The sequence below is a fragment of the Coloeus monedula genome, assembly GCF_965178545.1.
Source record: "Coloeus monedula genome assembly, chromosome: W".
Taxonomy (NCBI): Eukaryota; Metazoa; Chordata; class Aves; order Passeriformes; family Corvidae; genus Coloeus; species Coloeus monedula.
The window spans coordinates 13,178,447-13,250,535 of NC_138821.1; positions in this window are offsets into that span (position 1 = coordinate 13,178,447).

Below are 72,089 nucleotides of genomic sequence, written 5' to 3' on the forward strand. Positions count from 1 at the left end.
AAAAGGCTGTGTAAATCTTGATAATTGGTCTTTCTCGCTCTCACTCCTACTTTTCCTCCTTCCATGCTGTACCTGGGTCACGCTAGTGGCTCAGTTCCTCTGATAAGACTTAATAAACAACTATCTGGAAGCATTGAAACTACAGAAGATGTCTCGCTTTATCTTTTAAACTCCTTGCAAGGACTTTCAGCAAATTCTCTCCCATCAGGAAAGACTCAATTTATGACACAATAAAGTGTCAAAGCCCCTTCTCTGGAACCCCCCCCCCCCCCCCCCCAGCACTAGCTGTACTTTGTCCCTGAAAAGGTATCTTGAAGATATCTTGAAGAGTTAACCTTGGTAGCCAGGAAGAACCAAGATAGCATAGGGGCCTTGTACCCCCCGGGGCTTGGAGCTCTGGAATTTGTTTTGTCTTTCTGCCTAGGGAAAGGTCATGGAAAATTACTGGGAAAACTAGCCACTAATACAATAGGCTACAGAGCTACAAATATATGTGCGAAGAATACAGAGAACATAGAAAAAAAGCAAAAACCAAAACAGCATCATCTCTCACAAGGGGAGTTTGTTGCTGTCACAGCCATGAACAGAATGGGAGACATGCAAGAGCACATGAGAGAGAGCACATGAGAGCAAACAGGGTAGAGAGCATGCAGGAGAGAGCATGTGAGAGAGCAGAAACTCATGCAAGAGAGCTGGCACATGCAAGGTAGGGGAAAGAGGAAGAAAGATGGAACACAGCATATGCAAGGAAGCATGTGTGTGAAGAGGGAACACGAGAGACGATGCAGAACAGTACGTTTGAGAAAGAGCACACATGCAAGAGAGCATGAGAGAGCATGTGAGAATGCATGTGAGAGAACACGTAAGAGACAGGCAAGGAAGAGCATGCAAGAGAAAACACATGCAAGAGAGCACATGAAAGAGAGAAAGCTAAGCTAGCACGGGAGGGGGCAAGCACTAAAGAAAGGAAGTATGTGCAGGTACTGGGTTTGTCTGGCATAGAGTGAATTTTCTTCAGAGCAGCTCATATGGTGCTTTGTTTTAGATTTGTGACTAAAACACACTAATGATTTAGCTATAGCTGAATGGTGTTTGCAAAGCATCAAGGCCTTCTCTGCTTCTCACTCTGTCCCCTCAGTGAATAGATTATGGATTTGTGCAAGAGATTGGGAGTGAACACAACAAAGCAGATGACCCAAAGTAACCAAAGGGATATTCCATGCCTTAAAACATCATGCTCAGCAATAAAAAGGGAAAAGAGGAGATTTAGGGAGGTTATTCATCTTTTGCCTTGGAACTGTCTGGGCATTGGTCTACCTGTGGAAGGTGGTGATGCCTTTGTATCACTTTTATTTTTTTCTACTTTTTCTTTGCTTCTTAAATAATTCTTATGTCAAACTCCAAGTTTTCTCTCTTTTACTCTTCCTTTTCTCTAAACCCGTGTGTTGTGGTTTAGGAATAATATTCTCCAATGAAGTGCTCCCACTGAAATCATGTGCCACTCGCTCACTCCCATGCTCCCCCTCCCCTGAGGCAGCTGGAGAGGAGAACTAGAGGCACAAAAGGCAAAGATCACTGGTTGTGATAAGAACAATTTACTGGAAACAGCAATGAGATAAGAAAAACAGTAGCAGCAACAGCAAAAATATTAATAACAAAAGTGTACAAAACAGAGTGATTCACATGCAAAAATGCTCACCCCAGAACTTTGTTGCAGTGGGGATTCTTGCAACATGTATAAGACAGCGGGGCCCATTGAAAAGAAATATGGACTGATTCTTGGTAGATGTTTTCAGAGGTGATTATTTTCGAGCCGCATGGCCGTGGACTGCCGAGGAACTGTAGCAATCACGGGACAACCAGGGTCCTCCTGGGCAGGGGAACACAAAACAACCAATGGGGAAAGAGGTTGACCAGGGAGTAGGGAAACCCCGTGCCTCCACCCCAGGGTCCCCCTCCCCCCGGACCCCACGCCAGGGAGGAGGAGCCCCAACACTTCACCCTTTTGTTTTAACTAAAAGAGATTTAAAACTTAACATTGGAAACAACTGGATAAACATAAGATAACAAGAACAGTTTCAAAAGAAAACAAGCCACCCTCCTGAGTCTCTCAATGTCCAAACAGATTTTTTCTCTGGAACAGCTTAGACAGGACTCTCTGAGCATACTTTGTGGGGAAACTGAGGCAGGAGAGGGTTTCTTCCATTTGTACCTGTTGGAACTTCAAACAAAAAGTTAATTTCTTCCCTCCCCTTTTTCATCCTCCCCTTGGCATCGGAGAGGGGTTGTAGGGAAAGGGAATTGTATAGGGAAGCCATGGGGTGAAAAATGGATTAGGGATAAATTGGGGATGGGGTAAACTTAGGAAAGGGTTTATATTGGGTATAGGGTAGAAGGGGAAAGTAGGCTGCGGGTAGGGAAGTTGCTGGGATGGATATTGTTTATAATTTTGTGCATAATGGCTGCCTTTGACTGGAATACCCCTAGGCCCTGTCACATGGGCTGCCTGTGGGCCTTTTCTTCCTTGCACTATATCAAATTGTACAACTTCTCCATCTCCTACACTTTGGAGGTATTTTTCAGGGTTATTCCTTTTAATGGCAGTTCTATGGATGAATACATCTTCCTGGTTGTCCCATCTCGTTATAAAACCATAGTTGTTTTTGACATTGTACCATTTCACAATTCTTGTGATTTTCGTTGCTAGAACTTCTCCTATTATTTACTTGTGTCTGTGTCGTGGCTGCTGGTCCTGCGAGGCTGCTGCCTCGCCGACTCCAACGTCTCAGTCAGGCACCCGCGTTGCTGCTGCTCCGCGCCCTCTGAGCGGCGTTGCTTCGGCTCTGTGCTGCGCTGCACGGCTTCTCGTGTCGCTATGGAAACATCCGCTTCTCACTCTACAAAGCTCTCTGAGCCGTGTGCTCGGAGCGGGTTTCCACTCTGACCCCTGGTCTCTGGCTGCTCGCGAGGGTTGCCTCTCTGCTGCACGTGACCCACGGCATCCGCAGAGCCTGCGGCATCTCTCTCTCTCACTCGCGGTCGTGCAGCAGGGGACCCCGAGACAGGGATGGGGTCCGCGATAAGGCACGGGCTCCCAAGGGGGCTGGGTGTATCCAGCGCAGGCACGTCCACCAGCATGGGTAGAGGAGACCCTGTGGCTGCAGTCATGCGCCCCTGGGATGGCCGCCGCAGGGTCCCAGCCATGTGATGATGGTCATCTTCCGCCACAGAGATAATGGGGCCATGCAAATGCTCCTGAAGAGCTTCACTGATTACAGGAGATGCACGGAGAAGTTCTATCAGTAGTCCATGTTTTGATTGAGCCAATCTCTCACCCAAGATCTTGGACCAAAAATCCAAGGTACCAATTCCAGGAGGATTAATATCAAAAAGTAAGTCTCAAGAAATATAAAAGAAATTTTTGAAAAGCCAGTCAAAAAAATGTTCTAGATCTTCCAGAGCAAGTTTCCTGTTATGCTGTGCCAGGATTCCTTTAACTTCTAGATACATTTCTTCCTGCGGCTTAGACAGCCACACTTCCCACGATTTCTCCATAGTCCAGAGAGAACAGCCAAACCAAGGCAAGAAGAGAGAGACCCAGAGTGTCCTTTACTCACGAATTTTCGGGGGTCTTCAGAATTTCAGTTATTTCACAGGCGCTGTCTCCAAGGGATCGTTTTGCCCACATTGTCCACCATTTTGCAGCAGGAAATTACTGCAACTTGTATAGACAATGAGGCCCGTGGAAAAGAAATATGGACCGATTCTTGGTAGAAGAAATATGGACCGATTCTTGGTAGATGTTTTCAGAGGTGTTTATTTTCCAGCCGCATGGCTGGGGACTGCTGAGGAACTGTAGCAATTACAGGACAACCAGGGTCCTCCCAGGCAGGGGAACACAAAACAACCAATGGGGAACGAGGTTGACCAGGGAGTAGGGAAACCCTGTGCCTCCACCCCAGGGTCCCCCTCCCCCCGGACCCCACGCCAGGGGGGAGGAACCCCAACAGAACTTGACCTGACTGCAGCCACACCATCTTGATCACTCCTTCTGGCTCGGAACCAGCGCAACACTTACTCGACCAGAAGGAACCCCTTCTCTGCAGAAGAGACTCCTTTCCCCCTGCCCCTGGCAATAACTTGAGGTGGTGTAGAATAACCTCTGGGTCTTGCCCATGCCCCCTCCTGGCTACTGCAAAAATTAACCCTGTCCTGGCTGGTACCAGGACATTAGCCATCCCTTATTCTATACCATCTAGTTCATACCCAGATCCTATACCTTCAACTATACATACACACACATACACACACACACACACACATATATATATATAAAACTACACATACATACAAGCACAGGTATCATTTCCATAGTTAATGGCCATCCCTCCAAGATGTCTGTTGAGTTCATTTAGTCCATGACTGTGGGTTCTATCTGTCCTGGATGCCTTCCAGAGGAGGAGGGCTTGTGTGCTGTTGGCTGGTTGCAAGCTGCATCAGGAGCTCATGACTGGTGTATCTGAAGCAATTGATCCTCATTGTCCATGGTAGTTATGGCACACAGTGGCAGTGTCATTCAGCAACCAATATTATACAATATTATACAATATTATACAATATTATACAATATTATAGGCGGTTCTCACCAAAAAATCAAATCCCCTTGAAGTACACATAGCCTTTCCCCATCCCTCTGCATTACCCACCAAGTACACCCAGGTTCTTGAGCAAAAACAATCCCGCAGATGGGTTTGCCTTTCCTTGAGGCATGACTAATCCAAACTGTCTTCCCTAACACATTTCTCATATGCACCACAGGGGCTTTATCTCCTTCTATGGTATGTGAAGGTTTTGATTGGGCAGGGCCAGCTTGATTGGTAGAGCCTCTAGTGTTAATTAACCAGGTGGCCTTTGCTAAATGTAGATCCCAATGTTTGAATATCCCCCCCCCCATTGCTTTCAATGTGGTTTTTACCAGTTCATTGTACAGTTCAATTTTCCCAGAGGCTGGTGCATGATATGGAATATGATACACCCACTCAATCCCGAGCTCTCCTGTCCAGGTGTCTATGAGGCTATTTTTGAAATGAGTCCCATTGTCCAACTCAATTCTTTCTGGGGTGCCATGTCACCTCAGGACTTGCTTTTCAAGGCCCAAGAGGGTGTTCCGGGCAGTGGTGTGAGGCACAGAGTATGTCTACAGCCATCAATTGGTTGTCTCCACCATTGTCAGCATGTACAGCATGTAGTGCTTGCCTTCGAGGCTTTGTGACAGTGTGATGTAATGCATCTGCCAGGCCTCTCCATATTTATATTTTGACCATCGTTCCCCACCCCACAGAGGCTTTACCTGCTTGACCTGCTTGATTGCAGCACGTTTCACAGTTACGAATAATAGGGGACGTAGTGTCCATGGCTAAGTCTACCTCTTGATCACGAGCCCATCTGTTAGTTGGATCTCTTCCCTGATGACCTGAGGCATCATGTGCCCATCGAGTTGGAAATAATTCACCCTTATGTTGTCAGTCCAGATCCACCTGAGACACTTTAATCTTGGCAGCTTGATCCACCTGTCTGTTGTTGTGATGTTCTTCAGTAGCCTGACTTTTGGGTAGGTGTGCATCTACATGATGTACTTTTAGACCCAACTTCTCTACCCAGGCAGCCATGTCTTGCCACAATTCAGCAGACCAGATGAGTTTCCCTCTGTCCTGCCAATTGGTCTTTTTTCCATCAGTCCATCCACCCCCACAAAGCATTTGCTACCACCTACGAGTCAGTGTAGAGGCAGAGTGATAGCCATTTCTCTCATTCAGCGATATCTAAAGCCAGCTGGATGACTTTCAGATCTGCACTCTGACTTGATCCACCTTGTCCCTCGGCTGCTTCTGTGACTCGCTACGTAGGACTCCATATGGCTGGTTTCCATTTTTGATTTATCTCTACAATACAGCAGGAACCATTAGTGAAGAGAGTGTATCCCTCCTCATTTTCTGGTAGCTGATTATATGGTGGGGCCTTCTTAGCACGTCACCTTTTCCTGCTCTGATGATGATAGTCTGAAATCTTTGCCTTCAGGCCAGTTTATGATGACTTCCAAGATCCCTGGGCAATTGCAGTTTCCTATCTGAGCTCACTGCGTGATCAGTGCGATCCTCTTACTTCAAGTAGCAACAGTGGCATGATGTGTGTCAGGGACTTCCCCTTTGAACATCCAGCCCAGCACTGGAAGTTGGGGTCACAGGAGGAGCTGTGCTTCAGTGCCAATCACTTCTGAAGCAGCTCAAACCCCTTCATAATCTGCCAATATCTCTTTTTCAGTTGGGGTGTAAAAGGTCTTGAATCCTTTGTATCCCCTACTCCAGAACTCAAGGGATCGTCCTTGGGTGTCCTAGGGTAATTTTTGCCAGAGGCTTCAGGAAAGACCATTCTCCTTGGCTGTGGTGTAGAGCACATTTTTCACATCCTATACTGTTCTGACTGGCCCAAGGGCAACTGCATGAACAATCTCCTGTTTAATTTGTTCAAAAGCTTGTTGCTGTTAAGGATCCCACTTGAAATAATTCTTCCATGTCACATGATAGAGAGGGCTTACAATCTGACATTAGCCTGGAACATGCATGCTCCAAAAACCCACGGTGCCTAGGAAAGCCTGTGTTTCCTTCTTGCTGCTTGGTGGGGACATAGCTGCTTTTTTGTTGACCATGTCCATTGGAATCTGATGATGTCCATCTTGCCATTTTGCTCCTAAAAGCTGAATTTCCTGAGCAGGTCCCTTGACCTTACATTGGTTTATGGCAAAACTGGCCTTCAGGAGGATAGGGATTATCTTCTCCTCTTTCTCAAAAAACTCCTGTGCCATGTTCCCCCATACGACAATGTCATCAATGTATTGCAAGTGTTCTGGAGTCTCACCCTTTTCCAGTGCAGTCTGGATCAGTCCATGGCAAATAGTGGGGCTGTTGCAGTGGGGTCTCCTGCAACATGCATTAGACAGCGAGGTCCATGGAAAGAAATAGGGACCGATTCTTGATAGAAGTTTCAGAGATCTTTATTTTCCAGCCACATGGCCAAGGGACTGCCGAAGAACTGAGCAATCACAGGACAACCAGGGTCCTCCCCAGGCAGGGGAACACAAAATAACCAATGGGGAACAGGATTAGGGGACATGTGACCAGGGACGAGGGAGACCCCGTGCCTAGGCCATGCCTCTACCCCAGGGTCCCCTCTCCCAGGACCCCACGGCAGGGGGGAGGAACCCCAACATGGGGCTGTGTTTCCATCCCTGGGGAAGTCAGTTTCAGGTGTACTGGATGCTCCTCCAGGTGAAAGCAAACTGTGGCCTGCACTCTGCTGCTGGAGGAATGGAGAAAAACACATTGGCAATGTCAATAGTGGCACCATTTTGCTGCCTTGGACTCCAGTTCATGCTGAAATTCCAGCATGTCTGGCACAGCAGCAGTCAGTGATGGTGTGACTTCATTAAGGCCACGATAATCCACTGTCATTCTCCATTCTCCATCAGACTTATGCACAGGCTATATAGGGCTATTGAAGGGGGAGTGAGTCTTAGTGACCATTCCCTGGTTCTCCAGTTCACAGATCATCTTATGGATGGGGATCACGGAGTCTCAGTGCAGTATTGCTGACGATGCACTGTTGTGGTGGCAATCGGTACCTTTTGTTCTTCAACTCTCACCAGGCCTACTGCAGAAGCATCCTCTGAGAGATCAGGGGAGGTGTTCAACTCTCTAATACCTTCTATCTCCACAGCAGGTATTCCAAAAGTCCACCAATGTCCTTTTGGGTCTTTGAAATACCTGTTCCTGAGGTAATCTATGCCAAAAATACATGGGGCCTCTGGACCACTGTCAATGGGGTATTTTTTCCACTCCTTCCCGGTCAAACTCACCTCAGCTTCCAACAGAGTCAACTGTTGAGACCCCCCTGTCACCCCAACAATGGAAACAGGTTCTGCCCCCACATCCCAGTGGCATCAGAGTACATTGAGCACCCGTGTCAACTAAAGCTTTGTATTTTTGTGGTTCTGATGTGCCAGGCCATGGCATCCACACAGTCCAATAGACCCAATTTTCACTGGCCTCTACGTGGCTGGAGTCAGGGCTGCTCTAGTTCTGGATATTGTTCCTTCCCTGGGCATACATTCTGGAGGACCCTTCAAGGGGATCAGACATGTCATTCTCCATTCTGTTATGCCTAGGAGCTCAGTCGTGGGAAACTGGAGCTACATTCATCCTTGCCGAATTTCCTTTGTTAGTAGTTTCTTGTTTTAGCTTACATACCTGTGCTGCTAGGACAGAGGTGGGTTTTCATTCCTACCTCCTCATGTCTTCCCCATGCTCGCACAGGAAGAACCTGTCTTGATTTCAAAGACAGATGTCTGCCAAGGAAGGCGGGAATCTCCCATTGAATGGAAAATATGACCCCCTTCCTTCCAAATTATTATAACTTTTAAATTATGGGGCTTTTAGGCAAATATATGGGAAAAGGAATAACAGTTATTTACTAGTATATATATATATGTATAACAGGGCAAACAAACAACAACAGCAGCAACAACAAACAGGAAAAAACAGAGACCAAACAACAGCCTTTTCTCAGCTGTCAAATATTTTCCCCTTTGGTGTAGTTATGGTCAAAGCCAGCAGGGTGCTGTTGGCTCCCGGCTAGGCAGGGAAGGTGTGATGATTCCCCCATGGCTGCAGGGGGTGCTGTGGCACGAGCTCAGTCACCTGTCTGCACGTGGTTAATGGTGGCTCAGCTGGCAGGGGAAAGAGATAGAAAAGGGGCTTTCCTTTGCAAGCTCATGGGGGGGGGGGGGCGGGGGGCGGGGGGCGGGGGGCAGGGGGCAGGGGGCAGGGGGCAGGGGGCAGGGGGCAGGGGGCAGTGGGCAGTCTGTCTCATTGCCCCTCCAGGTCGTGAAATGGGCTGTAGCAGGAACCTCAGAGCAGCAGGATGGAACAGCAGAGGGGGGCCCACCCGGGGTGGCAAACAAAATGTAGCAGAAATTCCTCAGCCATAGCAGGAGCCATGGGGGTTGGGCGGACAGAGGATGTCGGGTTAAAGTGTAGCGAGAAACTTGAAGCACTGGCAGAAAAACAGTGGGGATGGGCAGTGGCAACTGGGCTCCCACAAACAGCTGGGGATGGGGGGTCAGGGTCCCAGGTTTTCCCCTGAGGCACCTGAGTAGATGGTGAGGGTCCTTTCCAGTAAGATCGGGTGTTGATAAGATCCCAGTTCAATGGCTGGTCTTATGAGCAAAGCCTCACTCATTATAGGAGAAACAGTAAAAGACGTAATGCTGAGGTGGCGGCGAATCTTCCCACAGCAACCGCAGCCTGGCCATCTCCCCTCTGATCTGAGAGTGAGAGAGAGAGCGAGGAGCTGAGCCCAGCCCCTCACCCCACAGCCAAAATCTCGGGGTATCTCTGCACTTCCCAAGAGAAAGCCCTTCAGCTAAGAGACTGCAGCCAACTGCACCCTTCCCCTTTCTCCTCTTCTCAGCCACATATTTTGTCTCTCTTAAGTATCGTCGTTATCATCTCTTAGGGAACGAATGGTGTTGGGGAGGATGAAAGTTTGGTAAGGTATGTAGGCTTGGCAGAAAGGTCTGTGAATGTAGAAGCTGGGGATGAGGTAGAAATGAAAGCAAGTTTTGATATAGAATAAAGGATGTTTTGCTGAAACAGTGATCGCTGAGTAACTGAGAAGGCAAAGGTTGGAGATGAGTTGGAAGGAGATTTTTAGGAGCAGGACAAAGGTATGTGACTGCAAACAAAGACATGTTTTTCACCAAGTAAATAAGTCTCAAGAAGAGCATAAGTAAATAGAAAACATGTCTTTACCAAAAAGAAAGATATGGCAGGCAAACAAGAAATGTTGATGTAGCAAGAAGAAGAAAGGTCTAAGAATTTTCCACTGTAAGCTTCAATTGTAACTTACTTACTCTTGTGATTGGATAATAATGACTATAATATGGTGATGGTAGTAGCTATGATAGGCTATAGGCAAATGTAAAGGTATTGTGTATGGTGCTTATTGGTTGTTATGTGTTAAGATACTCTGCAAAGAAAAGTATATAATGATTTGTAACTTGAACAGAAAGTGGCTTCAGGTATGCCTACAGCTGGAGCTGGCAGCTGTAGGGCTGGCTCTGGATACCCACTCCCTGAAATGCTGTAACTTCGCCTATGCAATAAACAGCTTTCAAGAGAGCTGCCTGAAGTCCAGACATCCTTCGTGAAACTTTCTCCTATACTTAACCTCCCAGCAGGACTCCCCCTGGAAAGGCAGACACTTTTCAGTTTCGGCGAGAAGAAGACAGAACCAGAATCCACTGGGAGACCCTATGCAGATCCTTTGTAACCCATTGGCCTTTACCCTCTGACATCCATCCCCTGTATCCCTATAAGAGCTAGCCCCCTGCCCCTGCGAGGGCAAAGAGATGCTCGTCCCTGGCTCCCCTTCACAGGAGTACGGACTAATAAAGCTACCTCGTGCGGAAGAGCTACACGGGCCTCTCATCTCTCTCTCCCTGGTCTGGCCTGGAGGCTGCCCTGCAGAGCTGAGCTGAAATCACGAGCTGACAATCACTAAAGAGCTGACAGACTCTGCATGAGCACTCCTAGCTAGCAGCTGAGGGAAGACACTGGGCCCTGGAAAGACGATCTCTCTCGGGACCATCTCTCCGGATGGGTCACAGCTTCCTCGGTCAGAGCTACTGACCCCCCACCAGCTGCGATATTCTGGCGCCCGAACAGCCATTAGACGCCAGACTTCCAACGGACTCCTGGCTTGAGCTGCGTCTTGCCCACGCCAAGACAGAGACAGCCGTTCGTGTGCTGATCCTCTGAAAAAAGTACCTACATTGTAGCAGGGCCTTTTGGAAGGGGACAGTTCGAGACCCTCCTCTCTCATCTGGGATAGAAAACCCTGAGGATCGAACTGCCTGTCGCGGGTTCGGTTTGCAACCGGGCGGAAACACCAATTTAGTGTAGTGGTTTGGTCCAAAATACTCATTACTGTTTATCTGCTGTGAGATAAGAATTAGGAGAAATGCAAAGCAGGCACCAAACTTGAAAGAATATAAAGAAGTTTATTAACAACTCTAAAAGAGGGAAGAAAAAAAATTATACCACCTTCAGAACTCTCCTCCTCCCCCCACCTTCCTCCCTTCTCCCACTGACAATGTGAAAAAACAACCCTTAAGATGTTCAGTCTGTTTACCACTTCCATAATAACCTTGTTCAGTCCATTTAGAAAGAGAAGTCTCTTCTTGCTCATGCTATGAAAACATTATCACAACGAGACAGCCGCCCACTTCCAAATATTGTTCAGTCCATTTAGGAAGAGGAGTCTCTCTGCCTGCGTGTGAGTCCTTTCCCCCGACTTGCAGCTTTTCCCGCAACTGCTTCCGAGGGTCCACTCTTGAAGTTTCTTGGGGTACAATTTTAAGGTTGAGCCGTTCAGAAACAAAAACAGAGGCCCTTCTCCTTCCCTGGGAGCAAAGGGACTTCATCATCTTCATCGTTAAGACTATCTCTGGAAGCATCTCTAGGTACTGAGGTTTTCTCCTTTCCCGTTTGGAGCAAAAGTCCTCATCTGGTTCATCTCTCCTTGTTCAAACTTCTCATGAAATTACAGCTGCGTCAGCATCTGCCTATCTCAGTGCAGGTGCTTTTGCTTACGAGTTGAACACTCCACCCCCCATATCTTCATGAAATACAACAGGATACTCTGATATATCATAGCTTCACAATAGAATTTCAGCTTTAAGCATCTCCTCTCTCTCTTCCCTCAGGTTTTCAGCTCTTCACAGCAGTAAAAGGGTTAATCTCACCTCGGCCTTGCAGCCTTGCAGCTGGAATGTTGAATTTTTCTTATCACAGTGGAGAGGGGGGAGAGCCGAGCCGCTCCGGCTGCCCACGGCAAGGCAGTGGGGGGGGTTCCATGGCTGGAACAGGTCCATGGCTCCAGGATGGCCGTGGCCCGGCCCGGCCTGGCCCAAGCAGGGCCTGGCCGGGCCCGCTGGCCCCCACACGGGGCCTGCAGCCACCTGTGCCAGCACCGGAAACGAGAGAGAGCTTGGAGGGGAGTTTGCCTATTCTTAAATGTGAATCACAGAGGTGTTCACAACTTTAAGTGGCTTAGAGAATTGTCCATATTCAAACTGGCCAGCTGATAGGTTCTATCAGTTCCCAGAGGAAACTGTAAGCACCCCTTAGCAAGGACGTCCCTTCCGGGACTATGCTTGCTAACCTATGACACTGCCAGACCTCCCCCCAGCAGACGTTTTCTTTGGACTTCACCAGGAGCCAGCCTCACCAGAAGACAGGATTTGTAAGTTTAAAATCGGGGGTCTCTTCTCTTTCTCGCACGCAATACTTTTTAAGTCCTTTTTGGTTTTTTTTCTCTTTTTTCTGCTGAGGGAGGAACTGAACTCAAATGGGAAATAGGCAAGCTAAACCCAGCCTTTCCCAATCTGAGAGAGACCTATACCCCTTTCTTCTAACCCTTCTCTTAAAAACCGACTTTAAATTCTCCAAAGGTATTCTTTCTAAGAAAAATTTTAAATCTTTCACTAATTGGATATCTCGAAATTTTCCTGATGCCACCAGAGACTCTGTCCTTTCTGATCTGTTCTGGGACAAAGTGGGGAAGATGCTCTATTCCTTTCAGGCAATGGGAAACCTCTCTGTTTCCAGATTCTTTCCTTTATTTCATTTAATGGTTAATACGTGTCGCGCAGCGAAAACCCCTCAGCCAAACCCGTCCTCTGCCCTTCCCCCCTTCCATTCGCCTTCTCCGCCTCTGGCAATGGCCAGCCAGAGCGCGGAGCCCGCCTACCCCCCCAGCCCTGGCCAGGCTGGGGCACCGGCCACCTCACTACCCTATCCTGATCCCCTATTCCCAGCAGTTCTCCCATACCCAAATGCCCCTGCTAGCCCCCTCGGTCCCGCTGCCACCCCCCAGGCAGCGCATGCGGGACCCACCCCAAACCCATCCCCCCTCCCTGGGATGGATGCCTCTGAGCCCCCCCCAGCCCAATCTCCCTGGGACCCTGGTATTTCGCAATCCTCTGCGCGCGACACCACCCTCCCTTCTCTTGCACCGACTCGCGGTGCCTCTGATTCCCCCACCCTGCCGCCGCAGCATCCCTGCTCCAGCCCGCCGCTGCTGCGTCCCTGCTCCCCGCCGCGGCCCCATCCCAGCAAGCCACCCTGTCACCCCCGCCCCTCCCCGCACCCACGGAGCAGGCATTGTACAACGCGCCACCAGCCCCACTCGATCCCACACCCGCACTGTGGGGCATAGAGCAAACACCATGCCTCCCGCCGGCGTCTGCCCCTCTCGCCGCTGGCGGGACGCAGCTATTGTGCAAAAAAGTATCCGCACCACTGCCCCAGGCTGCCGCGCATGGAGCAGAATCTCCCCCCCCCCCCCCCCCCCCCACCGCCAATGGCTCCACCACCCTGGCAAACAGCGGCAGACTCCCCCCCCTCCCCCTACCACGGATTCTTGCGCAATCCCCACTTCCTCCGCTCCTGCCCTAAAGACCACCGTCCCCCCACACCCTCTTACAGCCTACGCCGACTCCACACACAGTTGCAAATCCGGCACCAGTGGCAACCCCAGCCCCCCCAAAACGAGCAGCTGCTGCACAGCCTCTCCACCCCCATGCTGCCACAATATACCCCCTTCCCATTCCTCAAAACACCCCCGACCTCCCGCCATTCCCGCCCTGCCTAAAGCAAAGCCGGCATTTCAAAAATGCTGCGCTACGCCCCCTGTAGCCCAGCCCCACCCTGCCACAGCTGATTCCTCATTTTCAGAAGACAGTAGCAGCAGCTCTGATTCTGAATCTGAGGACCACTGGGCGTATACACGCAGGGAGGCTAACCGGGAGGGAGACTGGGAGCTAGCCCAAAAAATCTCAGCCTTCCCAATCAGGGAAAGGAAGGAGGGGTGGACCATCAACTACAAAAACATGGGAACCTATCCCATACAAAGAAGTCAAAGAGCTTTGCAAGGCAGCAAAAGAACATGGGAGAGGGTCACATTTCTTTAGAAACTTATTGGAAGCCACCTTGTCCGCCTATACATTAGAACCACATGATATTAAAAACATTATTAACTGCATCCTTTCCCCTGCCGAATATATGTTATGGGAAAGGCATTGGAAAAGACATTTAAAAACACTGTCTGACACTTATGCTAAAGATGCAAATCAGACAGATTGGACAATAGAACAACTGGCTGGAGAAGGTGACCTCCAGAAACCCCACAGACCAAGCTACAACCTTATCTTAAGTAGCATTACAAGACATAGCTATTGCAGCAAAGACATCGCTGCTCCTTACTCCTGATGATTCTGTTCCTACACAATATTTCTCTAACATCAAACAGTCAATAAATGAAAATTTCATTAAGTTCATTGATAGTTTAAAAACGAGCTTAGAGAAACAGATAGGGAGTCTGGATGGACGAAAAGAACTTTTGGGTAAACTTGCCATGGCAAATGCTAACGAACAATGTAAGAATATCTTGAGGGCCCTACCCATGGACACAGAACCAACAATAGAACAAATGATAGAAAGCTGTACCAGACACACATCCACAGAGAACACAATGACCCAAGCAGTTATAAAGGGCATCACAGAGGGAGTTTCCGGTGCATTTGCTGCAGCAGTCTCAAAGGAGAATGTCCGCTGTTTCTACTGTGGTGAACTTGGACACTTTATAAAGGACTGCCCACAAAGGTCACCCACCCAGGACTATCGTGCCGCCTACCAAAAGCACCAGAGACAGCAACAGCACCAGCAGCATTCAAAAAACTTCTATCGGAGCGCGGTATCAAGGCCCCGCACTCAGATAACAAATCAAAGGCCATACTACCCCGCCCTGCCTGCGAACTCCACATCGGATCACCGAGAGCAGACAATTGGACCTCACCCAGCACCATCATCCCAGGCGATCCCAGAACACGTGAGAAGGATCCAACACACGGAGAGCTACCGATGGGAACCAGGCGTCAACTGGTAATGTTACTGTCACTTAACTTTGTTCACAAGCGTTTTTATCATATCCCCACAGGAAAGTACAGACCACAGAATGGCCCATGGGACATTCTTATCCTAAGCGATACTCTACATGGTCCAGAATAAATCTTTGTATTACCAGAGTGTAGTGGTTTGGTCTAAAATACTCATTACTGTTTATCTTCTGTGAGATAAGAATTAGGAGGAATGCAAAGCAGGCACCAAACTTGAAAGAATATAAAGAAGTTTATTAAAAGACCTAAAAGAGGAAAAAAAAATTATACCACCTTCAGAGCTCTCCTCCTCCCCCCACCTTCCTCCCTTCTCCCACTGACAATGTGAAAAAACAACCCTTAAGATGTTCAGTCTGTTTACCACTTCCATAATAACCTTGTTCAGTCCATTTAGAAAGAGAAGTCTCTTCTTGTTCATGCTATGAAAACATTATCACAACGAGACAGCCGCCCACTTCCAAATATTGTTCAGTCCATTTAGGAAGAGGTCTCTCTGCCTGCATGTGCGTCCCTTCCCCCGACTTGCAGCTTTTCCTGCAACTGCTTTTGAGGGTCCACTCTTGAAGTGTTTTGGGGTACAATTTTAAGGATGAGCCATTCAGAAACAAAAACAGAGGCCCTTCTCCTTCCCTGGGAGCAAAGGGTCTTCATCATCTTCATCTTTAGGACTATCTCTGGGAGCATCTCTAGGAACTGAGGTTTCTCCTTTCCCATTTGGAGCAAAAGTCCTCATCTGGTCCATCTCTAGGGACTGAGGCTTTCTCCTTTCCCGTTTGGAGCAAAAGTCCTCATCTGGTCCATCTCTCCCTCTCCAAACTTCTCATGAAATTACAGCTGCATCAGCATCTGCCTATCTCAGCGCAGGTGCTTTTGCTTACGAGTTGAACACTCCACCCCCCATATCTTCATGAAATTACAACGGGATACTCTGATATATCATAGCTTCACAACAGAATTTCAGCTTTAAGCATCTCCTCTCTCTCTTCCCTCAGGTTTTCAGCTCTTCACAGCAGTAAAAGGGTTAATCTCACCTCGGCCTTGCAGCTTTGCAGCTGGAATGTTGAATTTTTCTTATTGCAGTGGAGAGGGGGGAGAGCCAAGCTGCTCCGGCTGCCCACGGCAAGGCAGTGGGGGGGGTTCCACGGATGGGACAGGTCCATCGGCTCCAGGATGGTTGTGGCCCGGCCCGGCCTGGCCCGAGCAGGGCCTGGCCGGGCCCGCTGGCCCCCACACGGGGCCCGCAGCCACCTGTCCCAGCGCTGGAAATGAGAGAGCACTTGGGGGGGGGAGTTTGTCTATTCTTAAGTGTGTATCACAGAGGCGGTCACAACTTTAAGTGGCTCAAAGAATTGTCCATATTCAAACTGGCCATCTGATAGGTTCTATCAGTTCCCAGAGGAAACTGTAAGCACCCCTCAGCAAGGACATCCCTTCCAGGACTATGCTTGCTAACCTATGACACAGAGATACAAACAGTGCACCCTGGACAAGAGATTCTTGTCCAGCTTTGTTGCACGGACACACCTTTCTCTCTCCCACAGGGAACACCAATTGCACAAAATTGCACAAGCCTTTTTGCTCCCACAGAACCGCCCAGAACAGATTCCTCTCAATCCAACAGCAATGTGGATAGAGACTGCAGGCTCAAACAAACCGACCATTGAGTGCAGCTTGTTCTGTAAAGGAGAGAGGATCTACTGTCCAGGGATGCTGGACACTGGAGCAGATGTGACCATCATCGCCCGCTCCTAGTGGCCAGGGAATTGAGAACTGGAGCCCGTGGCAAGTATGATCTCCGGGATTGGTGGAGTTGCAGTATCCATGAGAAGCAAACGAAATGTCATCATCGAAGGACCTGAGAGCAAGATAGCGACCACCCGACCATTCATGGTAAGGGCCCCCATCACCCTATGGGGCAGAGACCTTCTATCCCAGTGGGGGGCCACCCTCACCATTCCCAGCCAGGATTTCTGACTGAGGCCACTGAGAAACGTGTGCTACCATCTACTTCCCCACTCACCTGGAAGACTGACAACCCAAAATGGACAAGACAGTGGCCCCTTGAAGAAGAAAAACTCTGCACATTGGAAACCCTGGTGGAAGAGCAACTCGCCAAAGGTCACATCACCGAGACCACGAACCCCTGGAATTCCCCTGTCTTTGTGCTGAAAAAGCCTCGCAAAGACAAATGGAGACTACTCCATGACCTATGGAAGATCAATGAGGTCATTGAAGACATGGGCCCCCTCCAACCCAGCCTGCCATCACCATTGATGCTGCCCCGAGACTGGATGCTTGCCATCATAGACGTAAAAGACTGCTTTTTTAATATCCCGCTCCATCTCCAGGACGCACGATGGTTTGCCTTCTCCATCCCCTCTCTTAATGAACAAGCCCTACTCAGAAGATACCACTGGCTCGTCCTCCCACAAGGCATGAAGAACAGCCCGACCATCTGCCAGTGGTACGTTGCCCACATTCTGTCCCCCATCAGAAGCCTGTTCCCAGAGGCAATCATCCACCATTATATGGATGACATCCTGATCTGTGCATCAGAAAAAACTTATTTGGACAGAACTGTTAAAAAGACAATTGAAGCCATAGAAGAAGCAGGGTTCGAGATTCGTGAGGACAAAGTGCAACACTCCAGCCCATGGACTTACCTTGGCCTCCAGATCCGTGAGAGAACCATCATACCCCAGCAACTCACCATCAAAGATGATCCAAAGACCCTAAGCGATTTGCACAGCTTGTGCGGATCCATAAATTGGATACGCCCCTTACTAGGAGTCACAACAGAAGACCTCACTCCCCTCTTCAACCTCCTCCACGGCAGCAAAGACTTGGATGCTCCACGTGCCCTCACTCCAGAAGCCCGAGATACCATCACCAAAGTCCAGGAAGCCCTGTCTTCATGCCAAGCCCATCGCATTGAACCCAGCCTGCCTCTCCAGTTTGCAGTCCTGGGTAACGCTTCCTGTTTCCATGGACTGATCTTCCAATGGGATCCTCAACTCAGAGACCCTTTGCTGATACTTAAATGGGTCTTCACAAGCAATCAACCTACAAAGACAATAACCACCTTCCAAGAAGTAATGGCACATTTAATAAAAAAGGCCAGGACTTGCCTCCGCTGTCTTGCAGGGTGTGAGTTCACATGCATATACTTGCCATTGACCACTGGATATCGGAAGCATTTGCTCCAGACCAATGAGAGCCTCCAGTTCACCCTAGATAGCTACACAGGCCAAATTTCCATCCACATGCCAAAACATAGACTTTTCAATCGTGATGCAGCCTTTAAATTGATTCCAAAATTAATCCAAAGTAGAAAACCTCTCAAAGCTCTGACTGTCTTTACCAATAGCTCTGGCTCGTCCCATTGGTCTGTCATGACTTAGAGGCATCCCAAGACTCAAAAATGGGAGTCTGATATCCAAATAGTAGAAGGATCACCACAGATTGCCAAGTTAGCAGCTGTTGTCAGAGCCTTTGAGAAATTCAAAGATGAACCTTTTAATCTAGTCACAGATTCAGCTTATGTTGCTGGCATAGCTATGAGGGCTGAACATGCTTTTCTCAAAAAGGTCTCTAATCAAAAATTATACCAATTGGTTTCTACATTAATTCATTTAATCACCCACAGAAAACAACCTGTTGGGGTTTTAAGAGGTCTAGGGTTTTTTTTCTGTTAAAGGAATTTTTTCCCCCATACTAAGATGACAAATCGCTGGGTGCTTAAGAAAGACAAAAGACCTGGCTGCTCCTTTTGTTTCACCTGGGTGTGTGGGCAGTTGGGTCTCCAGCGTTCTGAGAGAGAGGAGTCGGCTTGCTTCGGCTGCTTTTCCTTGTGCTGGAAAGCCCTGGGATTCCAAAGCTGCCTTCCCTGCCCCACTGGAGGCTGGGCTGTGGCCGCCCTGCCCTGCCGCTGCTTCGAGCCTTCGCTACGTTGTAGCCGTGCTCACCCTGCCTGCCCAGACCTCTGGGGGGTTCCCCACTTGGATATATCGCGTCTGCCACCCGGGATTTGTGCTTGTCCCTGCCGCTCCAGCCTGCCGTTCCAGCCTGCTGTTCCTGAGGGTCCAGCCAGACACCAGGGCCAGCTGCCCAGGGCTTTGTGAAGCCTTTGTTCCATCCTTCCCCGTGATCCCAGGCCACTGGTGCTGCTCGCTCTGGAGCTCCCCCTGCAGCCGCGGGGGAACCATCGCACCTGCCCTACTCACCCGGAGCAGCCAGCGCCCCTGCCGGCTACAAGCAGAACTGCACCCAAGGGAAAAAAGGGCCCAACAGCCGACAAGGCTGGGACTGGGTTTGTGATTGTTTGCTGTTACTGCCATAGATACTGTTGTTTGTTTGACTGGTTATATATATAATAGTAAAGAACTGCTATTCCTATTTCCCACATCTTTGCCTAAAAGCCCTTGATTTCAAAATTATAATATATTGGAGGAAAGAGGGTTGCATCTGCCATTCCAAGGGAGGCTTCTGCCTTCCATAGCAGACACCTGTCTTTCAAACCAAGACAGATCTTGGCGCCCAACCGTGGGGCTCGAACCCACGACCCTAAGAGTCTCATGCTCTACTGACTGAGCCTGTTATCCAGTTTGCGCTATGGGTCGAGAAGGTGAGGAATTCATGGGTTTTTAACTTCCTCCGGAATGTGGGTACATGGATAACGGGCTATCACACACTAAGTGCATGTTTTTGGGGTTATGTTAAAAATGGTGCCTTCTGTGAGGAAATGACACCAGGGGAAGTTTTCTCTCAAGCCCTCAACCAGTTCTTTGGGCCCACCCCACCAATTTTCAAAGGGTTTAGATTCCCTCTGAGTACTAACCAACTGCTGTTAGTAGGCCTACTCTATTTAGCACTCAGAGATAAGTTGAGATTGGCTTGGATAATTACCCAGACACCAGCCCCAGAGACTAGAGATCCTACCCCAGAGCCTGATCCTGCCGCAGAACCTGACACGGCCCCAGACACTAGAGACCCTGCCCCACAGCCTGATGCCGCCCAACAGTCCACCTCAGAAATGGACTACCCAAACTGGGTGGGGGTACTGGTGAAAGGGATGCAGGAGATATGCCAAGAGATGGGCCAGGTGTGCCAGGAGATGGGCCAGGAGATGGGCCAGGTGCGCCAGGGGATATGCCAAGTGCTAAGGGAATACACCTCCTCAGCTAGTGAAAAACCCTCTCCCTGCCCCAAAGAGGGTGAGTCCGATGGTGCAGCAGTGGAACCCACGGATGTTACAACCGTCCAGGTTTCAGCTGAAGCACAAGGACAACCACAGCCAGAAGCAGTCGGCCCTGTGCAAAGGAGGAAGTATAAGACCAAATCAGTACGACCAGTTAATGATGATGGGGAACCAGGGCCCTCACAACCAGCAGGAGAGCCAGAGCCAGAAATCATCACTGAGTCCCTGTCGTATGACAGGCTCCGTAGTATGCAAAAAGACATTGTGCGAAGGGGGCATGAGCCTTATACAACCTGGCTGCTTCGGGTTTGGGACCTTATGGGCACAGGTGTGCAACTGGATAGTGGTGAGGCAAGGTATCTGGGATCGTTGACCCAGGACCCAGGTGTGGACCAGATATTTGTGAGGGAGCCAGGACCCCTTTCTCTCTGGGAGCGGTTCTTAATGAGTGTGAGAGAAAGGTTCATTCAAAAAGAAAGAATGCAGGAGTATCATCATAGAATGCAGTGGAAGACACTCGAGCAAGGGATCCAACAGCTAAGAGAGGTGGCAGTATTAGAGGGACTCTTTGGGAGGGATGGACAGCATGATAATGACCCCGATAAGGTCAGGTGCACAGGACAGATGATGTGGAACCTGGCAAGGCTAGGGCCATCGCAATACACCACCTTCATTGCAACGATTGATGCTGACAATAACCGAGAAACAGTGGGCTCTGTTGCCAACAAGCTCAGGAATTATGACAGTATGGTCAATGGTCCGCTGAGAGCTCATGTCTCTGCTGTGGTCCAGGACCTCAAAGAGGAGATGAAGGAGATGAGGAAGGAAATGAGGGAGGAGATGAGGGAGGAGATGAGGGGGGAGATGAGGAAGGTCAGTGTGGCACCAGTGCGAGTCACAGGCCCCCAAGTCAGAGCCCGTCGTCCCCCTGCTAGAGAGAGAGGGTACACCCCACGAGCTGAGCTGTGGTTTTTCCTGTGCGAGCATGGGGAAAACATGAGAAGGTGGGATGGGAAACCCACCGCTGTCCTGGCAGTGCGGGTGCATGAACTCAAGGAGGGAGGCACTAACCGAGGAGGTTCTGCTAAGGTGAAAGTAGCCTCAGCCTCCCGTGACCGAGCTGCCAGGTATTACAGAAGGGAGGATGATATGTCAGATCCCCTTGAAGGGACCTCGAGCATGTACACCCAGGCAACAAACAATAACGAGGGCTAGAGGGGCCCTGCCTCTAGCCAGGAAGAGGCACGGGAGAACCGGGTTTTCTGGACGGTGTGGATCCGATGGCCTGGCACATCAGAGCCACAAAAATATGATGCATTGGTTGATACTGGGGCACAGTGTACTTTAATGCCATCGGGACATGTGGGGGCAGAACCTGTATCCATTGCTGGGGTGACTGGGGGATCACAGCAGTTGACCCTGTCGGAAGCTGAGGTGAGCCTGACTGGGAAGGAGTCACAAAAGCATCTGATTGTGACTGGCCCAGAGGCCCTGTTTATTCTGGGCATAGACTTCCTCCGGAATGGCTATTACAAAGACCCAAAAGGACTCAGGTGGGCATTTGAGATTGCTGCTGTGGAGGCAGAGGGCATTAGGCAATTGAACACCCTGCCTGGACTATCAGAGAATCCTTCTGCAGTTGGGCTCCTGAAAGTGGAAGAGCAACAAGTGCCAATTGCCACCTCGACAGTGCACCACCGGCAGTATAGGACAAATCAAGATGCTGTGATCCCCATCCACAAGATGATCTGCGAGCTGGAGAGCCAAGGGGTGGTCAGCAAGACCCACTCACCCTTCAACAGCCGCATCTGGCCTGTCCTCAAGTCTGACGGGGAATGGAGATTGACTGTGGACTATCGTGCCTTGAATGAAGTGACTCCACTGCTGAACACTGCTGTGCCGGACATGTTGGAGCTCCAGTATGAGCTGGAGTCCAAAGCAGTGAAGTGGTACACCACTACTGACATCGCTAATGCATTTTTCTCCATTCCTCTGGCAGCAGAGTGCAGGCCTCAGTTTGCCTTCACCTGGAGGGGCATGCAGTATACCTGGAATTGATTGTCCGAGGGGTGGAAGCACAGTCCCACCATCTGCCATGGACTGATCCAGGCTGCACTGGAAAAGGGTGAGGCCCCAGAACATCAGCAGTACATTGATGACATCATTGTGTGGGGGAACACAGCAAAGGAAGTGTTTGAGAAAGGAGAGAGAATAATTCAAATTCTCCTGGAAGCTGGTTTTGCCATCAAGAAGAGCAAAGTCAAGGGACCTGTCTGAGAGATCCAGTTCCTGGGAGCAAAGTGGCAAGATGGACGACATCAGATTGCCACTGAGGTCATCAATAAGATCACAGCAATGTCTTCACCAACCAGCAAGAAGGAAACACAAGCTTTCCTAGGCGCCATAGGTTTCTGGAGAATGCACTTTCCCGAGTACAGCCAGATTGTGAGCTGTCTCTACCTGGTTACCCGGAAGAAGAATGATTTTTACTGGGGCCCTGAACAGCAGCAAGCCTTCTCCCAGATCAAGCAGGAAATCGCTCACGCCGTAGCCCTTGGCCCAGTCAGGACAGGACCAGAGGTGAAGAACGTGCTCTACTCTGCAGCTGGGAGCCATGGTCTGTCCTGGAGCCTCTGGCAGAAGGTGCCTGATGAGACTCGTGGCCGACCACTGGGATTCTGGAGCCGAAGCTACAGAGGGTCTGAAGCCAACTACACTCCCACAGAGAAAGAAATCTTGGCAGCTTATGAAGGAGTCCAAGCTGCCTCAGAAGTAATCGGCACAGAGGCACAACTTCTCCTGGTACCCCTACTACCGGTGCTGGGGTGGATGTTCAAAGGAAAAGTTCCTTCCACGCATCGCCACCGACGCTACTTGGAGCAAATGGATCGCCCTCATCACGCAGCGCGCCCGATTTCGAAACCCAAGTCGCCCTGGGATCTTGGAAATAATTACAAACTGGCTGGAAGGTGAGACTTTTGTGTTATCTTCTGAAGAAAAAGAGGAGCACGTGACGCGTGCCGAAGAAGCCTCACCATATAATGAGCTACCAGAGAGTGAAAGACAATACCCCCTCTTCACTGATGGCTCCTGCCGAATTGTAGGGGCTAGCCGGAGATGGAAAGCCGCTGTATGGAGCCCCACACAACAAGTTGCACAGGCTACTGAAGGTGAAGGTGGATCGAGCCAATTTGCTAAACTCAAAGCTGTTCAATTAGCTCTGGACATAGCTGAAAGAGAGAAGTGGCCAAAGCTCTACCTCTACACTGATTCATGGATGGTAGCCAGTGCTCTGTGGAGTTGTCTGGAAAGGTGGAAGAAGGCAAACTGGCAGCATAGAGGAAAACCAATCTGGGCTGCTGAGGAGTGGAAAGGCATTGCCACTCAGGTAGAGAAGCTATCCGTGAAGGTCCGTCATGTAGATGCTCACATCACTAAGTGCTGGGCCAATGAAGAACATTGTAACAACAAGCAGGTAGATCAGGCTGCAAAAATCGAGGTGTCCCAGATAGACTTGGATTGGCAACATAAAGGAGAGTTGTTCCTAGCTCGATGGGCCCATGATGCCTCAGGCCATCAGGGCAGAGATGCCACCTATAAGTGGGCACGAGATCGAGGTGTGGATCTAACCATGGACAGTATCTCCCAGGTGATCCATGATTGTGAGACATGCACTGCAATCAAGCAGGCCAAGCGGGTGAAGCCCCTGTGGTATGGTGGACGATGGTCCAAGTATGGGGATGCCTGGCAGATTGATTACATCACACTTCCTCAAACCCGCCAAGGCAAGCGCTATGTGCTCACAATGGTAGAAGCCACCACAGGATGGCTGGAGACTTACCCTGTGCCTCACGCTACTGCCCGGAACACCATCCTGGGCCTGGAAAAGCAAGTCCTTTGGAGGCATGGTACCCCTGAGAGAATTGAGTCTGACAATGGGACTCATTTCAAGAACGGCCTTATAAACACCTGGGCTAGAGAACATGGCATTGAATGGGTGTACCACATCCCTTACCATGCACCAGCAGCTGGGAAGGTTGAGCGGTGTAATGGATTGCTTAAAACCACCTTGAAGGCACTGGGTGGGGGGACTTTCAAAAACTGGGAGGTGCATTTAGCAAGAACCACCTGGTTAGTTAACACTCGAGGCTCCACCAGCCCAGCAGGCCCTGCCCAATCTGAACCCCTACAAACAACAGACGGGGATAAGGTTCCAGTGGTGCACATGACAGGTATGCTTGGAAAAACTGTCTGGGTTAATTCTGCCCTGAGCAAAGACAGACCCATCCATGGGGTTGTTTTTGCTAAGGGATCAGGTTGCACCTGGTGGGTGATGCAAAGGGATGGAGAGACCCGATGCATACCTCAAGGGGACCTTGTTTTAGGGTGAACTATCCATGGCTCTGTACTTGTATCAGTATCAGCATGTATATATGTATATAATTCGGGTAATGCATGTATTTATATAGTTAAAAGGGTTAAGTTTCATGTAACATGTTAGTATGGGAAAAAATTCGGGGTGGATAATGTTGGGGTTTTAAGAGGTCTAGGGTTTTTTTTCTGTTAAAGGAATTTTTTCCCCCATACTGTTACTAAGATGACAAATCGCTGGGTGCTTAAGAGATACAAAAGACCTGGCTGCTCCTTTTGTTTCACCTGGGTGTGTGGGCAGTTGGGTCTCCAGCGTTCTGAGAGAGAGGAGTCGGCTTGCTTTGGCTGCTTTTCCTTGTGCTGGAAAGCCCCAGGATTCCAAAGCTGCCTTCCCTGCCCCACTGGAGGCTGGGCTGTGGCCGCCCTGCCCTGCCACTGCTTCGAGCCTTCGCTACGTTGTAGCCGTGCTCACCCTGCCTGCCCAGACCTCTGGGGGGTTCCCCACTTGGATATATCGCGTCTGCCACCCGGGATTTGTGCTTGTCCCTGCCGCTCCAGCCTGCCGTTCCAGCCTGCTGTTCCTGAGGGTCCAGCCAGACACCAGGGCCAGCTGCCCAGGGCTTTGTGAAGCCTTTGTTCCATACTTCCCCGGGACCCCAGGCCACCGGTGCTGTGTGCTCCCCGAGCTCGCTCTGGAGTGCCCCCTGCAGCCGCGGGGGAACCATCGCACCTGCCCTGCTCACCCGGAGCAGCCAGCGCTCCTGCCGGCTGCAAGCAGAACTGCACCCAAGGGAAAAAAGGGCCCAACAGCCGACAAGGCTGGGACTGGGTTTGTGATTGTTTGCTGTTACTGCCATAGATATTGTTGTTTGTTTGACTGATTATATATATAATAGTAAAGAACTGTTATTCTCATTTCCCACATCTTTGCCTAAAAGCCCTTGATTTCAAAATTATAATATATTGGAGGAAAGAGGGTTGCATCTGCCATTCCAAGGGAGGCTTCTGCGTTCCTTAGCAGACACCTGTCTTTCAGACCAAGACACAAACTTACTACATTGTGCCTGTGAGGTCACACACTGACCTCCCTGGTCCCACTGCCGAAGGGAGCAAGAGAGCAGTCGCATTGGCCATGCCAACAGAGACTGCAAACATCCCCGACATCTTTGCCCAAGCAAAGTTATCACATGCATTTTTTCAGCAAAACATTCCTGTGTTGGGTGGAGTCGCGGGAGACAAGCACTCAAGGCATGATGTTCAGCAAGTCTCGATTTATTTTTCAAAACTACACTTACTTATAGTACCTTTAATTAGCTCATACATATTGCAAAAGTTGAGCTCCTCATTGGTGGGAGCTATTCCGTGGGATCTGCAAACACGGTGGTCTTATCTTCCTCTTCCATATGGTTTCTGTCTTCTTACTTATCTGAATGCATATTCTGTTATCTATGCAACTTCTTGCTCAAGGACTCAGTGTCTGCATCTTTACTAAGCCTGCTGTGTTATCATGACCTTTGCTTTTTAGCCATTCTTCAGAAAGACTCTCAACATTCCTGCCCTCATCGGAATGTTCAAGCTCTCAAAAGATCAAGCAAAAGCTATCATTGCAACATTCCCGAACTGCCAGAATTACCAAATACCATCTATGGATACTGGAGTCAACCCCTGCGGTCTGAAGAGCTGCCAATTTAGCAAACCAATGTAACCCACTTCCCATCCTTTGGGAGATCCAAATATGTGCATGTACTAGTTTGAAAACAAACCAGTGGGAGGCACCAAGTCAGAATAACAATTTAATGGAAATTAAAGAAAAGGAAAAAAAAGTAAAAGAAAACACTGGTTCAAACTGACAGAGTCAAGATACAACCTGAGTCCCTGTTAGGCAGGGTGGTGGTAGCCGTCTGGCAGAATGGTGGCTACAGTCCTCTGAAGCAGTGATCCTGTAGTAAAGGGGTCTGCTCTTCCTCAGAAAGTCCACTGGTGGCTGTGTAGCTCCTGTCCTCTGGAAATCCAGTGGAAAGGGTTGTCTCTGGTGTTCAGAGTCCCAGCTTATATCCACGATGGGATGCTTGGTTCCTCCCTCTGGGTGGATGTCATAGGTTAGCAAGCATAGTCCCGGAAGGGACGTCCTTGCTAAGGGGTGCTTACAGTTTCCTCTGGGAACTGATAGAACCTATCAGCTGGCCAGTTTGAATATGGACAATTCTCTAAGCCACTTAAAGTTGTGAACACCTCTGTGATCCACATTTAAGAATAGGCAAACTCCCCCTCCAAGCTCTCTCTCGTTTCCGGCGCTGGGACAGGTGGCTGCGGGCCCCGTGTGGGGGCCAGCGGGCCCGGCCAGGCCCTGCTTGGGCCAGGCCGGGCCGGGCCACGGCCATCCTGGAGCCATGGACCTGTTCCAGCCGTGGAACCCCCCCCACTGCCTTGCCGTGGGCAGCCGGAGCGGCTCGGCTCTCCCCCCTCTCCACTGCGATAAGAAAAATTCAACATTCCAGCTGCAAAGCTGCAAAGCCGAGGTGAGATTAACCCTTTTACTGCTGTGAAGAGCTGAAAACCTGAGGGAAGAGAGAGAGGAGATGCTTAAAGCTGAAATTCTGTTGTGAAGCTATGATATATCAGAGTATCCTGTTGTAATTTCATGAAGATATGGGGGGTGGAGTGTTCAACTCGTAAGCAAAAGCACCTGCACTGAGATAGGCAGATGCTGACGCAGCTGTAATTTCATGAGAAGTTTGGACAGGGAGAGATGAACCAGATGAGGACTTTTGCTCTAAACGGGAAAGGAGAAAACCTCAGTCCCTAGAGATGAACCAGATGAGGACTTTTGCTCCAAACGGGAAAGGAGAAAACCTCAGTACCTAGAGATGCTTCCAGAGATAGTCTTAACGATGAAGATGATGAAGACCCTTTGCTCCCAGGGAAGGAGAAGGGCCTCTGTTTTTGTTTCTGAACGGCTCAACCTTAAAATTGTACCCCAAGAAACTTCAAGAGTGGACCCTCGAAAGCAGTTGCGGGAAAAGCTGCAAGTCGGGGGAAAGGACTCACACGCAGGCAGAGAGACTCCTCTTCCTAAATGGACTGAACAATATTTGGAAGTGGGCGGCTGTCTCGTTGTGATAATGTTTTCATAGCATGAGCAAGAAGAGACTTCTCTTTCTAAATGGACTGAACAAGGTTATTATGGAAGTGGTAAACAGACTGAACATCTTAAGGGTTGTTTTTTCACATTGTCAGTGGGAGAAGGGAGGAAGGTGGGGGGAGGAGGAGAGTTCTGAAGGTGGTATAATTTTTTTTCTTCCCTCTTTTAGGTCTATTAATAAACTTTATATTCTTTCAAGTTTGGTGCCTGCTTTGCATTTCTCCTAATTCTTATCTCACAGCAGATAAACAGTAATGAGTATTTTGGACCAAACCACTACACTAAATTGGTGTTTCTGCCCGGTTAGCAAACGGAACCCGCGACAGTGGAGCATCTCACAATGGGATAATGAGTCATGAGGCCAAGTGTTGATCAGGCTCATTAACAGAAGATAGTCCGGAGGGAGTTATCTCTGAGTCATGTGGCAGGACAATGATGGGCCATTAATAGCAAGATAGTCTGGGGGGAGGAGGCAAGGAAACACTGCTCCACCTGATTTCAACGGCTGATGGGGATGGTAATAGAATACACTGCAACCCAGGACATTATCCACCCCTTATTCTATTACCATTGACATAATCCCAAATCAATACCTTCTTAAACACGCATACATACATATATGTACAATGAAACCCTACACACCGTTCTCACTTAAGATTCGGTCTCCTTGTGGTACACAACGGGTTTCCCCATCTTTCTGCATTACCCACCAAGTGCAACCAGGTTCTTGAGCAAAGACAATCCCACAGATGGGTTTGTCTTTGCCTGAGGTGGGATTAATCCAAACAGTCTTTCCTAAAATACCTCTCAGGTATACCACAGGGACTCTATCTCCATCCACTGTGTGCAAGGGTTCAGACTTGGCGGGACCAGCTCAGGTATTGACCATCCAGGTGGCCTTTGCTAAGTTCACTTCCGAATTTTTGAAGGTCGCCCCACCAAGTGCCTTTAGGGTGGTTTTAAGTAGTCCATTGCAGCGTTCAACTTTTCCGGCAGCTGGTGCATGATAAGAAATATGATATATCCATTCTTAAAATGAGTCCCGTTGTCTGACTCGATCCTGTCAGGGGTGCCATGTCTCCACAGGACTTGCTTTTCCAGGCCCAGGATGGTGTTCCGGGCTGTAGCATGAGGCACAGGGTAGGTCTCCAGCCATCCAGTGGTTGCGTCAACCATGGTCAACACGTAGCGCTTGCCTTGGCGGGTTTGGAGAAGGATGATGTAATCAACCTGCCAGGCTTCCCCATACCTGTACTTTGACCATTGTCCACCGTACCACAGAGGCTTCACCCGCTTGGCCTGTTTGATTGCAGCACAGGTCTCACAACTGTGGATGACCTGTGAGATGCTGTCCATGGAAAGGTCCACCCCTTGGTCACGGGCCCATTGGTATGTTGCATCTCTCCCCTGATGACCAGAGGCATCATGGGCCCAACGAGCTAGGAATAATTCTCCCTTGTGCTGCCAGTCCAGATCCACCTGTGATACTTTCACCTTGGCAGCTCGGTCCACCTGCTCGTTGTTGCGATGTTCTTCATTAGCCCGACTCTTGGGTACGTGTGCATCCATGTGTCGAATCTTCACGGCCAGCTTCTCTACTAGGGCGGCGATGTCCTGCCAAATCTCAGCGGCCCAGATGGGTTTCCCTCTGCCCTGCCAGTTGGCTTTTCTCCAGCGAACCAGCCATCCCCACAGAGCATTAGCTACCATCCACAAGTCAGTGTAGAGATAGCGTCTCGGCCACCTCTCTTGTTCAGCAATATCCAAAGCCAGCTGGACGGCTTTAAGCTCTGCAACCTGACTCGATCCACCTTGTCCCTCGGTAGCTTGTGCAACTCGTCGTGAGGGGCTCCATACTGCAGCTTTCCACTTCTGGTTAGTGCCTACAATTCGGCAGGAACCATTAGTGAAGAGGGCATAACGACTTTCAGTCTCCGGTAGCTCATTATATGGTGGGGCTTCCTCAGCACGAGTCACTTGCTCTTCCTCTTCTTCAGAAGATAATCCAAAAGTCTCACCTTCAGGCCAGTTTGTTATAATTTCCAGAATCCCAGGGCGATTCGGGTTTCCAATACGGGCGCGCTGTGTGATGAGAGCAATCCATTTGCTCCATGTGGTGTCGGTGGCGTGATGCGTGGAAGGAACCTTTCCCTTGAACATCCAACCCAGCACCAGTAGTCGGGGTGCCAGAAGCAACTGTGTTTCAGTGCCGATTACCTCTAAGGCCGCTTGGACTCCTTCATAGGCTGCCAAGATTTCCTTCTCTGTGGGAGTGTAGTTGGCTTCAGACCCTCTGTAGCTTCGGCTCCAGAATCCCAGTGGTCGGCCACGAGTCTCACCAGGCACCTTCTGCCAGAGGCTCCAGGACAGACCATGGCTCCCAGCTGCAGAGTAGAGCACGTTCTTCACCTCTGGTCCTGTCCTGACTGGGCCAAGGGCTACGGCGTGAGTGATTTCCTGCTTGATCTGGGTGAAGGCTTGCTGCTGTTCGGGGCTGCAGTGGAAATCATTCTTCTTGCGGGTAACCAGGTAGAGACAGCTCACGATCTGGCTGTACTCGGGAATGTGCATTCTCCAGAAACCTATGGCACCTAGGAAAGCTTGTGTTTCCTTCTTGTTGGTTGGTGGAGACATTGCTGTGATCTTATTGATAACCTCAGTGGGAATCTGACGTTGTCCATCTTGCCACTTTACTCCCAGGAACTGGATCTCTTGAGCAGGTCCCTTGACTTTGCTCCTTTTGATGGCAAAACCAGCTTCCAGGAGAATCTGGATGATTTTCTCTCCTTTCTCAAACACTTCCTTTGCTGTGTTTCCCCACACAATGATGTCATCGATGTATTGCAGATGTTCTGGAGCCTCACCCTTTTCCAGTGCAGCCTGGATCAGTCCATGGCAAATGGTGGGACTGTGCTTCCACCCCTGGGGCAGTCGATTCCAGGTGTATTGCACACCCTTCCAGGTAAAAGCAAACTGGGGCCTGCATTCTGCTGCCAAAGGAATGGAGAAGAAGGCATTGGCAATGTCAATAGTAGAGTACCACTTCGCTGCTTTGGACTCCAGCTCGTACTGAAGTTCCAACATGTCCGGCACAGCGGCGCTCAATGGTGGTGTGATCTCATTCAAGGCACGGTAGTCCACCGTCAGCCTCCATTCTCCACTGGACTTACGCACTGGCCATATAGGGCTGTTGAAAGGTGAATGGGCCTTGCTGACCACCCCTTGGCTCTCCAGTTTGTGAATCATCTCATGGATGGGAACCACAGAGTCTCTGTTGGTGCGGTATTGCCGGCGGTGCACTGTTGCTGTGGCGATTGGCACCTGTTGTTCTGCAACTCTCAGCAGTCCCACAGCAGAGGGGTCATCTGAGAGGCCAGGCAATGTACTCAGTTGTCTGATATCTTCTATCTCCACAGCAGCTATCCCAAAAGCCCAACGATGTCCTTTTGGGTCCTTGAAATATCCATTTCTGAGATAGTCTATGCCGAGAATGCACGGGGCCCCCGGGCCCGTCACAATGGGGTGTTTCTGCCACTCGTTCCCAGTTAAACTCACTTCAGCTTCCAGTACAGTCAGCTGCTGGGATCCTCCTGTCACTCCAGAAATAGAAATGGGTTCTGCTCCCACATACCTTGATGGCATCAGAGTACATTGAGCACCGGTGTCAACCAAAGCCGTGTATTTTTGTGGGTCAGATGTGCCAGGCCATCGGACCCACACAGTCCAAAAGACCCGATTCTCCCTTTCCTCTACCTGGCTAGAGGCAGGGCCCCTCTATTCCTGGTCATGTTGCATGTTGCTCCCTTCCGGTGAATACGTTCCTGAGGTCCCTTCAAGAGGATCGGTCATATTATCATTCCGGTACCGTCTGGAGTTCTGTGTGCGAGAGACCGGAGCAATATTGACTCTAGATGCGCTTCTTGTGGTAGTTGCCCCTCTTTTTAGTTCACGTACCCGAGCTGCTAAGGAGGAGGTGGGTTTTCCATCCCACTTACTCATGTCTTCTCCATGTTCCTGAAGGAAAAACCAGAGGTTACCTCGTGGGGTGTATCCTCTCTCCCTGGTTGGGGGACGCCGGCTCCTAATGGCAGAGACTCTTGTTGGTTCTGGCGAGATCGGGTAAATCTCTTCCTTAAGTTCCTTTTTCAGTTTCTGATGGCCTTCTTCAATCAAGCTCCGGACTTGCTCAGCCGAAAGACTTGTTTCCACGGATGAGACATGGGTGCGAAACGGGGCTGTGACGGTGTCCTCGTAAATCCTCAGTTTGTTCCCCAAGACGCCCACCCTGTCCTCGCCTTCCCTCCATTGCAGCGTTGCCAGGTAACGGGAGTATATCTCTGGTCCAAGCAGTGCAAACCTCAACCACATCTGTGACGTGCACTGGACACCATCTGGGCTCTTAGGAAATCTCTCGTCTTCTGAGAAAATGATCTCCAGCACAGCCAATTCCCTCAGGCATCGGATACCTTGTTCCATTGTGCTCCATTTCCCTTGGTGCACCTGGAGGTCTTCTTTACAAAGGTACCTGTCCCTTACACTTGTAAGCAGTCGCCGCCAGAGGCTGAGAGTTTCTTGGGTTCTCCCGATCCCCTGGTCAATGACCACATCCCGGGACAGAGATCCCAGCTGCCTGGCCTCACTTCCGTCCAGAATGGTGTCATTGGCTGCAGCGTCCCAGATGCGGAGCAGCCAGGTCAGGATAGACTCGTTCGTCTGGCGGGTGAATTCCCTCCACAGGTCACGCAGCTCACCCAGGGATAGCGACCGAGTGATGATCTCTGGCTCTGCCTCTTCTGCTGGGTGCGAAGGTCCTGCTGCATCCTCGTCAGTCACTATGCGGGCTGATTTGCTTTTTGATTTCTTCTTCTGAACGGGGGCAACTGCAATTGGTTTAGGCTGTTCTGGTTCGGTGACGGTTTGCATGGGGACACTGAGAGTACTTTTGGTTCCCTTCTCCTCTGTGTCAGTCTGCGTGGACATGGACGCTGTTGTCTTGCATCTGGGTCCTTTCTCCTCGGTGTCAGTCTGCGTAGACATGGACGCTGTTGCTTTGCATTTGGTTTCTTTCTCCTCTGTGTCAGTCTGCGTAGACATGGACGCTGTTGCTTTGCATTTGGTTTCTTTCTCCTCTGTGCCAGTCTGCGTAGACATGGACGCCATTGTCTTGCATCTGGGTTCTTTCTCCTCGGTGACAGTCTGAGTAGACATGGACGCTGTTGCTTTGCATTTGGTTCCTTTCTCCTCTGTGTCAGTCTGCGTAGGCATGATGTTTGTTGCTCTGCTCTTTTTCCCTCCCTCATCCTGAGGATGCTGTGCCATGGCTCTGATCCTAAGCATGGTGTACATGGTGCAGGCTGTACAGAGAAGACAAAGCAGAACTGACAGCAAGTTTATGCCGTCTTTGACATCCAGAGGGAATTCAATATTTTCAAAAACTGCTGTGCCTGGCCTGAAAGGCTGGAAGAAACCACTCTCTACTCCTCCCACCAGGGGCTGGGTGCGATTGTTGAGGAGATCCCAGACATAGGAGCCCAGACTAGGACAGCCAAACAAAACTGAGTATATACTCCGAATGGTATTCATCGCCTCGCAGGTTATTATGCTGTAGACATAATAAACCATTAAAGCAATTCTCATACCATTCCCTGGTTTTAACAGGAGTAATACAACAGGCAGGTAGTTCCCCATGTGAGGAAAAATATAGAGAGCAAGATACAGTACCCCCGTAGACAAGCTGAGCACCATGGTGAATAGGTTTCTGTTAACACAAAATTGTAATTCTGACTTTTTCTCAGAGCTGCCTCACATTGGGCGCCAAATTATGTACTAGTTTGAAAACAAACCAGTGGGAGGCACCAAGTCAGAATAACAATTTAATGGGGAAGTTAAAGAAAAGGAAAGAAAAAAAACTAAAAGAAAACACTGGTTCAAACTGACAGAGTCAAGATACAACCTGAGTCCCTGTTAGGCAGGGTGGTGGTAGCAGTCTGCTAGAATGGTGGCTGCAGTCCTCTGAAGCGGTGATCCTGTAGAAAAGAGGGTCTGCTCTTCCTCAGAAGGTCCAGTGGTGGCTGTGTAGCTCCTGTCCTCTGGAAATCCAGTGGAAAGGCCTAGTCTCTGGTGTTCAGCCTCAGCTTATATCCACGCTGGGATGCTTGGTTCCTCCCTCTGGGTGGAGCATCTCACAATGGGGTAATGAGTCATGAGGCCAGGTGTTGATTGGGCTCATTAACAGATGATAGTCCAGAGGGAGTTATCTATGAGTCATGCGGCAGGACAATGATGGGCCATTAACAGCAAGATAGTCTGGGGGGAGGAGGCAAGGAAACACTGCTCCACCTGATTTCAACGGCTGATGGGGATGGTAATAGAATACACTGCAACCCAGGACAGACGGAGATGTCGCCAAATGACCACCAACCAGAGAAAAGACCGTTCCACCACACGGCAGCAGACAAAACAGAAAGCTGAACAAGATGGTACAGCAAAAGTCAAGCCGTAGGCCAGACACAGCCTGAAAAAATTGATCCTTAGTTTATATGTTACCACCCCCCTTTTTACCCCAAAATATCTCCTTCCTTTGTCAAACCTCCCTAAACCCTAAAACCTCCCCTCTCACTGCAAAGCTAACAAATCTCGCTTATATTCCCTCTCAGAAGCCCCAACCCTGTCCAAAGATGAAATTTATCTACGTTGATGCTGTCCTCATCACTGCCTGGATGCTCTTCGTCGTGCCACATGCCTTCAGCTGGCTTGTCCCACAGCCTAGCCATAATATTTGGGTGACCCTAGCAAAGACACTCAATCAAGACAATCTGTGCTTGTCCATGGGCAGGGTAGACAACCCACTCTCTACGTGTCTGGTAGGAATTCCTTTAGTAGCAGATGATTGGCCCATCACTAACTCAGAGCTCCTCCTCACCACAGGTACGTGGCCCAACCCGGTAGACACTTGGGATGAGTGGACAAAGATTCTGCCAAATGCTTGAGATAAACCCCAAGACTTGAACCTGCTGGGGTCCTCCAAAGCAACATATTGTGTCAAATTTTATTTTAGACAGCAAAGCCAACGCTGGCCAGGAATTGACCAGGCAAAAAACACATACAGAAAAGACATATCACCAATTAACAAAGCCTATAATAGTCAGGATAGGTGCAATTACACCAGTCGTGTACTCTCTGTGTCCACTCTCCACCCAAAAGTGTTACCCTGGGGAGTATTTGTCTGTGGTGACTGAGTATGGGCCGGAATCCCCTCACGTCTCCAAGGAGGCCCCTGTAGCCTTGGCAAGCTTTCTACCCTCACCCCAAATATCACATTATTACATAATTGGAGACAAACAAACATATCAACACATCAAAAGAGATCTTTTCCTGAGTTTGATGAAAGCTGTGACAGCCGCATTTACAATTTGAATAAGGCTGAACAAGTCGCAGTTTCTGTGTTCACTCCTTGGTTAGCTGCACTCAAAGCCCTTGGGGATATAAATCACCTAGGGTGTTGGCTAAGCAAGCAAGCCAATGCGACACCTGCTGCTTTAAGCAATCTTTTAAAAGATGAGGACACTACCAGACACGCAACCCTACAAAATCGAGCAGCAAAAGACTACCTACTGCTTGCCCACGGACATGGCTGCCAAGACCTTGAAGGCATGTGCTGCTTCAATTTTTCTTCGCACTCAACATCCATCCAGGCAAATATCCAGAAACTACAAGGACTAGTAAAAGACTTAAAAGTAGATAAGAGCCTAGACTGAGTCAATGAACTTTTCGGACGAGGGGGAATAACGGGATGGATTGCATCTTTGATTAAGGGAGCTTTGTGGGTATTCATTGTAATTCTTATAATGTTACTTATGTTCTCATGCCTCCTACATTGCTGCAGAAAGGCTGCTGGAAATGCCTTTTTAATAAATAAAGAAGGGGGAGTTGTGGGGTGTGCCCAGCCCCTGCCCTGGATGGACGTCTGCTGAGATAAGGAGAGTGCTTAACCTCCCAGCAGGACTCCCCCTGGAAAGGCAGACACTTTTCAGTTTCGGCGAGAAGAAGACAGAACCAGAATCCACTGGGAGACCCTATGCAGATCCTTTGTAACCCATTGGCCTTTACCCTCTGACACCCATCCCCTGTATCCCTATAAGAGCTAGCCCCCTGCCCATGTGAGGGCAGAGAGATGCTCGTCCCTGGCTCCTCTTCGCAGGAGTACAGACTAATAAAGCCACCTCGTGCGGAAGAGCTACATGGGCCTCTCATCTCTCTCTCCCTGGTCTGGCTTGGAGGCTGCCCTGCAGAGCTGAGCTGAAATCACGAGCTGACAATCACTAAAGAGCTGACAGCCTCTGCATGGGCACTCCTAGCTAGCAGCTGAGGGAAGACACTGGGCCTTGGGAAGGCGAACTCTCTCAGGAACATCTCTCCGGACGGGTCACAGCTTCCTCGGTCAGAGCTACTGACCCCCCACCATAAGTTTCTAGCGATAATTTTCCCAATAAAGTAGTTATATAAGGCATTTGTTCCCCAATACGTTTTCCGGTGCTCCTCTCTTACTAGTGACCATAACAAATGAGAGGGAATAACCAATTTTCCTTCTTCAGTGATAGCCCATCCCTCTTGGTTGAATGTTCCCCCTTCATCTTTAATCAATTTCTTGTCCTTTTTGTTATATGTTGGCTCACCTTCTAGGGAAAGTTGGCCATCTGGGGTCAATGCTCCAGTGGGTGTTACCTCACCTTTTGCTGCTTTCTTTGCCTCTCTGTCCACCAGATAATTTCTTTCTTCCAATTTTGAGCTCACTTTTTGATGTGCCCTTATGTGCATGATTGCTACCTTCTCAGGTAGCTGGACTGCTTCCAACAGTCGCATTATTTCTTGTGCATGTTTGATGTTCTTTCCCTGTGAATTTAACAGTCGTCTTTCTTTCCAAATGGCCCTGTGTGCGTGTACAACTCCAAATGCATACCTTGAGTCTGTATAGATGTTTATTTTCTTTCCTTTTGCTATCTCTAAAACACGGGTTAGGGAGATTATTTCATCCTTTTGTGCAGAGGTGTTTGTTGGCAGGGGTCTGGATTCTATCACCTCCCGGCAGGTGGTAACTGCATACCCAGCATGCCGCTTTCCACTGATGACATAAGTGCTTCCATAAGTAAACCAGGTTTCTGCATCTTTTAAAGGGGTATTCCTTAGATCCGGGTGGCTGGAGTAGGTGGCTTTGATAGTCTACAGGCAATCATGGCGTACCAGTTCCCCTTGATTTCCACTGAGAAAGGAAAATGGGGTGGACAATGCTAGTTACCACTATTTCTACATCATCTTGTTCCACCATGATGGCTTGATATTTCAGGAACCTTTGTGGGGAGAGCCAGTGCCCACCTTTCACTTCCAGCTTCACGGACACTGTGTGGGATACCAGCACAGTTATTTTCTGACCCAAGGTGAATTTGCGTGCTTCCTGGATGTTTAGCACAACTGCTGCAACAGCTCTGAGGCACCCAGGCCATCCTTTGGCTGCTGCATCTAGCTGCTTAGAGAAATAAGCAACTGCCCGTCGGTATGGGCCCAGGTCCTATGCTAGTATTCCCAAGGCAATCCCTTGTTTCTCATGGGAAAATAGAAAGAATGGCTTACTCAGGTCTGGAAGTCCTAGAGCGGGAGCTGACATGAGGGCATTCTTTAGCTGATTGAAGGCCTGTGTGGCCTCCTTTGTCCACTGAAGATCTCTGCTTTCTTCCGTAATGAGCTTGTATAGCGGTTTCACGAGCAGCCCATAATTACAAATCCATAATCTGCACCGTCCTGTCATCACCAGAAATGTCTGTAACTCTTTAACTGACTGGGGTTTCGGGGTTTGGCATATTGCTTCTTTGTGACCTTGCCCTAAATTTCATTGCTAGGCACTGACTTCATAGCCCAGGTCGATCACTTTCTGTTTCACTACCTGAGCCTTTTTCTTAGATACCCTGTACCCTTGGAGTCCCAGAAAGTTTAAGAGGCTTACCCTCCAGGCTATGCAAGCTTCCTCTGTTTGGGTGGCTATTAAAAGGTTATCCACGTTCTGCAATAGCTTCTCTTCACCTGGTGGAGCTTCCCAGGACTCTACGTCTTTTGCAAGTTGTTCTCCAACCAGGAATTCGGATGGTGACTCGGAAGGACCCTGTTTCACTGCATACAAAGCTGACCAATTTAGGGTCTTGGGAAGGCCCTTCCCACCCCTTTTGCTATCCATTCTTGATAACCTTTTCATTTCTCTAATTCATCTGTTCTATTCGGACTCCAGTGTGGTTCCTGGAGTGGGACGTAATCTTTTACATTTAATTGTTGCATTTTGTAATAGTCCTCTGCCAAGTCTCTTGCAGTTTTCAAAACTAACTGTTTCTCTGTGTCTGTTAGTCCATCCAATAGTAATTTTATATCAGCCCAATCTGGATTATGCTGTTTGATTATGAGTCGCAAGCGTTCAGCAGTACCCTCTGGATCACTTCGGTAATTTTTGGCAATATTATACCATGCATCTAGGTCAGCAGTAGAGAAAGGTACTCTAATCAACATTGTATTCCCATCAGGTGCCACTGCCTCTCACAGGGGTGCCATCAATACTTGCTTCCTGGTTTGGGACGAGACAGGACTGCCCAGGGGAGAAGGGGTGTGAGTTGGTGTTCCTTCTGAGTCCGCATCCTCTTCCCGTCTCCTAAGGGGAGGCTTAAGCAAATCAGTTAGTTCGTCATCATCTTGTCCCTGAGCTGCTGCTTGATAGACTTTTTCTGACCTTGTACATCTCTGACCTATACTGCACGACGAACAACACCTCTTAATTCTTCCTCGGCCTTTTTTATTTTCTTTTTCTAGAGCTAACACCATAGGATCACTGGGGGGTTTAATTCCACAATCTCTCTGCCATTCAGGGTGATTTCGGAGAGAGAAAAATGCATCAGTGTAGGAAACTTGTTCCCATTTGCCTTCCCGTCTCAAACACAGCATTAACTGTAGCAAGGTATTATCATCTAAAGTTCCATTAGGTGGCCACTTTGCTCCATCTTCTAATTTATACAGTGGCCACCATTGGGTGCAATATTTTATAAGAGTTCTTTTATTTTCTGTGCCTCCAGTTCCTACTATCTCTTTCCAATGTGCCAAAACACAGCCAAGCGGGCTTGCTCTGGAGATTTCCTTGCTCTGTCCGGTTCCCATCCTGTTCAGAGTTTGAGTTCACTCAAATACTGTGCCACCCACGCCGGGCCACCCGTATAGTGTATAAGCCACTCTTTATAAATTCTCTTATGCTTTCTACCAGGCCTGCTTTGCTGCCACTTAAAACCTTCTTCAAAAGCCTTAACTACTTTCTCCCAATCCTTTTCTAGATCACTACTATTTTCAGGAATGTGATGCTCTTTGCCACACAAAAGTTTTAAAACAAAATGGTCCTTGCTTTCCCAGCACTCCAGGTACGGATGTCTGCTAAATAAATAGAATCGTTATATCTCCAACTTCCACAAAATCCACACTGAGCTAAAACCCACAGCCGGTGTGGGGCTGCAGTCTTCTTATACCCACACACAAAGCAAGGAATCCCTTCTATCACTCATGCAGGTAGGACAAAAGAATGGAAAGAGTCGGGGGTTATACTCCTACCATATAACTGCTGAAGGATGGAGGGGGGGCAATGACCTCCCTCCCTGCTTAGCCACTGTTGTTTCTATCTCCTTCTCCTAGTTTTATCTTGCTTCCACTCAAACCTTTCTTCACACTCTCTCACAGTTCTTTCCCAGTTTTCCTCTCCAACCTCCCAAACCTCAGGTGCCAAATGCCACGTCCCACACACAAAATTTAAAATCTCAGGCTCAAAACCAACTTCTCTAGACTGCCTCCGATAACCCTGAGAGCATAAACTCTGCTACCTGGCAGAAGAACAGTGCCACCTTTTCTTACAAATTTTACAGTGTATTAGTACCCACGCAACATGCCACCTTCTTGCCGAATGAAAAATTCTAATGCATCCACAAAAACAAGTTATTCCATGTATTCTTTCATAACCTAAATCCTCTGCCGCTGGTTGTTCTCAATCTAAAGCTACTAATCTTCCTGCGGAGGTTCTATATATTCCCTCTAAAGGAACTCGTTCGCCTCTTCTCTCTATCCAATATTCTATTGGATTTACAAATTCCCAAGAATCAAGACCAAATCACTGAGGGGGAGGTGTTATTCTAACCTCTCACCTAGCCATGGTTCTAATTCTACTAGCACAAAAATCAATAATCTAGCACCGCTCCAAACAAATGCTTCAATACTACACACTCAAACAACACACAGCAACATACACATCTCCGATCTACAAACAAATAGGTGAACTAATCCACAGCCACATACACATAAAAGCAGTCCAAAAACAACCAATATCCACACAGACATATAAGCAACACAACAACACTCAAACCAGCTACTAGTAGCCAAAATATTCATAACACTCACTTGTAATAACTTCAGGGTCCGGCTTATATTTTCCCCAATACAATCATCAACAAGTTCTGGCAGAACCCCCCCCGGAATCACCCAATCTGCTTTCAGGATCGCTAGCAGCCGCTCTATCGGTCGGCAATTCCCCTTGCTGGCTTCCATAGCTGGTTGCCCCTGCCGGCTCCTGTAGCCAGCTGCTTGCAAGCTCCAACTTTACCCACACAAGGGACTACCCTGTACACGGGACGTCTCTGCATGGCTTACCAGCAGCCCGGGCCACCCGTATGACTTTCAGGCACCCTAAATCCAGAACATACTGTTTTATCTTCAGTCCCAGTAGGTTGTTGTCTGCCCCCACAGTGAGCGAGCTGAGAGATGGAGTTCCTCCAGAAAAAGCCCTGGCGCACGCCTAGGACGTCCGCTCCTCAGCTGATCCTGCAGCTAGACAGAGTTTCTCCCGCCTGCTTTGCCAAAATGATACGTGGAAAAGACTCCACTACTGGAATAAGTAGTAAAGTAGGTATGTTTATTCCAGTACTGGGATGCATGGGGGATTGTAGTGGGGGGGGGTCCCGGGAGCAGGGGAATCCAGCCAGAGTCACGATACGAACACAGATACGATTTGAGCATCGTGCTCCCGTTTTATTATCTGGTTACACCAAGTTATACTTTTTTCCGAAGTTCACGCCCCTTTCCCATGAGAAAGCCTCTAAGCAGCAGGGGATCTGACCAGTGTATACCTTTTCCCAAGGCTGTTCAAGGCTGCCAGCTAGCAGGTGCCTTGCAAGCCTGTTTTCAGCCTGAGGCCCCATCAAGGGTACTTCTGCAACAGCCCTGGGATGCCCAAGCTCTCCTGGGGTATCCTATATTCCACAAGGAATCCCTCTACACATCCCCCGTTTTCTTTTTGGGCAACCCAGGTCTGGTCGATGATTTTTCGCAGCCCTGCTTTAAGGCAAAAAAATACACCCAAGTATTATTAAACTTAATATAACTACAAATAGCAATCGGCAGCCTTCTACTACCAAGGTACACAGCCATCTGGTGATACCCAGACCCTTAAGCCAATCTCCAATAGGGTCGTCTGTCTCCTGAAAGATGTGTAGGCCCCTCTGGAGGTCAGAGAGGTGCTTGTGAATTGGGACAGAGTGGTCAGAAAGATTCATACAGCACATACTCTGGAACTCTTCGCAGCCGTGGCCGTGAGCTAGTAGTAGAAAATCAATGGCTGCTCAATTTTGTAATATTGTATGTCTAACACTAGTAACATCTACGCTTAGCTCGTCAAGCATCTGCGAAGTTATGTTTAACTTATCCCTCTCCCAGCAAGCAAGTTTATGCAAAATAGCGTGAGCCCTGGCTGCTGAAACACCAGGTAAAAACATAGATGCTAGCCAAATTGACTGCCTTCACTTGATCTAAATGGGCGGACAGCTGATTGAAAATGTCCACTAATGCTCCTGTCTCAAGACAGTCAAAAAACAATTTCTCACTCTACCTCTGTGTCTGGTGCTATACCCAAAAATTTATGCAACTCTCCTTCTTGGTTTTGCCTTTGGAGAGGGTTCCCTGACACCCACCACAAGTCACTAGCAACCACCAAGGGCAGCTGTTAGATTCGCCCCAGGGTCTCGCTATTTCTCCTGCTACGGAGAGTGGTGGATCTGGCAAGTCCTCAGCTCCTTCACTCAGCCACGTCTGCAGCCTCTCCCAAGGCTTCTCAGGACAGAGGTCCCAGAGTTCCAGCTGTTATGGTAGTGGCATCACTTTCCTCAGGAGCTGATGCTGACTGAGCCTTCTCGCTTCGGGGTCCTGTATGCATAGCACGGCACCACTTGCTGGGCATCCCTCTGGTCAGTGCTGCGGCGATGAATTGTCCCTGTTGTTGCAGCACATTCTGCAGTGTTGCAGTAAAGGCAGCTGTTTGAGATGACTGTTCCGCATGGGTAGCACATATGAGCATCTCGTCTACACCTGCTCCTTGGGGCAGCGTGGCAAGAATTGTCTTAGTTTGCCTATTAGCATTTTCAAAGGCAAGTGTTTGGAACATTTGCTCTTGGAGCTCTTCAGGGAGCTCAGTTGCATCCTTTAAGGCTGCTGACAAACGGTCGATGAACTGACCATATGGCTCTGACAGCCCCTGTCGGACTGCTGCATACGGGGGAGACTTCTTCTTTTCAGGTACTGACAACAAGGCTTTGTGGGCAAGAGTCTGTGACAACTGATGAATGACTACGGGCATGGTCAGCTGTGTTACTGTCGCCCCGTAAGCTCCGGTCCCAGTTAGCATATCAGCTTGGAGCGCATACAGTGGGTCTTGTGTGTCACCTTGATGTTTGCTAGCTTCTTCTTGTGCTAGCTGTTTCCACGTTCGCTCCCAGAGCAGGAACTGAGAAGGGGTTAACAACAATTGTGCGATGCTGATGCAATCATTAGGACACAGGACATCTGCTGTAAAGATAAACTGCAGAGTGCTTCGTGTAGCTTCAGACCGCAAACCATGCGTGGTGACTGTTTGCTTGGCTTGCTGCAAGATCTTCCAGTCATGGGGTTCCCACTTTGCAGTGTCCCCTTGTATCTGTACAGGGCAAGCGAGGGCATCCACTGCTTGCCAATCACCCTCAATGATTGCATCACGGAGAACTCCATTCCATCTCCTTCGCAACAGGTCAGTCCTCTCCATCGGGGCTGATGGAAACCACGGCTGCACCTCCCCTCGTGAGGAGGGAGGGGCTGTAGGCACTGTGCTTGATTCTCCCGATGGGAACGTAGGAGGTTTGAGTGCTAACTTGACCGGTGGGGCCACAGGACGCCATGGTGCTGATGGCATAACATCACAAGCTTTGGACTCTAGCGGGTCTTGCCGTGTAGATAAGTCAGCAAGCTTCTTGATTACTTCTTGCATCATTTTTTGGTGCTTCTCCCCCTCTTGGGGCTGACCCCCAGCAGCCCTGGCTGGCTTTGGCTCTGCAGGTGACGAAACCACAGAAGCTGCTTCGCTGCTGGACGTTGCTCCACTGTTCGGCAGAGGGGGGTTACGCTCTGCCACTTTCGGCTGGGATTTAGGACCTCTGGGTTGCTCTGCCGCTTTCAGTCGGGCACCAGGATTGCCTGTGTCTCCTTGGCCCGCCTGCGCCCCACCCCCTGAGTCGGGCAGCTCTGCTCCTGCTTTCGCAGCCATTTCTCTCTCGGCCGTTGGAGGGATAACATCCTGCTCTGCCGAGTCCAGCAACTCCAGCAGTGAGCGGATGGGTGCTGCTGTGCCTTTAATCGATCTTTTCGCAGCCAGCCCGAAGAACCGTGCTACCCTGGACTCTGCTCTGGTCTCTGGCGGCCGCTCCATAAGACCCCCGTCTGTTCCTTTCCCAGAGCTGCTACTCTCTAAAGTCTCTATGGCAGCCGCAGCCACTGTCCTCTCTGTGTTCATCTCTGCAAGAGTGCTAGTTACTGCCCTCCAGACTAAGCCGAGGGCTTTAGCTTCTTTAGCTTCCTTTCCACTCTCAATCGTGGACAGCCACAGTTTGTTTCCAACTTCCCCCCATGCTTCGACTGAGAACAAACGCGAAGTGTATTCCACACACCCATGTTCCAGGGCCCACGTAATGAGGGCATTCAGATCTCGATTTTTCACAATCTCACCTCTCCTAGAGAGGAGGCTAGCTAGGAGTCGAGTCCCCGCCCCGTAGTCCATAGCTTCTGTGCTGCGGGTATTCGCTCGGCCGCGCGAAAATATGGTCTCCGGCCACTCAGCTCTGAGGTTTAGCCCCCGGCTTTACTCAGCTTCGGGACTTATCCTCCGGCTTTCTATTCTGCTTTGAGACCGGGCCCCCGGCTTTACTCGGCTTTGGGGCCGCCCACTCTGGTTCCCCTGGCTCCGCCGCACCGATACGATGAAATTCGGAGTCTTACCGCGTTGAAGCGAACCTGCCTGAAGCAAAACTCACTCGGGTCCCTGCCGTTCAAGCGCCACGTGTAGCAGCGGGGGGAGTCCCGGGAGCAGGGGAATCCAGCCAGAGTCACGATACGAACACAGATACGATTTGAGCATCGTGCTCCTGTTTTATTATCTGGTTACACCAAGTTATACTTTTTCCCAAAGTTCACTCCCCTTTCCCATGAGAAAGCCTCTAAGCAGCGGGGGAGCTGACCAGTGTATACCTTTTCCCAAGGCTGTTCAAGGCTGCCAGCTAGCAGGTGCCTTGCAAGCCTGTTTTCAGCCTGAGGCCCCGTCAGGGGTACTTCTGCAACAGCCCTGGGATGCCCAAGCTCTCCTGGGGTATCCTATATTCCACAAGGAATCCCTCTACAGGGGATAATTCCTCCAAAGTCATGCATGCCGACAGCTGCATTCAGCTTGGTATATATCAGGTTACAAATTCCATATTCATTAAATTTCCCAATACGCCTATACATATTTATTACCTAGCCCCGCCTAGCCTCGCCTCGTATTACAATGAGCCCAAAAGTCATTTACAGTCACGTTGCGCTTGGGCAGTGTTGTCTGGTGGTCGTGGGCAGGGGTCTCCGAGATGAAATAAGAGTCTTCCTCAGATGAAGTAAAGGGTCTTTCTCCTTCTGAACTTTTCACCTTTCTTCCCTGCGCATGCTCTTTATATCCCTGGCCTAAGTCCAAACTTCAAGGCTGGTTTGAGTTAGTTTTAGGTTAAAAACAGGATCTTTGGTCAAGATTCCTTCCCTTTATCAATAGTCTTCTATCTTCTCATCCTGCTTTGGTGGGCTCAATAAGTGTTGAGCCAGGTGTATGCATTGCTTTTAACAAAAAACTTCTTAGCAAATAATTTAACCTCTGCTTCCCCATCCCCCCCGATTCAGTGGAAGGTACCCCACAGTGGAGCAGGGGGAAAACTCCTCTCCCTGAGCAGTTGAAGAAACAATGGGTGATGAATTGACCATAACCCCCATTCCCTGTCTCCCTGTGCCACTGGGGTTGCAGGTGAAATGAATGGGAGGAATGTCTCTTTACAAACTGTGAGTCTGCCTGTAGATAAAGCCAGATACTGGTTGCTGAATGTTGGAGGTTAGGCTTTTTTTTTTCTTTTCTTTTTCTCAGGAAATTTTTCTCCCATTTGTTGCCTAAGAAATTATGAATGATGGTACTTAAGAGACAAAAGATGTAGCCAGGCTGGGGAGGAGGGGGGAAGGGGTGCAGTTGCTGCAGTCTCTTAGCTGGGGAGTGAGCTCTGGCTGGGGGCACGTTTCTCTTGGGATGTGCAGAGATACTGCAAGAGGTGGGGGCGGCTAACCAAGACTTGGCTGGGGGTCAGGGTCTGGGCTCAGCCCTTCTCTCTCTTAGCGATCAGAGGGGAGCCAGTTGTGGTTTTGGTGTTGGACTGCTGCTGTGGAAAGGATTCACTGCTACTGCAGAGTTTCGTCCTTCACTGCTTCTCCTTACTGTGGGGGAATCCTGGGACCTCCACGCCCTCCCTCTCTCCAGAGGAAGCACCTCCTGGCTTGTCTCGGTTTGAGACAAGTTTAGGGGAAATGCTCTGGAAGGAACGTCTCCTCCACAGAAGGCAGGTTTCAGCACTCCCTCCCCCACTGATACAAAAGGAATTTCTTGGAGGAAAGTGAAAAAAACAATTTAACAAAGTGCTCGCATGGCACAGTAAAAAAAAAGAATAACTGTTAAAACATCAAACCACCTCTAGAAAGCTGGAGGATCCAGAGCTCCTCCTGCAGCCGGCCCTTTCCGAGGTCCCAGGCCAGGACACGGCATCCCCACAGCCTCCCTGCTGGTCCACGGGGTCCGATGATCTGGTTCTCAGATCACAGACAGGCCAAACAGTTCCAGAAGAGGAAGAAGAAGCCACTGGAGGATCTCGGCATGTCAGCATGGGAAAACCTCTTGCCTCAGCCAACAGGCCAGCCAAAAGCAGGAAGGTGCTCCCTCAGCTCTGCAGCAGTGAGAACATGGGGGAGTGTGTGTGAGTCCTTGAACACAAACCACGCCGAAGAATTCGCCTGGCTTGTCTCCCCCATCTCCTGGACCCAGCTTAAAGCTATGGGACCCATTTCTGGGCATAAAGTAGACGATAGGGAAATACAGTATTATCATAAAATCACCCCAAGGCATGGCTGCTTGCAGGAGCCCGGCTGCTGCTGCCATCACCAAGACATCACATGGGACATGTGAGAGCCAGAGAAAAAAACCCGAAACACCCCTCCCCACCTTCTCTCCTCCCAGGGATTCGTCCAGCCCCCTGCTGTTCCTGCCACCTCTCTGGGATGTTGCTACACTTTGTTTGCCACCTCGAGTATGCTCATCTCTGCTGTTCCAGCCCGCTGTGCCGAGGCTACTGCTACAGTCCAGCTCACCACCCGGAGGGGTACTGAGACCTGCTGCTCCCTGTGAGTTTTGCAAGGGGAGCCATGTCCCCTCTACCCCTTCACACGAGCTGCCATTGCCATGAGGAGAGGCTGAGCTCTTGCCACAGCGCCCTCTGCAGCCATGGGGGAATCATTGCACCTGCCCTGCCTTGCCAGGAGCCAACAGTGCCCTCTGCCAGCTGGGGTCATAACTACACCAAGGGGGAAGTTGCTTGATGGGGGGAAAAGGCTGTTATTTGGTTTCTGGTTTTGTTTGTTGATGATGCCATTGTTATTTGTTTGTCTTGTTATATATATTCTAGTAAATAACTGTTGTTCCTTTCCCATATCTTTGCCTCAAAGCCCTGTAATTTCAAAGTTATAATAATTTGGAGAGAAGGGGGTCATATTTTCCATTCCAGGAAGGTTCCCACCTTTCCTTGGCAGACACCTGTCTTTTAAACCATAACAGCAAAAGAAGCGATGGGAGGAACCATAAATTTCAGAGGAATGCTACTAATTGACACAGACTGTTGCTTATCCAAGGCTGTGTTAAATCCCTGGACTTGGAGGAAAAGAAAAAATACAAAGAAAAAGGGGGTGCATATTAGAAGGGGATATGTATTAGGTGAATCAGGAGGTCTGTACCTCTCATGTACCTCAGCCAATAGGGAAAGAGAGAGGGTGATGTGGTGAGGAAAATAGGATTAAAAGGAGGCTGTGTCCTGAAACCTAAGTGGTATGTAACAAAAGGTTAACCACAAGTAATATTGTAACAAGATGTGCAGGTAAAGCAAGCAAGCCAGCAGAGCAAGCAAGATAGCAAAGCAAGTGAGATAACATGTGCAAGCAAAAGCAAGATAGCAAGTTTTAACGGAACTTGCAAACTGCAAAATTAGCTAAAAACAAGTTAGACTGAAAAACAAGAAGCACAGAGCATGTGTTGAAGACAGAGGTAAAAAGTTCAAACATCAGGAAGACTACAGAAGTCTTCATCAAAAGACCACCAGAAGACTGGCGACCACCACAGAAGAAACTGATGCATGCACTAAAGCAACACTGTTATAAAACCATGACACAGCCTTATGCAAATATGAGTATGCTAATGCTATGTTGTAATTGTGACGTTGCGTGGAAGGACTTTTAAAATGTAACTGAAGGCTAAAGGATATTGAGTGAGTTTTGTGGAGGAGAGATCCCCTTCACTCCCAGCGCCGAATAAACAAATACCTGCTCTGTAGCCGCGTCGACTATAGAGTTTTATTTTCTTGCCAAGTTTTGGGCATCAGTCTCCAACAACTCGAGAGAGCCCATGGGAAATGCACCATGGCCTCTCCCTTTATTTGAATAAAGTTGCAGGACTTCTCTGTCTCCTTTTTGGACATAAACCTCTGGCATCGTGGATTTTTTCCAGACAAATGGGGGATCTTGTCCGGGATACTTCCATTGTCTGGGGGCAGCAGGCAACGAGTTGAGAGTACAGCTGAAAGCATGCCTCACTTATTTTTTTTAGTGATCAGCTCCCTTTGGTGGTGGCCAGCACCGGGCGATTGATTGGGTTCCTGAGACTGTCCAGGAGACAGATGGGTAACAGACCAAGGGGGTCCATGAAGAGTCCGCAAGGAAGGACGACTGAAAATCTCACTGCTGAGTACAATGGGATCTTTGGGGAATAAGCCTGAGAGGGCACCCATGGAGGGTAGCACAGGTAAACCAGGGCACCCATGGAGGGTAGCAAAGGTAAGGACGGGAAGGGGTTCTGGTAAAAGGAATGATGATCCTGAAATATCTCTGAAGAATCCCTTAGGAGAATATTGAGGTAGTTCGTACATTTTCCCAGAGACAATAAGGGGAGTCGAGAATGAGTCTAAACAATCCATGCCCGGGGGGGCAATAAGGGGAGTGGAGAAGGGATCTTGGCAACAGGGGACAGAAGGTGTTGGTATGTTGGGAAAGGATTGGTTGAAGGGGAGTGTGAAGGAATATGGTAGCACCAGGAGGCATCTATCATCAAAATTTGCCAGCTGATCCAGGGCTGGCTGCAGGTTCTTTGTATCCCCAGCTTCCAGGACAGGGAAAACAAGGAAATTAGGAATTAAAGGTATTTCTCTATGATGGCAAGTGGCAGGACTGGGCAGGGAAGTGCAGGACAGGGAACTGGGAGCCTGTGGGGAGGCACGAGGCCAGGCCAGGGCTGTGGGGCAGCCACAGGCTCAGCGTCGGGCGGTACCTGATCCCGCCACCCCCCATGCAGGGGTGGCAGTGGCCCCCTGGCCCCCATGAGGCTGTGGGATGCCCCAGCTGCCTGTGGTGCTGCTGGCTGTGCCTGCCAGGTGTGCTGGGGGGGAAACCACGTTTGGATACTGAGGCAGGATGGGCACCGGCTCTGGTATACGGTGTATGGTGAGGAGCACAAGCACAAGGAGGAGAAGGAAGGAATATCTGGGAAATGCGAATTGTACATGGAAGGATTAGAATTTTCTTTTAAGGATTTTGTTTGGGTCACTGGAGAAATGAAGGATTTTGAGCTGTGGATGAATGAGCACCCACAGGCAGTAGTGGGGGAGGGCTGGAGGAAAAAAAGCCCCTGGATGAATTGGTTAGAAAGACAGAGCAAGTGTATGTAAGAAGAGAGAAGGAAAAGGCAAAGGCAAAGGTGATGTCAGAGTTTCTACAGCTGCTGAAGGATAAACTGCAGGGTACAAGGAGGTCCCCAGGACTGCCGGGCCTGGGCTGGCCACAAGGATGTGGCAGAGGCATTGCCCTTGATAGGAAAGATGTGTGCTAATGTCTTTACAAACAATTCCATTCGTGAGGGTATGGGTGTTAACGTCTTTGAAATGGGTCTTAATGTCTCTACCAACTTCAAGCCAGCAGGTTTGTTACAGAACCCAGACAGTTTGACTCCTGAAATAGACAAATGGGTCCTCACAAACCTGAGTTTCTAAACCTTGGGGGAAAATTACATGTTTAAGGGAGGACAATATGTGGTAGGCAGTTCGGGAAGGCTGTACCTTCCTAGTACCTCAGTCAATGGGGAAAGGAAGAGGGCAACATGCGGTCAGGAGTTTAAAAGGAGGCTGTGTCCTCCAAAACCTCGAGAGAGAAAACCCCACAGGCGTATGCCCCAATGGACTCTCTCTCCCTTTATTCTAATAAAGTTGCAGGACTCCTCCGTCTCATTTATGGACACTGGGTTTTCACAGCATGGCTTTTTCCACATGAGGGTACATCTGGGATCCTTCCACCATCTGGGGCCACCACACGGCAAGAGGAGCTGAAGGCGCGCCTCACTCAGTTTATGGGTGACCAGCTCCTTTCGACACTGGCCAGCACTGGGTGACTGATTGGGTTTCTGAGACTCCAGGAGACAGATGAGAGGTGTGTCAGCGATTGAGAGACGGGACGCAGCTTGATGCAAGCAAAAGCCGTTTATTGTTTCTACAGCATGGCTTATATACTCTTACAGCCTTCAAACAAAATTTTCCACTACCTTAGCAAAAAGCTGCAACATTCATGTTTCCTAGCAACATTAATTAACTACCATCTTGCATGATTTCTCTGATGCAAAGCACAATGTAATACATAACGTTCCTTCTACTCAATCCTTCAAATACCTGTCTGCCGCTCCCATGGCTTCTGGCCCACTAAGGTCAAGATATCCACACCTGCGGTACTTTCCACTCGGCTTCCCAACTGCCTCTCCATAGAAGTGGACCAGGGGGGGTCCGTGAAGAGTCCACAGGAAAGGACCACTGGAAATCTCACCAGTGAGTACAATGGGAACTTTGGGGAGTTAAAGGTGGCAGGATGACCAGAGAGGGCAGTAAAGAAAAGTTGAGAAAGGGTCTCGACTCTAGGGATGAGGATCCTGAAATATCTCTGAAGGGTCCCTTGGGAGAATGATGAGATGGTTTGCACATTCTCCCAGAGGTAGTTAAGGACATGGACTCCCAGAGGGGGCAGTAAGGAAAAGTCAAGAAAGAGTCTAGGCAATCCATGCCCAGAGAGGGCAATAAGGGGAGTTGAGAAGGGGTCTCAGCAGTAAGGGGAGTCAAGAAGGGGTTTCCGAAATCCACACCCAGAGGGGGCAATAAGAGGAGCCGAGAAAGGGTCTCAGCAACAGGGGATGGATGGTGTTGGTTTGAGAAAGGATTGGTTGAAGGGAAGTGTGGAGGAATATGGTTAAGGCAAATAGCAGTGGGAGACTGTGATAGGGAAAGAAAAGAGAAACAGTGAGGATTTATGGGGATTCAGAGTGTCGGCAAGGAGAATGTCTTTGGTTGGCATGGGGCCTTGGGAGACACGGGCGGGCCACGTCTGGCAGGGGGCGAGACAAAGAGCAAGAGGAGAGACAAAGAGCAAGAGGTGAGACAAAGAGTAGGATAGTTAATGGGAGATTGGGCGAGGAGATTGTAATCCGTAGTTGTTGGAGATGTAAAACATGTAACCCTAGAAGCTGAAGTTTGTAGCTGCTGAACTGTTGGTTTGTAACAGTATATAAAGATGTGCCTTGTACAATAAAATTTGGCTTTGCATGCACCCGGCGAAGTCCGTGTTCAATCACTGACAAATGGTTCTCTGTGTGAGGAGCTTATTATACGCCTAACTGTGCGTCTGTTGGTGAGCCCTGTGGAACTTGAAGTGCTGCTGAAAGAAGCAGGAAAGCTGGCCAGCGATCAATCTCTGCAGTTGTAGGTGAGCCACGGGGGACATGGGGGCTGGACAGTCCTCATCAGACAGCCATGTTTTCAAACTTATGTCTAGTTTACTTGAAAAACATGGAAAGTCTGTGCCTCCCCAATCCCTTAAAATTATGCTGCATTGGGTGGCTTCCAAAGTGCCCGTGCTAAACCCAAGCGCTGCCTTTTCATCGGAGGTGTGGGACGAGGTGGGAGATATATTATGGGATCACGCTACAAGAGGAGATGAGGCGGCTGCTCAAACGCTGCCTGCCTGGAGGGCAATAATGGAGGCTATTAAAGGGTGAGAAAAGACTAACAAAGAGAAAACCACTTCTGAAAGCAGATCCCCTTTGAAGGAGGGAGTGGCAGCTGACACTGCGCTTTCTCCAACTGCCCCTGTACCCTCCGCTCCCGCGTGACCCGATCCCTCTAACCCGCCTGCTACAAAGGTCACTCTTAAACCCCCTCATGAGTTGTTGGTAGATTCGGAAGATGATCCTCGACCTATTTACCCTACTCAGGAGCCTGATTTGTTTCCTCCAAATCCCCATGATCATTGGGCTAACCTTAGACAGGAGGCGTTGAAGGAAGGACTTTTTGACATAGCCGATGAAAATATGGCAGCTGCATTTGCAGCTATGAAAGGTCCATCTGATAAGGCAGTGATGCCTGAGGTTTTAACTTTTATATTTTTCAAATTCTGTACTGCTTAGTGTGTAACTCTGAAGTTTCTTGTAGCCTGTTAATTTCTGCTCTCTCGTGCTAGGTAGACATAACAAAGCCTCTCCAGGCCTGCTCTTCAAGGACACCCAGACCATCCTAGGTCCAAAAAGTATAAACCAAAGAACCTCTAAGGGGAGCAAGCGGAGGGGAAACTACATCATTAAACTGAAGCTTTAATTGGAAAATTTATGCACGGTAAAGTGTCAGATATGCAAGTGAACCAAACTTGCAAAAGTTTGAAGAACTTGTGACCTGTCGTCCATATTGGGGTCCATCTTGGCAATAGCCTGTGGCTCCCTAGGGGGTACCTTTGAAGGCCTTTCAAATAAATACCTACTTTTATTCCTTTACTCCTGTCTAGTATCTGTTTCTAGGAGGCCTCTTAAGGCATCAGTTCTTTGGCACCCCAGATGGGACAACAAGGCTTCTGAAAATCCTCTGGGACTCAGAAAGATCCAGCTCAGCTTCCCCCCCTCTGCCGGCACCTGGTGGGGGCAGTTGCTACTAGGATGGTTCACTGTTTTAGATCTCAAGGATGCCTTTTTCTGCATTCCTGTGCATAAGAATAGCCAGGAACTCTTTGCTTTTGAGTGGGAGAATCCAGAAACAGGGAGAAAGACCCAGCTCACCTGGACAGTTTTACCACAAGGATTCATAAACAGTCCGACCACATTTGGAAACCAGCTGGCAAAGGAGCTGGAGGACTGGAGGAAACAAGAACCAGGAGGAGCCATTCTCCAATATGTTGATGACATCTTGATAGCAGCCAAGATGTGAGATGACTGCATCCAGCTCACTGTAAGTCTATTGAACTTTTTAGGCCAAAGTGGATATCGGGTCTCGAAAGAGAAGGCACAGGTTGCCAGGGAAACAGTAGTTTACCTGTGTGGATACAAAAATGCTGTTAGCAAGGAATTTTCCTGCTTCTTTCTAAGCCGTGGGATACTTTTCTCTCTCACGGAAGATAGTAGTAGAGTTCTATAAACTATGAACACCTGCGACCTTGCAGAGCTTTGTTTATGGTATAGTAGAAAAATATTTTGACAATGGATGTTTCGGATTTCTAGCCAATCAACTCGGGGGGGGGGGGGGGCTGATCCTTTGTCCAATTAGACTACGAAGAAAAAAGTCTATAAAAGAGTTTGTAAAACAATTAAATAAATCAATATTGCTGAACAATTTCTGCCTGCTGAATCTTCTCTCCTCTCCTCCCTATGGCTGTGGGATACAGTAATATTCCTAGGCCTGGAAATTTTCCATGGACATTGACAACTCAGCAGAGAACAGAAAGAAGCCATCTGTCGACTTCTAGAGCCCCATACAGTAAGGGAGATGCAGGCCTTCCTGGGAATGGTAGGTTGGTGTCACCTATGGATATCAAACTATGGATTATTGGTAAGACCTCTGTATGAGGTCCTAAAAGCAGCCGAAAAGGGGACAATCATGTGGACAGAGAATGCCAGGGCTGCATTTAAACAGCTGAAACATTCCTTAATGTCAGCCCCAGCTCTGGAGCTGCCGGACTTGACTAAACCTTTTGAACTCTTTACACATGAGCGACTGAATGTTGCTCTGGGGGTACTGGCACAGCACCTTGGAGACCAGCGAAGAGATGCGGCCTATTTTTCAAAACAACTAGACAATGTGGCCCAGGGTTGGCCAGGATGCTTGAAAGCTGTGGCAGCAGCAGTCCTTCTGATACAGGGGGCCTGTAAATACACCCTTGGGCAGCACATTGTCGTGTATGTACCCCATGCAGTGATAAATGTGCTGGAGCAAAAGGGGGGACACTGGCTCTCCCCTAGCAGAATGCTCAAATATCAATCTGTGTTGTTAGAACAGGATGATGTTACTCTAAAGACAACTTCTGTGGTAAACCCTGCGATGTTTTTATCATCCATGTTACTTGACAGTGTGCCTGAGCATGATTGTTTGCAGACAATAGAGGAAACTTATTCCAGCAGACCAGACCTGAAAGATGTTCCTTTGAAAGATCCAGACTGGGAATTGTACACTGATGGGAGCAGCTTCATGAGAAACGGTAGGAGGATGACTGGTTAAGCCATAACCACCTCAGATAAAATCATTGAGGCAAAAGCATTTTTGCAGTGGTACCACAAAAAGAGATAGATTTGTCATCATTTACCCCAAAATACGATCAGAAGGATCACAAATTAATTAAGTTCCTTAAGGCTGAAATCAAAGAAGATGGGTGGGCTGTTACCCCGGTAAGACAAGTTGTAGTTCCACCCCTGCTCCTCTGGGAAATAGCCCAGCGAGAGCATGAAAGTACCCATTGGAGAACAGAAAATCTTTTAAAACGTCTGAGGAAAGTAGTGATAGGGAGACGGATGACTGATATTGTACAATCTATAACAAGCAAGTGTGAAACCTGCTGTAAAAACAACCCTAACACGAGCAAGAGAGTTGTGTAAGGAGTGACAAAAACAGGAAATCTCCTGGGAGATTATTGGCAAATAGATTTTGCTGAGATGCCACGCAAAAAGGGATGCAGGTATATACTGGTACTGGTTGACACCTTCAGTGGATGGCCTGAGGCGTTTCCCTGTCGCACCAACACAGCAAAAGAAGTAGTGAAAGCTTTGCTCAATCATATAATACCAAGGTTTGGTGTTCCTTTGGGAATGTCATCAGATAGGGGACCATATTTTGTTGTGATGGTGGTTGGGGAACTTAGCAGGATTTTGGGACTTACCTGGGACCTGCACACACCATACAGGCCCCAGGCAAGTGGTAAAGTTGAATGCATGAATGGGACCCTCAAAAGCCAGATTTGCAAGATTTGTCAAGAAACATCCATGACATGGGTTCAAGCCCTGCCTATAGCCTTGCTGAGAGTCCGCATACAGCCAAGGTGAAGGGACAATATAAGTCCCTGTCAGAGACTGAAATATTATAATTTATGACTTAAACATTTTCATGAAGGACTTTTAAAACTGTATTAGAAAAGCTGCAGAGAAGACTACCGAACCTGGAATGGGGCCCTGACTGAGGCCTTGCTCGGCTCACTGATGAAGATAAGATAAACTAACAACTCAGGGCTGGGGTCATTCACAAAGCACAGGCTTAACACCTCCAAGGTGAAGACCACAGCCCCAGGGCTATCAGCTGTCAGGCTTGCACAGACCCTGACACCAAAGGATGGGGGGAGGAGAGGCTTTGGGTATCTTGGAAAAGCCTGTGGTCAGAGGTGCAGTGACTTCCCATCCTCCACTGTGCAGAGGAGCCCAACTGAGGGGTTCTCATGGGGGCGGGGGGGGGAGGAGGAAGCTTATCCACAGCAAGATGGGGTGACATGGCCCATAAAAGGGGCCCCCCTCAAAGGGGTCCCCAAACCCTGCACCAGAGCACCAGAGATGATGCAACAGACTACAGACTCTCAGTGTTGCAAGGGACAATGTGTCAGCCCCTGCAAGGGAGACATGTGGGCGTTCCCACCTGGCCCAAAGCGTATATTAATCCACGGGATTCTGTACTCTTCGGCATGTGGCGGTGTATGGCGCAGCGTGTGGCAGCGTGGCCACGGCGGCGATGGGGGACCCTCACCACCAGCAGACCAGATGGAGGGGAGCAACGAGACGTCGTTGGGACCCTCAGATGGGTGATATACTTCCACCTAACCCCCTGTCACCTCTCCCTGTTCCCCCACCCCCCAAGCACACTTCGTTTTCTATTTCTTTCTTTCTTTTATCTTTCCTTCTCTTTGCCTCTCTACTATTAAATAAAATATAACAATTTTTTGGCATCAACATCTAACCTCATTTGGTTTTAATCTCATTTCTGGGAATATTTTTAACCTGTCGGCGATTGAATCATGGACCCAGACCGGCAGGGAATCTGAATCGTTTATTCAAAAGAATGAGTTTGTTTTATACACTTTTCTAAGGCACAGTATTTCCTTATATGGTAATCTTCACTATGTGACCTATCCCGTGTTACCACATCAGCAACACACTTTCTCAGTGTCCTTTTATGGGGTGATCACTCGCTGTTCACCCATCCATCAGCTCCCGGCAGGCTCCTCTCTGTATAGAGGTCTGCCGTGTGATACCTCCTCTCCCCAGGGTCCAGTAGAGACAAGCCTCTCTGTGCCGCCATGTGCTCTTTTGTGCTGCTATGTGCCTCTGCAGGCAAGTTTTACAGCTCACAACCCAATTCTCTTATAATTCCTCATTATTCCCCCTTTTTTTGTTTTATACAAATAATGATTATGGCAGTGATTGAACATATAGAACTTTGAGAAACAACATAAAGTTGTCTAAAACTTTTACCATCACTCAGAGTCTGCAACTGCTGTAAGGTTCTGTTTCACAGTGAAGACTTAGAGATTCTTTCCTAGACAAGACTTTCAAGTTTACTTTGAAAGAGGGTCCAGCTTTTATAAAATCAAATTAGCAAGTCAAAATGACTTGATTGCACTTTTAGAGCAGAAACACCTGGGTCTGATGGTACAATCCCCAGTCAGCCAGAGCTAGGGCTTGGCCAAAGCCTTAAGCTTTGACTGAGAGGGTTTTTCTAAAATACTTGCAAAATTGCTTAAAAACTTTATTAATATGCTGTGATCATTCTGAATACGATTGAAAAATTAAGAACATATAAACTTCTTTACAGTCTTTTGATGGGGGCACACCCCATCCCTGTACCCCCCCCCCCCCTTTTCTGTTCTAATAATATGTAACACTAACCTCTTTTAACTTATCAAATTCAAGAAAATATGTCACATAACATGCAGTTTTCTTACTATGAACAGTAAAATAATACATCTAACAGAACAACAAGCACTCACAGCAAAAATAAGCAAGGTAGTATCATCAACTGCTTAAATACTTTACTATTTTACAGAATGTATATAAATCTAGGCTTTGGACATAACAATTATAATAACATTAACTCTTAAAGTGGTTTCAAAAGGTTTCAAAAGGTAACAAGCTTAATTCCTGCTTAAAAAGATAGCTTACAAATTATAATTATTATTCATCACAAAAAGCAATCAGAACAATGCAGGGTGTCATACATGAAATCCCTATTTGTGCTTGGTCTTTGCATATTAAGTGCTTTAAATAATTAATTTTGAGTTAATTATTTTTAAATTGAATGTTACAATTAACCCATCAGCCCAGGTACAAAAAATCCAGTTCCATTATCAGTGTTCCTATTTGTTTAAAATTTATTAATAGAGTTGCACCCTTCCCAGTTAAAATTTTCCCAGTTAAAAATTACAAACTTGCCCCTTTTCAAGCTACAAACCACTAGTACACCATAAGAGTTACCTTTCCTGTGTTTCTGTATACTTTTACAAGTGTTCTGAGGTGTGTTGGATGTATTTTAATATTTTTGTAGGTGTTTCACTTGCATTTTGATTCCAAGGCCAAAACCCCCCCACCCAGTCTTAATAGCCAGCAGCTATTTCTAGCTGCAGAGCCATTACTCTGCAGGCAAGTTCCATGGCAACCTGAATACCTGAATTTTAATGAAGGTATTGTTTTCCCTTATCTCTAACTGATACCACCCCCCTTGACAACGATGAGCCATTGGTGGACAGAGATGATCCATCAAAGGGAAAGCACCAATCGCCTTGGACCGAAGGGGCAGGCTGTGGGCGGACTGGGGGCGGAGCAAAAACTATAAAAAGGACGAAGCCGAGAGGCAGGCTCTTTTTTCTCTACGCTCTTCCCCTTCTCTCTTCTCTCTTCCCCTCTTGCTCTCTCCAGACTAGCTGTGGGAGACGTCGGTGCTGGGCATTAAAAGCCTTACCCCTTTTAAGGGGCTTTTAGTAATTTTTTTAAGTCAACCCAGCACTGCAAGTTTTTTCCTCTACCTGAGGTCTAGTGCTGTCTCAGCCAGAAGATCTCAAATCCCTGTGCTCCTGGGGCATACCATCTACCGAGCCATAGGATCCCAAATTTTTATATTTTTCTGATTTCTGTAATTTTTCAATTTTTTCTGTTTTCAATAAATTAATCTTTTTAAGAGTTGTCTCATTTCCCACACAGGGGGGTCACAAGGTGGTGTGGCAAAAAAAGCAATCTTTGAGATAGGGTCTAGGATTGTGGCAATATTTTAAATAACGAAAACAGAAGAGTTCTATGGACCAGCTGCAGGAAGGATATGCTTAGCTTGCACAAGCTGGTGTAAAATGCTGAATGCTGCAGCCTCCCCACCCCTAAGGAAGGGGCCATCGGTCCACTTAGTCCTTTTTCCAGCACAGTATCTGCTCCTGAGGGTCTGCAAAGAACGGGAGTTTGGCTGTAGTGGGTCGGGCAGTCATGCGGGTCCTGCCGGCTCGCGTGGGTCCCGCCAGCTCTGAGTGGCACTGATCCCGCCTGTCTTCAGCCTGGGGGCTGCAGCCAGGCACTGCCACGGTGTGGCTTTTCCATGTGCTTGCTGCCATGTGCTCACAGCTATATGCTTGCTGGCTTTGCCATGTGCTAACCGCTGCTTTCCGGCTCTGCCACGTGCTCCTCGGCGCCGCGCACTCGCTTTCCCCCCCGCCGCATCTGCCGCTGCTGCACTCTTGCAGAAGGCAAATGGAGAGGGAACATGCTACCAGGACGAGACCCCCCGGCTCCAGCTCATGCCGCATGGCACGGGGTGGTGCATGCTTTTCTATGGTACTGTCCGGCTTCCCTCCAGGGTCAAACGGGTTGGGGGACAAGGGACCATCTTCTGCTTCTTCTCTCACAGCCCAGACAGACTTACAGTCGCTCGCTGGGGGCACAGAAGGGCTCGGCACAGCTGCCTCGGTGGCACAAGCATCTTTCTTTGTCCGGTCTCTGGGTGCCACATGCCCTATGAGCGCCTTGCACACTGTCTTCCACAGACACAAAAGCTTTGTCAGCGCTGCGTCACCGCGTGTAGCTCGGTTCCACAATGCTTCTAAAGCGTCCCATCTCCGAGGATCAAAAATATTGGTGCTATCTAAAGTTGAGCCACAGTTTGTTGCCCAGAACAAGAGTCTGTTCAAATATCTAGACTCAACTTTCCTGCCATGTTTCTTTAAAATCCGTTTTAACGTCTCTGGGACATTCTGTTCCTGAGATATACCATCCCCCATCGTTCCCTGTAGCTCGCCTACAACTTGTAGGGATTAATCACTGGCCAGCCTTCCTGCTTCTTTCAACAGCGTTTCAAGTCCCACGGGGCTCACCAATGGACGCACAGTTAGGCGTATAATAAATTCCTCACACAGGGACACCATTTGTCGGCGATTGAATCACGGACCCAGACCGGCAGGGAATCTGAATCGTTTATTCAAAAGAATGAGTTGGTTTTATACACTTTTCTAAAGCACAGTATTTCCTTATATGGTAATCTTCACTATGTGACCTATCCCGTGTTACCACATCAGCAACACACTTTCTCAGTGTCCTTTTATGGGGTGATCACTCGCTGTTCACCCATCCATCAGCTCCCGGCAGGCTCCTCTCTGTATAGAGGTCTGCCGTGTGATACCTCCTCTCCCCAGGGTCCAGTAGAGACAAGCCTCTCTGTGCCACCATGTGCTCTTTTGTGCTGCTATGTGCCTCTGCAGGCAAATTTTACAGCTCACAATCCAATTCTCTCTTATAATTCCCCATAGAACCTTCTAAGTTCTTTCCAGTTTATGCAGAGAGACTTAGCTTTCTTTGCTTTTCTGGGTTTAAACAGGATTGTAACAGTCCCTATGAAATATTATATGGCAGGCCATAACAGGTTCCACACATCCCAGGGGAAATTCATATGAGAGGTACAAATGATTTGCAGAAGTATTTAATGTCTCTGAGTTCCACTTTGCAGAAGCTTCAGAGATTCATCGTGTTATCCAAACCAATAGGATTGGACACACCTGCTCATCCCTTCCAGCCTGGAGATTGAGTCTACCTACATCAAGTGGTGGGACAGTGACCCCTTGCAAGCCAAGTGGAAGGGACCGTTCCAAGTTTTGCTGACCACTTTTACTGCGGTCAAGGTTGCTGGCAAGGGACTGTGGATTCACTACTCCGGGGTGAAGAAAGCTTCTGCTCCCAAAACCACCAAGAAGACAGGGACTGATACAAATCAGAAGGATGCAGTTTAAACTGTTTTCTACATGTTTTCTGTTTGCCCAACTGGTAACCATGGTTCAGGGTTCACCCCATGATTTGCATAGGACTGTAGTCCGAAATGTGTCCAAGGTTCTTAATAAGAGCGGTTGCTGGATCTGTACCCAGTTACCACACCTGGATGGGAAGGGTCACTGGCCATTGATTGGCATTTTAATGGAAGAGAACTGTACTGAAACGTGGGAACCAATTAATAGCACCCTTCTGCCCCCCATACCCCTGAGCGGCCTGGTAGAGCATGCAAACTATAAAGCTCCTTGTGCGATTGTAAACGCCACAGGAAAGGCCATTCTTCCTTCATATTTTCCTAAGACCCATTTCAGGGAAATAATAGACCCAAGAATTGCAGCAAAGATGAAATTGACAGGGTGGAGACTGGCTCAGCCATTTGGGACAGGGTTGTATTGGATATGTGGCGATAAGGCCTGGAAAGTTATGCCCATGAACAAAGACCAGGCTTGTGCCATTGGGGCTGTGGTCCCAAATATAACAATATTTGACCATCTTGAAAAACCAAATGAGAGGAGAAAAAGATCTCTTAATCCCCTCATTGAATGTCCCACACTTTTTCATAGCATAATCAGAGCACTCATACCCTCTTATGAAGTGGTTGAACTAGAGAAAGCAATTGTAAACATCTCGGCTGTCATTGAACGTATTGAGCAGCATACTGCAGATGCAATTTCAGCCTTACAGGAGGAAGTTGGCAGTCTATCCCATGCAGTTATGCAAAACAGGATAGCTCTCAATTTCATACTTGCTGCACAAGGAGGTGTATGTGCTATTGTCAGTACCACTTGTTGTTCTTATGTGGACCAAAGTGGGAGAATGAAGAACTATTTGGATGAAATTTGGAAGGGAACTCATATTCTACATGAAGTAGCTTCCAGAAATAACACCTTACAATTTGATCCTATTTTTGACACCCTCACTTCATGGTTACCAAATTGGGCCTGGGTAAAAGAAGCATTTATAATAGCTGTAATTGTAGTTATTATCTATGTAATAGCCTGTGGAGCAGCTGGTTGTGTGAACCGGTTCTGCGGGTAAAGTAGAGACTAGACAAGGTAGAGTTTTGTTAGTCTATAAAAAGGGGGAAATGATGCCATGAAGATTTTTTGCCTTTTCTTTTATACCCTTTTAATATACCTTTTATAGCTTTTTGTATTCTTAGTGTTTTTTAGCCTACATTCTTATTTTGTTAAGTTAGGAGACTAAACATCTTAGAAGCCCCAGACACCAAGGTCCTCTCCAGAACATATTCTGTAAACCAAGATACAACCATCCAGGGGAAGGTTCCTTGAGGAGGGGAGCTCACTTGAGCCTCTCATTGGGGAATCTTTGATAGATATGCTAATTAGTAAAACCTATAATGTTATACCCAATGTTGGGGGGGGGCAGACAGACACAGAGATAGACTCGGCGGGGTGCATCTCGATGCATATGACCTGGACATGTACACCTAAGGATCCTTAAGAATAAATACCAAGGTAAAATCCCTTTTCCCCTTCTAACCATTTATGACTCTTGATTTTAAGACCAAGAAAAGGCATCAGTTGTTGGCGACCACGAAGGGACCCTAAAGACCTTGAAACTCGCAGTCTTGGGTTGGAACACATCTTGCTTTGCCCCTCTCTTTGCTGGCAAATTACAGCGGGGCCGGAGCAACAATCTAAGACTGTGACCAGGACTTTAGGACCCAGCACGGAAAGGCAGAAGCACGGAAAGAGGTGAGTGAAAAGGGGATCAGTACCACTGAGACTGTGCTAGCACTAGGGAAGGAGATCTCCGAGGGGGTTGGAAAGGTTGGGGGCATAAAAGCCCACAAAAGGGGAGAGCTTAAACTTTTCCCCTGCAAACTGTGGAAAGGAGGGGACGCCCTCCGTGGAGTCCACAGGAGCCCAGAGGCTGCACCCTACGCAGCTGCAGGAGTGGCTCAGAGGTTGGTTGGTTGGTTGGTTCAGACGTCGGGAGTTGAGGGTTCGAATCCTTTTGAGACCAGATTTTCCCGCGTGCACATTTACTGCTTGCTAAAACTAGTTGCTTTTTAGTATTTTAAAGTGCTGTTTTGAAGTGTTTGTGCAGTAACCTAGATAAACTGCCTGGGAAATCGGAATTCCAAAGCCAGATTGCAGGCTGAATTCCAGAGTTAAGAGCTTTCCTCTGGCAGCATTTTCCTGTCTGTGAGCAAACATGGGTGGTGTGAATGAAAAAATCCCTCCTAACAGCCCATTAGAGCTGATAGTAAAACACTGGAAATGGCTGACAGGGCGAAAAACTACTTTGGACACCCGAGAATTGATCAGACTGTCCACACGGGTTTGGCCGACTTAAAAATTAAGTCAAGGAAATTGGCCTCGCTATGGGAGTTTGGAAAATAACATCATTAATGACCTGATAGTAGAATTGAGATCATTACGTAGGTTTGATGAACTAAGATATGCAGAACTTTTTACTATGTATTTGAACAGGGAATGTGAGAAATGAGACAACTCTTAAAAAGATTAATTTATTGAAAACAGAAAAATTGAAAAATTACAGAAATTAGAAAAATATAAAAATTTGGGATCCTATGGCTCAGTAGATGGTATGCCCCAGGAGCGCAGGGATTTGAGATCTTCTGGCTGAGACAGCACTAGACCTCAGGTAGAGAAAAAGAACTTGCAGTGCTGGGCTGACTTTAAAAAAAATACTAAAAGCCCCTTAAAAAGGGTAAGGCTTTTAATGCCCAGCACTGACATCTACCACAGCTAGCCTGCAGAGCGTGAGAGGGGAAAAGAGACCCTGCCTCTCTGCCTCATTCTTTTTATAGTTTTTGCTCCGCCCCCAGCCCGCCCACAGCCCACCCCTTCGGTTTAAAGTGGTTGGTGCTTTCCCTTTGATAGATCATCTCTGTCCACCAATGGCTCATCATTGTCAGAGGGGTGGTATTAGTTGAGATAAGGGAGCTACAATGTCTTCATTAAAATTCAGGTATTCAGGTTGCCATGGAGCTTGCTTGCAGAGTAATGGCCGTGGCTAAAAATAGCTGCTGGCTATTAGACTGGGGTTTTTGGCCTTGGAATCAGAATGCAAGTGGAAACACCTAAAAAAAGTATTAAAATACATCCAACACATCTTAAAACACTTGTAAAAGTATACAGTAAACACAGAAAAGGTAACTCTTATCGTGTATAGGTGGTTTGAAGTTTGAAAAGGGAGCAACTCTCTTAATAAACTACTTTAAACAATTGAAAACACTGATAATGGAACTGGATTTTTGTACCTGGGCTGATGGGTTAACATTCAATTTAAAAATATTTAACTCAAAAATAATTAATTAAAGCACTTAATATGCAAAGACCAAGCACAAATAGGGATTTCATGTATGACAGGGAAGAAGCATATGTGGTAGACAAAAGTAATATGGAAATGGCTTTGAGGAAGGGAAAGGGAAAGAAAAAGCCGCAGCAAGCTGACTCGTATGCTAATATGGACAGGGAAATTGACATGACAGATACAGATATGGTAGCACCAGCTTTGCTCAATGGGGGGGGGGGGGGTCTCCCCTCCCGTTCAACCACCGGGGCAGCCCGCACAGGGGGGGAATGGGGGAGCAGTGGCTCAGCTGCCGCCGCCGCCTCCACCTCCACTGTCCCCGCCACTGTCCGAGAGGGGGCAGGGGAGGGAGCAGGCGACCAACTCCAAGCCGGAGGAGCGGCGCAGGGCCCCCCCACCCCCAGCCTCGTCAGGGGCGGAGGGCGGGAGTGGAGGTAGGGGAGATGCGGATTGGCCACTGCCCCCTGACTTTTCCAGAGGCAGGAAAGGGGTGGATTGACTGCCGTCCCCTGACCGCCCCAGAGGCAGAGAAGAGGCAGGTATGCCACCGCCCCCTGACTTTTCCAGAGGCGGAGAAAGTGCAGACTGGCCACTGCTCTCTGACCGCCCTAGAGGCAGAGAAGAGGCAGGTATGCCACCGCCCCCTGACCGGTCCAGAGGCAGAGAGGGTGCGGATTGGCCGCTGCCCCCTGACTTTTCCAGAGGCAGAGACGGGGAAGGGGGAGGGGAAGGGGCAGGCTAGCCGCCTTTCCCCGAGTACCCTGAACACAGAAGTGAAGGTAGAAATGGACACGGGCAATTGCGGCGGCATTCCCCAATACAGAGAACCCTCAGGTTTTCAGCTCTTCACAGCAGTAAAAGGGTTAATCTCACCTCGGCCTTGCAGCTTTGCAGCTGGAATGTTGAATTTTTCTTATCGCAGTGGAGAGGGGGGAGAGCCAAGCTGCTCCGGCTGCCCACGGCAAGGCAGTGGGGGGGGTTCCATGGATGGAACAGGTCCATGGCTCCAGGATGGCCGTGGCCCTGCCCGGCCTGGCCCACACGGGGCCTGCAGCCACCTGTCCCAGCGCCGGAAACGAGAGAGAGCTTGGAGGGGGAGTTTGCCTATTCTTAAATGTGGATCACAGAGGTGTTCACAACTTTAAGTGGCTTAGAGAATTGTCCATATTCAAACTGGCCAGCTGATAGGTTCTATCAGTTCCCAGAGGAAACTGTAAGCACCCCTTAGCAAGGACGTCCCTTCCGGGACTATGCTTGCTAACCTATGACAGGATGCTTGGTTCCTCCCTCTGGGTGGAGCATCTCACAATGGGGTAATGAGTCATGAGGCCAAGTGTTGATCAGGCTCATTAACAGAAGATAGTCCGGAGGGAGTTATCTCTGAGTCATGTGGCAGGACAATGATGGGCCATTAACAGAAAGATAGTCTGGGGGGAGGAGGCAAGGAAACACTGCCCCACCTGATTTCAGCAGCTCATGAGGATGGTAATAGAATACACTGCAACCCAGGACATCCGAAAAAGCTGAACCTGTGAGTATCACACTCCAAGCAGGGGCTACACCACTAAGACAAAGACAGTATCCTCTGAAATTAGAAGCTCGTAAGGGATTGGTACCTGTGATTGAGATGTTTCTCAAATTTGGGTTGTTAGTAGAATGTGAATCCAGGTACAACACACCAATCTTGCCAGTAAGGAAAGCTGATGGTAAAAGCTACAGGTTGGTACAGGATTTGAGGGAAATCAACAAGATAACAGGATATACACCCAGTGGTAGCAAATCCTTACACACTTTTGACAACACTAAGGAATGAATTAGGGTGGTTCACTGTTTTAGATCTCAAGGATGCCTTTTTCTGCATTCCTGGCGGGCGGCGGGGGCAGGGCTGCCCTGTCGGCAGGAGATGATCCCGGGGCGGCGGGAGGCAGGAGGGCCGGCAGCTGGATCGCGGCGTGCTGCCGCTGGGATCTTCTAGGCTGGGCTGGGGTGGGTGCTAGTGCGGCGGGCAGGAACGGCGCTGCTGGAGCGGCGGTGCCGGGAGACGGGGCTGGAACAGCGGCAGGCACGGAGGGGGCCGCAGCCATCCGTGCAGACGCTGCGGCACCGGCACCAAGTGGCTCGTGGGGCTGGGGCGTTCCGTGTCCCAGCGCGAGCGATGGTGTGCCGGGATCGGGGAATTGCGCAGGAACGCCAGCAGGGACGGGAGTAGACATAGACGTCTGTGCTGCCGCGGGGCCGGGGGACCGCTCGTGGCGTGCTGTGTGCGCTTGAACGGCAGGGTAGGGGGGTAGGGTTCCCGCGGCAACGTGCACAGGGGGTGCCGGGGGCGCCAGCGCGGCCGTGACAGGCGCTGTCAGCACCGGTGGTTCGGGAGCGGCAGGAGACTGTGAAGACGCAGCAGCGACGGACGTGGATGGGACATTTGCTACCACCGGCGCCGTGTCGGTGGCGGCGAGGGGGACCTGGGGGGCTGGAAGAAGGGTCGCCGCTTGGCTTTGCGGGGGGCCGGCTATAATGGCAGCCACGGCCATAACCGGCGCGGTTGGAGGAGCAGTAGCACCCGTAGGTAGCAGGGGGGTAGCCGCCGCCCCCGCCGGGGTATCGCCGGGGGGCGGGGCCACGATGATGCCAGCAGCGGGGGGTGGGGTAACAATGACGGCAGCAGCAGGGGGTGGAGCCGCGATGACGGAAACGGGGAGGGGCACGTGGGGGCAGGGGCAAGGGGCGGGGCAGCGGAGACGCTGGCGGACGGGGTGGTAGAAGCGAGGGGCGGGGCCGCGATGACGCTGGAACCGAGGGCGGGGACCGCGGGAGCTGGGACAGTGGGGACGAACAGGATGGCGGGGGCGGGGATGGCGGGAGCGGTGGGAGGGGCCGTAAGGTCCGGTGGGGTGGCTGGGGCCGGGGTAACGGGTGCCGGGACCTTGAGGGCGGGGGGCGGGGCGGCACGAGTCAGCCGGACAGCGGGTACTGGAGCCACGAGGTCCGGCGGAGAGGCGGGGGCCGTGCCCCGTTGCAGGCTCCCGGCGGCAAGGGGCAGGCTCACAGCAGGAGCCGGGCTCGGCGGGGTGACTGCTGCGGGCGGCGCCTTCGCAGCAAACAGCTCCACCAGCGCTCTGCAAGCTGGGATCAGCTGCGCGGCAGCCATATCCTGGTAGGAGACATTATTAAAGAGCTTAACCCCAACTGTCCCAGAAGTCTCTTGTAAAGACGGCTGAATGGTCAGCATTTGGGAAATTAATCAGAGTCCATTCTAAGAAGTTTTTTAGCTCCTGTTTAGGTAATTGACTTGAACCAGAGCTTAGTAAATGCTTAAGTTGCTTATAGAGATCTCTGTCACGAGCAGAGTGAGTTTGTCCCATTATTAGACCAGTATGATACTCACTTAGGTGATGTCGCAGGAGCAGTGTCCTTAGTCAGAGGTCCGTCGTGGGGAGCTGGCCAGGCACTCCACTCGGCGCTCAGGACGCTGCTTTTGGGTCCCTCCTCAGAGCTCCGGTTTTAGGCGTCACTTGGCAACGGCTTTCCGTGCTCAGGACCTCGCAGGTGGGTCCGCACTGAGCTCCAGTGCGGGCGGTGCTGAGCACTACTCGCCTGTGCTCGGGGCGCGCGGCAGGGTCCCTCCTTAGAGCTCCGGTCAGCACTGCTTAGCAGCGTGTCCTTGCTCGAGGGGTGCCACGGCAAACTTCCTCAAAGAGCTCCAGGTAGCCGCTGCGCAGCAGTGGCCGCCTGTGCTCGAGGACTGCCAGGCAATTCCCTCCAAGAGCTCCAGGTAATCCCCGTGCTCGAGGGCTGCCTCGGCAGAATTATAGAGCTCCGGCTTTTACAATGCGCAGCAACGGTATGCCGTGCTCACGACACGTTCTAGGTGGCTATAACTGGCCTTTTAGTTACCGTCCATGGAGAAGTCTCCCACAGATGGAAAAAGCTGAACCGTGCCTTCGATCACGTTGTGCGCCAGACTGCGGGTGCAGGGTGTGGGTTCGGCAATCGCATTGGGCGCCAGACTGCAAGAGCTTTGGGTGGGTTGGACGGTCGGGACGGACAGAGACGAGAGATCTCTGAAGTCAGATCTTGGAACATGCGGTTTATTGCAAAGGGCGTGGGTACAGGGGCACTGCTTAGAGCTGCCAGCTGGCAGCTCAGAGCAGGCCCAAGAGAGCAAGAGAGTAAGCGGGTAAGTAAAGAGAGAGAGAGAGCGAGAGGAATGAGAGTGAAGAAGAAGTGATGAAGTCCTGGTTACAATACAATAAATCATCTTCTGTACTGAATATTCTAATTGTCACTAACCAATCTAATACAAGATACAAATCCTATAGCATTTACATTCAGCCTATAAGAGTTCTTATATTACCATAGAGTGTTACATCTTAACTTCTAAAAACCACTCTTTGGACCCCTTCTGCTGAGCTAGTAGGGTCTGCTCTGACCCTTGGACCTGCCTGCAAGCAGAGGGTATTGTTCAATCAAGAGGGGATTACCTTCAGTTGGCCATACCATTGTTTTCCAGTTGTTCAGTAACTAAGACTTGGTATTTCAAAAGTGGCTTTCATTTCGATGTCGCCTGTAGTTTTCATATTCCCAAAATCTTTTGTCAGGCAATCATATTTATAAGGCTTTCCTGTTTCATCTTCCCCAACAAATAGTTTTTATCTTTTTCACTTTCCTTTGAGGAAAATTTATTTTCCCCGAACCTGGTTGATGCCATGAAGATTTTTGCCTTTTCTTTTATACCCGTTATACCTTTTTACAGCTTCTGTATTCCTAGTGCTTTTTGCCTACATTCTTAGACTTGTTTGTTAAGCTAAGAGACTAAACATCTTAGAAGCTTCATAGCTAGGGATCAGTGTGCCCCAGACCCCAAGGTCCTCTCCAGAACATATTCTGTAAACCAAGATAGAACCATCCAGGGGAAGGTTCCTTGGGGAGGGGGGGCTCAGTTGAACCTCTCATTGGGGAATCTTTGATAGATATGCTAATTAGTAAAGCCTATAATGTTATACCCAGTGTTGGGGGGAACACACACACGGGAGGAGAAAGACAGACACAGGGAAAGACTCGGTGGGGTGCATCTCGATGCATATGATCTGGACATGTACACCTAAGGATCCTTAAGAATAAATACCAAGGTAAAATCCCTTTTCCCCTTCTAACAGTGTATGCCTCTTGATTTTAAGACCAGGAAAAGGCATCAGTTGCTGGCGACCACGAAGGGACCCTAAAGACCTTGAAACTCGCAGTCTTGGGTTGGAACACATCTTGCTTTGCCCCTCTCTTTGCTGGCAAATTACAGAGGGGCCGGAGCAACAATCTAAGACTGTGACCAGGACTTTAGGACCCAGCACGGAAAGGCATCACGGTCAGAGGATGATTCTGCAAGGTCATTGGGCCGGCCAATGGCCTTCACAGTAGTGTTGTCAGAGCATGAACTAGACAAAGCTTTGGTGGTCCTTGGCCTGTATTTATGCAACCGCAACTCTGCTGTAAAACACTTGTGCAGTTCAGGGGTCTAAATATAGACATGTTCATGGTGAGATTGATTTCACAGGACAGTGCAGATGTCTAAACAAAGCATCTGTGAGACTGAAGCCATTCTAAAGGATTTTGTTCTTCCTATGGGTAAATGCACAAAGCAAGGAATGTGAAGAACCAGCAAAGAACGTTGTTCTGATAAATGTGCCAATAAGGAAAGGATTTTCACTGCTTCTCTGTGGATCAAAAGACATTTCCTTTAAGTTAAGAAATTTCTGTCATGCTTCAGGAAGGGATGAATCCCAGGGAGTGTTCTTACGTTTCTATGTCCCCTGCTATTTTTCCCAGAAAATAGAATAATTTGACCAATACAGTCTTGGTATTTGAGTTAAAAAAAACAGGCAAACACAAACAAAACCCCAAAGCCACAAAATATTAAGAAATAACTCAAATATAATGATATATTAGTGTAATAGTCTTACTTGGTTTTGATACTTGGTAGACTTGCAGACACAATATGTATTTTTTTCAGCATATGTAATAATGGGCCTCTGATTTTTGAGTAGACTTAAGTGTTTCCTGTCCTGGGGTGATCTAAATGTTATGCTAGATGAATTATTGGATAAAACAGAGAGAGAAATGGTCAACAAAGCTGCTATATCTGCTATAAAAACTCAAATTGCAACTGGGAGTCTTCAAGGGTCAGTTAATGACATCTATCCCGTAGCAAACCCTGGCTGGGATCCCAATGTCCCAGAACAGATGGGAAAGCTGAAGCGATACCAAAAATGGGTGGTTGTTGAGTTAACAACGTATTCTGTGTTAAATACTTTAAAAGGTAAACTGAGTCAAGACACTGTGGATCTGATCAGAGCTAAAGGGGTAAGTAAAACAAGGCCTTTTTTCCAACCTTTAAAATTTAAATTGGGAAAACACTGGGTCACTCACCAGTTCCTGTATATGCCAAATTCCCCAATGCCATTATTGGGCAGAGATTTATTGGAAAAATTGGAAGCAGAATTTAAGTTTTCAAAGGAAGGGGGAGTGAAAGTTATAATCCCAGAATCTAAAATTATGGAAGCAGCTGCTATACTTGTACAGGAATGCCATGGAAAAATTCCCAAAGAAGTTGAAGAGGCTGTCATTCAAATAGTGTGGGCCAATGATTCTCCTGGGAGATTCAAAAAAGCTGAACCTGTGAGTATTACACTCAAAGCAGGGGCTACACCAGTAAGACAAAGACAATATCCTCTGAAATTAGAAGCTTGTAAAGGTTTAGTACCTGTGATTGAAAAGTTTCTCAAATATGGGTTGTTAGTAGAATGTGAATCCAGGTACAACACACCAATCTTGCCAGTGAAGAAAGCTGATGGTAAAAGCTACAGGTTAGTACAAGATTTGAGGGAAATCAACAAGATAACAGAGGACATACACCCAGTGGTAGCAAATCCTTACACACTTTTGACAACACTAACAAATGAATTAGGGTGGTTCACTGTTTTAGATCTCAAGGATGCATTTTTCTGCATTCCTGTGCATAAGAATAGCCAAGAACTCTTTGCTTTTGAGGGGGAGAATCCAGAAACAGGGAGGAAGACCCAGCTCACCTGGACAGTTTTACCACAAGGATCCAAAAACAGCCCGACCATATTCGGAAACCAGCTGACAAAGGAGCTTGAGGACTGGAGGAAACAAGAACCAGGAGGAGCAGTTCTCCAGTATGTTGATGACATCTTGATAGCAGCCAAGATGTGAGATGACTGCATCCAGCTCACTGTAAGTCTATTGAACTTTTTAGGCCAAAGTGGATATCAAGACACGAGATGACTGCATCAAGCTCACTGTTGAACTTTTTGGGCCAAAGTGGGTATCGGGTCTCAAAAGAGAAGGCACAGGTTGCCAGGGAAACAGTAGTATACCTGGGCCTGGAAATCTTCCGAGGACATCGACAACTCAGCAGAGAACGGAAGGAAGCCATCTGTCAACTTCCAGAGCCCCATACCGCAAGGGAGATGCAGGCCTTCCTGGGAATGGTAGGTTGGTGTCGCCTGTGGATATCAAACTACGGTATACTGGTGAGACCTTTATATGAGGTCCTTAAAGCAGCTGAAAAGGGGGCAATCATGTGGACAGAGAATGCCAGGGCTGCATTTAAACAGCTGAAACATTCCTTGATGTCAGCCCCAGCTCTGGGGCTGCCGGACTTGACTAAACCTTTTGAACTCTTTACACATGAGCGACTGAATGTTGCTCTGGGTGTACTGGCACAGCACCTTGGAGAACAGCGAAGAGCTGTGGCCTATTTCTCAAAACAACTAGACAATGTGGCCCAGGGTTGGCCAGGATGCTTGAAAGCTGTGGCAGCAACAGTCCTTCTGATACAGGAGGCCCGTAAATTCACCCTTGGGCAGCACATTGTAGTGTATGTACCCCATGCAGTGATAAATGTGCTGGAGCAAAAGGGGAGACACTGGCTCTCCCCTAGCAGGATGCTCAAATACCAATCTGTGTTGTTGGAACAGGATGATGTTACTCTAAAGACAACTTCTGTGCTAAACCCTGCAATGTTTTTATCATCTACATTACTTGACAGTGTACCTGAGCATGATTGTTTGCAGACAATAGAGGAAACTTATTCCAGCAGACCAGACCTGAAAGATGTTCCTTTGAAAGATCCAGACTGGGAATTGTACACTGATGGGAGTAGCTTCATGAGAAACGGTAGGAGGATGACCGGTTACGCTGTAACCACCTCAGATAAAATCATTGAGGCAAAAGCCTTGCCTCCAGATGTATCATCACAGAAGGCTGAACTCATTGCACTAACGAGAGCTCTAGAACTGAGTGAGGGGAAGAAGGTGAACATATGGACTGATTCCAAATATGCCTTCAGTGTTATTAATGTCCACAGAGCTATTTGGAAGGAACGTGGCCTGCTGACTGCTCAAGGTAATGAAGTTAAGCATGCTAAAAAAATTCTTGCACTTTTACAGAGCATTTGGAAGCCTATGGAAGTGGCCATCATGCATTGCAAGGGTCATCAAAAAGGGAAAACAGCCCCTGAACTGGGAAATTGTTTTGCTGATGAAACAGCCGGGGGATTGCAGAAAAAGGCATTTTTGCAGTGGTACCACAGAAAGAGATAGATTTGTCATCATTTACCCCAAAATATGATCAGAGGGATCACAAATTAATTCAATTCTTTAAGGCTGAAATCAAAGAAGGTGGG